Source organism: Lycium barbarum, chromosome 8, assembly GCF_019175385.1.
Source record: "Lycium barbarum isolate Lr01 chromosome 8, ASM1917538v2, whole genome shotgun sequence".
Classification (NCBI taxonomy): domain Eukaryota; kingdom Viridiplantae; phylum Streptophyta; class Magnoliopsida; order Solanales; family Solanaceae; genus Lycium; species Lycium barbarum.
In genome coordinates, this window is record NC_083344.1 from 131,674,502 (window position 1) to 131,744,908 (window position 70,407).

Here is a 70,407-nt window from a genome sequence, read left to right on the forward strand (position 1 = left end):
TCCAATTGAGTTAAAGTAGGGTCAACTAATAAATCTGAAGTGAACTGATTGAAATGCCCTCTTGCTTTTGGGCTCAGGCCCCACATGTTGTGTTGGTTGGTTACTAGAAAACTGATGACTGGACACTATCAAGTGAAACATGGGCCTACATAAGTTACCAGTCAAAATTATAGATTGGGCTTAAGCCCAATCCATTTATTACATGACCCAAAGTTCCAGGACAGCCTAACTTCCCCCTCTCTGGATTAGGAGATGAAGATATGAAGCTTGACAAAACTTAATTATTAGCTACTTATGACCATCATAAATGATGAGTTTAAGTTCTCTGTATACTGTAAGTGCATAATATTTAATGAAGATTAGGTTTGGTTGTCAGCAATAACACGTAAGGGTTATTAGACTGACTTGTAAAGACACTTTTACTGTGAGCATATAGAAGTGAAAACTTAAAAAGGACAAAAATTCTGATGTTACACAATTTGAATCTTAAAGCCATGTCACTCACTAAATTAAATTGGGTCCATGAATCCAAGAAATGGGGAGAGTTCTTGATCTCTCTTAATTCAAAAATTCAGAATTTGAATTGTTAAATTGCATTGACTTATCCTAAAGATTTTATTTTATTTGGAATTCGGTCATTCGCCACGTACGAGGATCCCCCTAACCATCCTCGGAGGTTCGGGTCCTATTGAAGGCATAATATTGAGAATGATGATTCACAATGAGCATTCTTTAATAAGAGAGCTCGGATCGACCGAATTAGTACTGCCGTACTAGTATACGGATTCGATCAGCGGAATAAATCAAATGAAATTCAACAACAATCACGATTGTGCTGATCTTTTCGAATTATTTAATTGAGAGTGCTGTTTAAAATCGTCGGCCTTGCACCCACCCCATATCAAAGCTCGAAAGCACAAAGCTCTCATATATATTATCTCACACTTGAGAGAATACTACAGAGAAGCAAAGACAAAAGTTGAGTAGTATATACAAGTATATCACAAATTACCGAATCACATTATTCGGTAACTATATCATTAATCACATTTCTCCTTATGCACACCAGAGAACCATTAAATATCTAGCATAAATGAAGTACTTAAAATTTTTGCATGATATTTTTGTGTCTGTCCTTTCTACTACAAGAGGCTCCTGTTTATCTCTTGTTGTTGTTCTAATATATTCTTCAATCGCTCTCCTTGTTCTTCGATCCTCAGTTGTAACTTTCGCTGAATCTAACAACAAAAAGACAATGGGATAAAGAAATATTGCCTTGATATTGTTTCTAAGGAAGGATCAGAAGCCAAAGTGGTATATAATATAAACATTTTCAGCTCTAAACATGCTAGAAATAGCTAAATTTACATCCTCATGCGTACTAACTGTACCTCAAGTTGCTCGTGAAGACGCCTCTGGACTTCTAGCTGCATGTATAGTGCTTCTTTGATTTGCATTTCATGACTAGAAAGAAATATGGATTAAGGTTATTCTTCAGCTAAAAGGATCAAGAAAATTGGTTAAGATAGTTGCAAATAAACATACGTTTTCCTGTTGATTTGTGTCAAATTATTCAGGCTGTCCATTTCTTCAAATTTCCCTGCATCATAGAAAGGATGAAACCTTCACTTCTAAAAGAGCTGGAAACTTTGAAATTAAGTAATATTTAGCATGTAATGATATTGCAAAATTTAGTACATCTCTGCGAGAATTTTCCACAAGCAAAGTCAAAATTAACAATAAGGGGGATCATAAGAAGGTTTCAAATTTGTATTTTGCTCTAAATATCAAATTTAAACAACGACGATTTTCAACTATAGTCGTGCACTTTATATCAACCTTGACTCATTACCAAAAGCAGGTAAACGTTCTTGCGAATCTTGAGCAGTGGTAATTCCCTTCTAAATCTTATTTGATACGGTAGGGTGGATGCTAGAATCTTGCCATCACAAGGCAAATTTATAGTTTGGGTGGGGGGAGAGGAAAAAAAAAAAGGAAAACAATGTATGGTTCCTTTTCAAGTTGGAAATGCCTAAGAGTAAGAAGTAAGATGAGAATGTTGTTTCAATCTTCTGAGGTTCCAATGACCTCACCTCAAAAGATTTTATAATTAGAATTGTCTAAGGAAATAGTCTCTCCTTGTGTTATTCGTCATGTTGTTGCTTCCTTTTTCTTTTTTTTTTTTTTAAAAATGCATATGGACTACATAAGGAACCAATGCAGACCAAAGGATGGAAAATTGCTCACTATTAGCAATTCTAGACTCGAAGGTCTGAACGTTAGATATTTTGGTCTGAAGTGAGGCTTAACTAGTTTCCAATTTTTAGCCTTTTGGGTTGGATGCTTTAAATCTCATCACGCAGGTATGAAGTTTGAAGCCGACGATTCCTAATTTCATATCTTTGTATCTGAAGTTCAAATTTGGAACTTTAAAATTCAACTTCAAACGCTTGGGTCTAAAGTTAAGCTTGTCCAACTCATAACTTCACAGCCTAACAATAAATTACTTTCCTAAAAGACCCCTTGCTATAAAACTTACTAACCATCGACTATTAGACTTAAACTTTTCATGATGAAAAGGAAAGTTGATGGAATGCCAATCTCGTTTCTAACGACAGCCCATTCAATGAGCTCAGTACATTGATGCTTCGAAGATCCAAAATATTTGAGGTAGGCTTGACATTAGGCCCAACATTACAATTTCCTGGTCCATGAAGGTCCAGAGTAAATTTACGTGGAAATGTGCAGCAAGTGAATCATTTCCACCACCCAAAGGGTGTGTCGCGATGGTTGGGATCCTTCAAATTTTAACCAGAGGTCACAAGTTCAAGCCTTCGAGACAATTTGAAACTTGAATATTTATTTGGCAACTACTTATGACTGAAAGAAAATGTTTGTTGTCACAAAACTTGAAACTTGATTACCAAGACTTATAGATTAGTGGTGCTGGAAGGAGTCTCGTCTCCCACACAATAAGTGTAGGTTCATTGGGCAAACTACAGAGAAGTAAAGACAAAAAATTGAGCAGTATATACAAGCATATAGCAACTTACAAGATCACCTTATTTGATAACTATCATCAGTCAAATTTCTCCTTATGCACACCAGAGAACCATTGAACATATAGTCTGAATGAAGTACTTAAGCTTTTGCATGATATTTGTGTCTACCCTTTGTACTATACATTTTTTTAAGCTAATTAACTCTCTACAGAAATGCTAACATCCACTCTTTTAAAAAACTAAAAAAATGTCAAATTGATATTGTTTACATGTCATTGTAACTTCTTTTAGATGGGAAATGGGAATTATTATTGACACTTTCTGCAGTGAAAACTTCATCTTCGTGTGGGGTGAACGGATCAGCAGGAGACGAAATGCTTGAATTTCGCGTCTCCAAGAGGCTTCTGGTTGTCTCTTGTTGTTGTTCAAATATCTTCTTTAATTGCTCTCCTTGTTCTTCGATTCTCAATTGTAGATTTCGCTGAATCTAACCAAAAAAATAACAATAGGATAAAGAAAGATTGTCTTGATATTGTTTCTAAGTGGTATACTAGTAGCATTTTCAGCTGAAGTGGCTAAATTCTATGTTGTTTAGACTCTTCAAAAATGTCAACGGATGCATGTCGGATACTCCAAAAGTAGTGCATTCTTGGAGTATCTGACACGGGTGCGGCAAGATTTTTGGAGAGTCCGAGCAACATAGGCTAAATTTACATTCTTGTGGGTACTAAATGTACCTCTAGTTGCTCGTGAAGACGCCTCTGGACTTCTAGCTGCATGTGCAGTGCTTCTTTGATTTGCAATCCACTGGAAAAAAAAAATCTGGATTGAGGTAATTTTCCAACTAAAATAATCGTGAAAATTGGTTAAGATAGTTGCAAATATAACATACGTTTTGTTGTCGATCTGTGTCCCATTATCGAGGCTGTTCATTTTTTCAGATTTCCCTGCATCATACGAAGGAGGAAATTCTCATTTCTATAAAGTATTAGAAACTTTAAATTTAAATATTTAATTATGTTATGGCAAAATTGAGAACATCTTAGAAAGCATTCCACAAGCAAAGTCAAATAACAATGAGGGGGCTTTTAAGAAGATTTTAAGTTTGTATTTTGCTGTAAATATCAAATTTAAACAACAACAACCATGCCTCAGTCACAACCAAGTTGGTTTCGTCTATATGAATCCCCACTCTTCATTTAAGATCATTTCGTATCATCATTATACTAAATAAAATAAAAGTGAAATGCCTAAGAAGTAAGATGACATTGTTGTTTCATATGACATTGTTGTTTCAACCTTCTGAGGTTCCAAAGACCTCGATAGATTTTATCATTAGCATAATTGTGTAAGTAAATAGTCTCTCCTTGGGTTTTTCATGATGTTGGATACTTCTATGTGGTTGAAGGGCCATGCTAAGGAGCTCCTATTTAGAGAAACTTATTTCACTTTTTGTTTAGAAATTAGCACAAAATCATAAAACAAGCAGCATAATTATAGAAAACTGTAAGACATTATATATTACTACTTGGAATAGAAGGGCTCTTATGGAACTTTTTGCTACTGCATTTTATTCACATTTTTTCTCTCTCTCACATTTGTGTCTATTCTATTGAGTATAAAGCACTTGGTTTCCTTTCTTTTATAAAACAAGGACACAGACATATTTTACCAATTCAGTTCTGAATTTGTCTACTTTTACCATGATCCTATAAGGCCCTGATAACTAGTATATAGTAAGTTCTAAACATCAGAAAATTTCAAATAACCATAGTGTTCTGGAAGAGAAATGTTTCTTCTTAATATAAGCATGAAGTTTATTTTGGATAATACATACCTTCTGTTGATTCAGGGATGCACTTTGCATTTCGATATTTCTACAAAACCATAATCAAAACAAGAAGGAAAAAATAATTGCCTCAGAATTCTGTCTAAGTACCAAAAGGTATTCCAAAAAAGTATTTCTTTCATATTAACAAGTACCTGTAAATGGCTTTTTACATGAAAGATGGTTAAGCCTTCTGAATCCATCAGCTTTAGTATTGCCTTTGGCGTTGCCCCTGAGAATAACAAATCCACAGCCAAAATGATCACCTGCTAGAAACAAAAGCTAAAAAGAACAATAAGACACATGTAAATTTACTTACTGTCAGCCCCTCCAAGACGAGTTACACACTCAACAAACCGATCGTGGAGATCCTGAGTCCACCTGATTCGCGTCTTACTAGATAAAGATCCTCCAGAACATCCAGAGTTATTAAAACTAGTTGCTGATTGACTTCCAGAGGGTCTTTCAGATTGTTGCCTCATATGTACCAAGTTAAAACCAGATGTATTATGTGAGATCTGTGGGAACATAAACAAGAGTCAGAATAATTGTGCTTTTATTCAAATACTTGGAAAAAAAAAAACTGCAGTTAAACCTCTCTGTGACAGTCATTCTCTATAAAAAAAAACTGCAGTTAAACCTCTCTGTGACAGTCATTCTCTATAACAAATTTTCGGTATAACAACCAAGTTTTCTTTGGAACTGACTTTCGTATTGTCTTATCTTAGATGTTCTTGGGAACATCATCTCGCTGTAGTAGCCAAAAAAAACAGGACAAAGAATGCTATTATAGAGAGATTTGATTGTAGACATTCAGACCTCTCTATAACAGTCATCTTCTATAACAACAATTCACTTTGACAGACAAGTTTTCTTCAGAACCAACTTTCATATTATGTTCTATTAGATGTTCTCGATAACAACATCTAGCTAGAGTAGCCAAAACATATCAGGACAAACGACATTGTTATAGAGAGATTTTACTGTAATCGAAAAACAATATTAAAGTTAGACCTCTCTATAACAACCATCCTTTTAACAACAGTTCACTACAATAACCAAGTTTTCTTTGGAACCGACTTTCATATTATATTATTTTAATTATTTTCTATAACATCTCGCTATAGCAGCCAAAACATATAAGGACAAACGCGCCGTTGTAAAAAGGTTTGACTGTATTACGGAGACAAGAATCAGTTGAAAGTACTTACACCATAGTCTTGATTTCCATGAAAAACTGGCACTGAAGCAGGCTGCCTGTTTGAAGAGTCAATTTCTTTAAACAACTTAGTCTTAAGAAGCACAATTCTCTCTTTCTCTGATAGATTGCTAAAAGGATTTCCATAAAGTCCTTCAGAACCAAGTGGTTGACTACTTGAGAATTGTGATGTGATGGATGGCATTGAAATCCTGGGAAAATCGCAGTCAACACATGCTGATGAATCTGCCAAGAAGGCATTTCCACATTGTTGAGTAAACGACGGTGTTTGAGGATCAAGATTCTTGGACAGTTGAGAACTATTGTCTTGGTAATCGTATTGTGTTAATCCGAGGTACCTCTCTGTAGCAAAAAAGGCTGAAGGGGATGATTCGATTCGACTTATGATTGTTCTTGATGATGATGAATCAGTACTAGGCCAAAAATTTTGTTGCTGCTGTTGCTGTTGACAGCCATTTTCTGCAGAAGCTTCACAAAATCCCAAATATGATGAAGTTTTCTGTTGATCAATTTGTGGGAATTCTAGGCAGTAACCATTTGCAAATTCATAATTTTGTATACTCATTTTAACCAAAATGACTAGTCAAGAAATTGCAATTTCTAGCAAAGAACAGAAAATAACAAAGGTAGGGGGGATTCTGTTTAAATGATTCAACAAACAAACTGCATTTGTTGGTCTGGTATCGATCGATGAATGTCTTAATTAAGCGCGAAATCAAGAAACTAAAGGAAGGAGGAAGATTCTAGAAAATTAAAATGAATCTGCTCCTGATTTCTTTCTTTTTTATATGCTGAATGGCCCCATACACATGATATAAGAATATGAATATGTCAACATGTAAATGCCAAATGCCAACTATTTTAATATTCTGTAATGTAGATAAGGAATGAACAAATGATATGTCCAAAGCCAAAACATTTACAAGGTGAAGTCTATTTACTATAAAAAAAGGATTTGTCCCTTCCAAGAAATGATAGTATAAGTATCCTCTTCAGTTTTCTTCTCAAACTATTAAATGGAAAGAGAAAAAGATACAGAATTTTCTTAAAAGGAGGAATATATAGTTAAACAATTCATTTTAGCACCACTTAGATGAAAGAAGAATATAGTTTATGGGTGGATCTGTCAACATAAAAATTTCATCAGGAATGGCATATATCCACTAATACTCTATCAAGTTTAATTATATTCTGAATAATGTGGCCGGTGGGGATTGAATAGCCTGTACTGGTTCATCTCTAGAAATTTCCAAGTTTCACATACACACACACTCCTTTTATTTTGGTTCGTTTCTTTTATTAATGTTCATTAATAATAATCTTGATTGATTCTATCCCAAAATTCATTATGTTCAAAACTTTCTCTTTTAACAGTCTATTGAAAAACGTCGATGGAAGCATATTAAATCCTCTCAAAATAGGATATGACAAAAGAACAACAATATTTTTAGAGTGTTCGAGCAACATAACCATTAAGAAAAGCCATGAATAATTACACCCCAACCACCAAAATGCTAATTAAAATTGTGATTTGTTTGACTGAATTAAAAAAAGTAAAGTGATATTTCTGATGCAGAAAAAATGACACTGTTCACCTATTTCCAATAGCTTAGTGACAATTTAAGCAATGAACTCGTGACTTACCACTGCAAAAGGTGGTACATAACTTTTTATAGCAGGTAAAACTGTATTGACGGTTTAAAGAACTTTTATACTATCGGTATATATAATTTAAATCCAAAACCATTTATATGCATAAATACCAAGAGACCACCAGCTGGTTCCTTAATTAAGTTGTGAAGCTTTGTTCTTCGAGTGCGTGCTTCTTATTAGCTGTTATTATTGTACCAGAAAAAAGTAGACAAGAAGTGAACCCTATTGATTCTCCACGTAGCATCAAACAAAAGCTAAAAAACAAGAAAAGCACCTTAGTTAATTACTTAATTTTTCATAATTGTTCCAATCTTGATTAATTAGTAGCCTACATTTTAGTAATCTCCGAAATCTTCACAGGCTATATTGCTAGGTGGCGGAACTATTTTTGTCCAAAAATTACACTGTTAGACAAATAAACAGAATTATGTAGCGTGAGAAAGTCTTGGTTTATTTTTTTAAGGATTGGTAAAATTGTGGAACTTTTGTTCTTTTTGATGAGCAATTATCGTGTTAGGTGGAACTTTTATGATTATCATTTTGATTAAGAGAATGATTAATGGAGTACTCAACAACAATTAGTTGATATAGCACAGGAATAATCCTCCTAATTAAATTAAGTATTCATTTCAACTTCTAAATTATAGCTTAAACAATCTAAAGAGGATTACAATCAATTATTTGATCGTTAATTAAATTTAGGTACACAATTACCTCCACCTAGAGAGGAATATCACATACAGCTCCCCCTTTAATCTAAGACGCTTATCTGAAGAAAAAAAAACCTTTTTTCTTCTAAAATAATCATTGTATTTTATCAAGTTTTCTTATTTGTTTCTCTAATCGACCCTCAATTTTGTTTTATTTTTTGTGTTTGTGCATATAGCCATATACTAAAGTTAACTTTTGTTTGATTCTACTTTGAATAATATTTGCAGGTTTTAACATTCTCGATATAGTGGCTAATATTTATCTATATATATTGATAAATAGTGTAAATATGTAGTAAAAGAATATTTTGTAAATCTTCTATTTTAGGTTAGTATAGTTTGTATCCTAATAGAACATTGTAACTATGGTATATTTACCAACTCAATCAATGAGAATAATCACGGAATTAATCTCTTTCATGGTATCAGATACTAGGGTTTCTTTTCCTTCTCTTCCGCTGCCCTAATTCTCCGACGTCCTCTACCCACTTTTCCGACATCTTCTTCTTCTTCTTCTTCTTCTTCTTCTTCTTCTTCTTCTTCTTCTTCTTCTTCTTCTTCTTCTTCGATTTCCGTCCATTTTTCTTGCCTTCCATCAATGGCAGACACCAAGTTCCATCCTGCTTTGGTTGTCTCCAACATCAAGAATCACATCCCAATCATCCTTGAGATGGAAACGGATCATTATTCGGCTTGGGCCGAATTATTCAAACTTCATGCCCGGTCTCACCGTGTCCTTTCCCACATTCTGCCAATCGGAAAGGAGAAGGCTCCTACCACCGACGACGAAAAGGAGTTGTGGTCCACTTTGGATGCCACGGTACTTCAATGGGTATATGCAACCATCTCCACGGACTTATTGCATACAATCATCGAAGAAGACCTATCGGCAAAGGAGGCCTGCGATCGCCTCCGTAATCTTTTTCAAGACAACAAAAACTCCCGTGCCGTTGCTTTGGAACACGATTTCTCTCATGTCAAGATGCGGGATTTTCCAAACGCTTCGGCGTATTGCCAACGTCTCAAGACCTTGGCCGATCAACTTAAGAGTGTGGGGGCTCTGGTGACCGACAACCGCCTCGTTCTCCAACTGGTGGCTAGACTCCCAGAGGCATACAAGAATTTGGGTACCTACATCCGCCAAAGTAAGCCTCTTCCACCATTCTCCGAAGCTCGGTCAAGTTTGTGCCTTGAGGAAAAGGCGTTGGCTGAAACGCACGATGACTCGCCCGCGGCTATGGTGGCTAATTCCAAACGTGATTTTGATGACTCTTCTCATCTGGAAAATTCTGGTCGTTCTCACCATCATCGGGGCAAAAATAACAACAAAAACCGCGGCTCTAGCAGCGGGAATAATAACGGCAGTGGTCGTGGTTCGGGCGGCGGCAGTGGCAGCCGACGCCGTGGAGGACGCCCCTCAGGTGACCAGCAGCAGTGGCAACAGCCCTCCTCACCGTGGCAGTGGGGTTGGATGCCTCTGTGGGCTCCCCCTTGCCCGTATCCTACCACGCAGTGGGCTCGGCCACAGCAGCAGTGGCAGCCGCCATCTTCTTCGTCTGGCCCGAGGTCGCTGGCCCAGCCTAGCATTTTGGGCTCGCGACCACATCAGCAGGCATATGCAGCCGCGGGCCCCCCGACGCAATGGACTCCGACGGATATTGAATCGGTTATGCACACGATGACGTTGAACCAACTCGATTCGAATTGGTATATGGATATCGGCGCCACGTCCCATATGACATCCACAAAAGGTACTCTCTCGTCTTATTTTAATTTGAGCAATCGTAATACTGGCATTGTTGTTGGTAATGGTAATTCAATTCCAATTCGAGGTTGTGGTCATGCTAAATTGCCTCCCCCGAACCCTCCTTTATTGTTAAACAATGTCCTTCATGCGCCAAAACTCATAAAGAATTTGATTTCGGTTCGTAAATTTACTACTGATAACTATGTGAGTGTTGAATTTGATCCTTATGGGTTTTCTGTGAAGGATTTCCGGACGGGGATGGCTCTCATGAGATGTAATAGTAGGGGTGCTCTCTATCCATTGTCCACCTTCAAATTTTCCACCAATTCACCGTCGACTTTTGCTGCCTTGTCTTCTACCCGTTGGCATGATCGTTTGGGCCACCCGGGAGCTTCTATTTTGGATTTTCTGAGGCGTAATAAAAGCATTGAATGTAATAGTTCTAGTTCATCTAGTATTTGTCATTCTTGCGTTCTTGGTAAACATGTTAAGTTGCCATTTGCTAGTTCTATTTCCGAAACTTTGTTTCCATTTGACATTATTCATAGTGATTTGTGGACTTCTCCAATTTTGAGTTTTATGGGCCATCATTATTATGTTCTGTTTTTGGATGATTTTACCAACTATTTGTGGACTTTCCCTTTGGCTAGAAAATCTGATGTTTACTCAAAATTCATGGATTTTAAGACCCATATTCTTACTCAGTTTGAACGTCCTATCAAGAATGTCCAATGTGATAATGGGAGGGAATATACTAATAGTCAATTCGGAAAATTTTGTGCATCCAATGGGATGTCTTTCCGTCTTTCGTGTCCTCATACATCCTCTCAAAATGGGAAAGCAGAAAGAAAAATTCGTTCACTAAATAATGTCATCCGGACTCTTCTTGCTCATGCCTCCATTCCTCCGTCTTTTTGGCATCATGCATTGCAAATGGCGACGTATCTCATTAATATTTTACCAAGTAAGCTATTGGGTCACAAATCACCTTTAGAGGTCCTTTACCAACGGAAACCATCTTATTCTCATCTCCGAGTCTTTGGGTGTTTATGTTATCCCCTTTTTCCGTCTACTACTATTCACAAGTTGCACCCTCGGTCAACTCCATGTGTCTTTTTGGGATATCCACCAAACCATCGTGGCTACAAATGTTTTGATTTATCCTCAAATAAAATCATTATTTGTCGTCACGTTTTATTTGATGAGACTCAATTTCCGTTTTCCAAAATCCATACTCCGGCTCCCACCTCTTATGACTTCCTTGATGATGACCTCTCTCCTTACTTGATCAATCATATAGCCGCCAGCCCTCCACCGCTGCCCTGTCCCCCTCCGTCGCTGCCCGTGACTCAAGACCACGCCGACCCCTCCCCACCTGGGCAGCAGCCTCCATCGTCCTCTACGCAGGACCAGTCCGCCCCTCTCCCCCACCAGCTTCCCACCACCCCGCAAAACTCGACCATTTCTCCACCTGTCCAGCCCAATACCCACACGCGCATGGTCACTCGTAGTCAGCGCGGGATTTTCAAACCCAAGCACCCATTTAATCTACATGCGGCGGTTACCAAGTCCCCCATACATCGTAAACCGTTGGATGCGCTACGTGACCCGAATTGGAAATTGGCCATGGATGATGAATATGATGCTCTTATTAAAAATAAGACGTGGGATTTGGTACCCCGTCCACCTAATGTGAATGTTATTCGGTCTATGTGGATTTTTACTCATAAAGAAAAGTCTAATGGTGATTTTGAGAGGCATAAAGCCCGTCTTGTAGGTGATGACAAAACACAGCAGGTTGGCATTGATTGTGGTGAGACTTTCAGTCCGGTCGTGAAGCCAGCAACGATCCGCACTGTCTTAAGTCTAGCTCTATCTAAACATTGGCCCATTCATCAGTTGGATGTCAAAAATGCATTTCTTCATGGCGAGCTCAAGGAGACGGTTTATATGCATCAACCTATGGGTTTTAGAGACCCATCTCGTCCCGATTATGTGTGTTTGTTGCGCAAGTCCTTATATGGGCTTAAACAGGCACCGAGAGCTTGGTATAAAAGATTTGTTGACTTTGTTTCTTCCATTGGTTTTGCTAATAGCAGGTCTGACCACTCCTTGTTCATCTATCGTAAAGGGCACCACTTGGCTTACATTTTACTATATGTGGATGATATTATTCTTACTGCTTCTTCAGATGCTCTCCGCTGTTCTATTATGGGCCTTCTTGGCTCAGAATTTGCTATGAAGGACTTAGGTCCTTTGAACTATTTTCTTGGCATTGCGGTGACCCGTCACAAGGGTGGTATGTTTCTATCACAACGAAGTTATGCTACGGACATTATTGAACGTGCAGGAATGTCCTTGTGTAAGCCTTCTTCCACTCCGGTTGACACTAAACCGAAGGTCAGTGCCTCTTCTGGCGTTCTGTGTGACGATCCCACTCATTTCTGGAGCCTTGCAGGTGCTCTTCAGTATCTTACCTTCACCAGACCGGATATTTCTTATGCCGTACAATAGATTTGTCTTCATATGCATGCTCCACGAGATACGCATATGCTTGCTCTTAAGCGGATTATTCGGTATATTCAGGGTACTCTTGATCATGGTTTGCATCTCTACTCATCTTCAGTTACTGATTTGGTTTCATACACTGATGCTGATTGGGGGGGATGTCCAGACACCAGACGCTCGACGTCGGGTTATTGCGTGTTTTTGGGAGATAATTTGATATCCTGGTCATCTAAGCGCCAACCTACTCTTTCCCGATCTAGTGAGGAAGCAGAATATAGGGGGGTTGCTAATGTTGTCTCTGAATCATGCTGGATACGTAACCTCCTCTTGGAACTACATTGTCCGATCCCTAAGGCTACTTTAGTTTATTGTGATAATGTCAGTGCCATTTACCTGTCAGGAAATCCAGTCCAACATCAGCGCACCAAGCACATTGAGATGGATATACATTTTGTTCCTGAAAAGGTGGCGCGCGGCCACGCCCGTGTCCTTCATGTTCCGTCCCGATATCAGCTCGCCGATATTTTCACTAAAGGACTGCCACAGGTCTTATTTGAAGATTTTCGGGACAGTCTCAGCGTTCGTAAACCTCCCGTTTCGACTGCGGGGGTGTGATAAATAGTGTAAATATGTAGTAAAAGAATATTTTGTAAATCTTCTATTTTAGGTTAGTATAGTTTGTATCCTAATAGGACATTGTAACTATGGTATATTTACCAACTCAATCAATGAGAATAATCACGGAATTAATCTCTTTCATATATTTATCTTTTACGTATTCAATCTAATTTCTTTTTTTTTTTTTAAAAAAAGGACGAAGAATGAAAACGAAATCCTATACAGCCACAAATATGCAAGAAAAAAAAACGTTGTTGACTTTTATATTCTATTGGTATGACTTATGAGTATTATATTTCCAATTCGGGGCCAAAAGAGCGTGTTACAATTAGTAAGCACCAACAATGATTAATACCTCAAAATCAACGACTTACTACTCGTCCACTTGGTGGATTATGAAAAGGACCTTTAATTTTATTAATTTTTATTTACTTACAGAATTATGAAAAGGACCTTATAATTTATTATTTACTATTTTTGGAGAACACAACTAATGAGTAAACCAAAGGGTGTTACATGTGAAAAGGAAATGCAATTTTTGGATGGACCTTACCATCTATTTTGCCTCTTAAATTGTTTAAAGGGCAACTTAAACACAGAAACCTTCAACACTTTGGACAATTTGTATTCTTCAATGAATTAAATGATGCTTTTATGATAAGTATAGCATTTGATCTTAGCCAAAATATTTGTGCTGCTGAATTTGCAGACAGATGATTCTTTAATTCTTGTCGTCTTTTGGATATGTTTTTTTTTTTTTTTTAAAGAATCTTTTTTGAAATCTCATATATATAGAGAGAGCTATTTGCATAAAAAATTAATATGCGTAGTTACTTGAGCTCAATGAGAGTGCAATCCCCTACTATAGAGTACACGACAGTAAATTATTACAAATTAAATCATTCTAATTACATAGTCAAGTTGATAAATACTTATTTGTACCCAATATCTAATTCAAACTAAGTAATTTAACTTTGACAGTTAACAATTTAAATGAGAGTATATATCATTTGCCGATGGTTAAGGAGAATAAAACTAGAACGCTGCTGAATGGCCACACAAATTTGGCCCAACTTTGGTCATACTTAGTGAAAATACTACCAAAATCCTTAATCTGATTTTGTAATATTTTCCTCCAAAACACACTAATAAATACAATGATTCATTTCTATTCCCAAAATACATTGAGCAACTAAATATGATTCATGTTTTCACACAAATGAAGATGAAAAGTCTTTACATGTCACCTATAAACTTTACTATACGTCTATTCCAACCAGTGGCAGACCCAGAATTTAAGGGTCGTGGGTGCAACTAAAAGATAACTACATTTAATATTGTTATTACCAAAAATGAAATGTTGACCAACAGGTTCGAACACAGGTCCCCTTCCACCCAAGCCTTTAAGTTCCACTTGGAAATCAAAGCACCCAGCTGTCATATTCGTATCCAGGGTGCTTTTTTTAACATTTATACTCAAATTTCATATATTTCTTATATAATTATACCTAGTCTACGTTGGATTTAACGGGTGCTGTAGCACCACGAAAAAGCACATAGGTCCGCCCCTGATTCCAACATGAATTCAAACAAACACATCAACAACCAATCACATCAACAGCAAAAAAACATAAACCCAAACGAAGAAAACCTTAATGCAACCGAAGAAACTTTGGCGATGCATGAAAAAATTAATACAAACGAAGAAACTGTACTCATTGTAGAAGATGTTGTGATTTCAAGAGTCGAACGAGTTATTCTTTGACCGTAATTTTATCATATGTCTTTTAAATATTTAACAATTATTATTTATTGTGACTTATAGTACGTTTTACGTAATTATCAAATATGTAAATTTATTTCAAAATTTTTAAAAATTCTATATTCAAACACACAGTCAAAATTAAAATTTTGAATTTCGAAAAGCGAAAAATATTACATGAGAGAAAAAGTATAAGCTATCATGAGGAAAAAACAATTGACAGCAAATAAAGAAAAGGAAAGAAAAGAAGAAACAAAATAGAAAACGAGCGAAGAAATAAGGAAAAGTAAGAAAGGAAGACCGATATCCTGTAATTCTCAAATTAAATGTAGAAAATAAAGCAATTATAAAAATGTGGCCCCCATGGGATTCAATCTCAGGTAACGCAGGCGAAACATTGAGGCCTGCGCCAGTGGCACCGGACAACTACTTGTTCTACCGAGTGCCACTTTATATATTTATACTATTTTCCATATATTCACTAACTAAATGTTTAAGAAAGTTAATATAATTTCAATAAATTCATAGCTAAATGTATAAAATTTCAAGTTCTAAGGGACACATTTTAAAACTATTTGAAAATTATTCAACATTGATGGAAGAAATTTATAGTAAATTGTTTCGTAGATTTCAATCTCTTAGTGGTGATGCAACGCTTGAATTGATATTGGTAATTATAGATATTCTATTTTTATAAAGATAATTAATTGTTATATTACCAAAAAAGAAGATAGTTGTTATCGGGGGGGGGGGGTTAATTTTACAAAGAGCGTACTTTTAACAAGACGATTGTTCTTGTTATAGGTAAAATGTTGTTACAGATAAGTAGAGTAAAATGTAACATAAAAAATCGATTCTTATAAAACTTAACTATTATAGAGAAGTGTTGTTACATGATGATGTTATTATAGAGAGGTACTATATTTCCCCCCTCCTATCCCTTGCAATGTGTATTTTACTCCTTTTCAATTCTCCTCCATTTAATACATTTCTATATTATATATAATATTTTATTTTTGTATTTATGTGTTTCACCTATAATTTAATAATTTTGTATCATCTTCTTGTAGATTTTATTTTGAATTCATTAACATCAACTTTATTTCTTGCGATTGTTATTTTACTAAAAGAATTATAAAAAATAAAAAAATGTGGGCTGGCCCGGTCAGGCCTGCAACCCACGTAGTTACGAGTTGGGCTTGTTGTTTTAAGGCCCATTAAAATGGTGGGCTAGCCCTATTTGGCCCGTCAAATGTCAAAGCCTGCACGGGCTTAGCCTGAATGCGCTGCGCCAGACCGTTTTGACAGCTCTAATTGTAAGAAGCTAGATTGAACTTAACTCATTTGGGATCAGCTCGATCCTAGGCCTATGTGGAGCTAATGATACTCTAGGGGGCGACAGTTTCAATAGATATATTTTTAAGTTTTATAATTATGTACACTTAAATTTTGTCATTTTGTTTGATATAATTTAAATTTTAAAAAATATACAGTCAAACCTCTTTATAAATGACATTACTTGTTCGGATACTTTTTGGCTGCTTTAGTGATCGAGGTAATTTTACGAAAAAGTTTACCACAATAGTAAGCTATAAGTAAAATGTTGTTATAAAAGGAAAATTTAATATGAAACATTGATTCCAAGAAAAATTCAATTATAATAGTAACATATTTTTATAAAATATGATTTTTTCCATACCCCAGTCTAACGGTAGGTAACAACAAAATTAAGCACACGATTTTTTTTATTTCATCATAATAGGTGTGTTATGTTCAAAGTAATAAATTTGAGAATTAATTGAGAATTAAAATTTTGTTACATCTATCTAATATATAAAATTTATCAATTTTATTGTTGTTAAAAAAAAATTATTGTTGGAAAAATACTTAATGTTCTCAACATGGTATTTGGTTTTTTGATGGAAAAAAAAAAGAATTTCAACAAAAAGGAGGGAAAATATCAACATTAATTATTTATGAGAAATCTCCATGTATTGGGAAAAAGTAAAATTGAATGATGAGAGATAAACTTTTGACTTAAGATGAAATTTGAAGGGAAGGGTAGCAATGCCATTAACATAGCATAAGTGACCATGATAACACAGTTTGGGTCATTGTGGCCAACTTAGTGTGGTAGAAATACCTTATTGTAAAAACTAAATGTTATCGAATCTCAACTTTATTACTCCCTACGATTCATAATAAATGTTCACTTAGCCTTTTGTACATTCCTTAAAAAAACACTAATTAACTACCCTAAATTAAATACTACCTAATTAATATACTCTCTTGATTACATAAAAACTCACTTGTCTAAATAAGGGTAATTTGAAGAGAGAAAAAAAGATGCAATTAAATCCTTCTTGATTATACTTATTTTGAACCAAAACAAAAATGCTACTCCGTCCATTCCATAATAAGTGGTGTTTTTTATATTATGCACACCCCTTAAGAAATTGCTTACTCCTAGAAAATTATGAGTACTTTTACTAACTTACCCCTAATTAATGCCTAGAAAAAAAAAGTTATTAATGATTCTTGATTATAAATAAGGGTAAGTCTGGAAGAATAAGATCAATTTTTTCTTTAAATCCTAAAACACCACTTATTCTAAAACAAAATGAAAAGCCTAAAACGCCACTTATTATGGAATGAAAGGAGTAACTAATAGAGTATTTATTATGAACCGGAGGTCAAATGGTTTTTGGGTAAGAATGTCGAATGTCATATTTGAAGAATCAATGTTCATAGTTGTCTTAATTAGAGTTGTAGATAATCTCATCTTCATTAAGTAAAAGGTTACCACCAAAGGTGATGATGGGGTGGTAAGTGATAAAAAGTGTGTATTTTCATTAAGGGCTTGTTTGGAATGCCACCCAGGTAATTGAAATTGGGTGTAATCACACAGTTGGCCTGTTTGTTTGACCAAGTAATTACACAGTTAAATGAGAATTGAGTGTAATTGATAGGGTGTAATTACACTCCCAATTGTTGAGGGGGGGGGGGGGGGGGGGGGTTGAGAATTGGGTATAATTACACCATGTAATTATAGGGTTACTTTTTAGTTTGTTTCTTTTTTATTTATTTTAATTTCTTTTGATTTTTAATTTATTTTTTATTTCTATTATTTTAATTTCTTTTTTATTTTTACTTTTTAATTATTTTTATTTTTATATTATTTATTTTTAATTTCCTTTATTCTCATTCTCAACCTTTACTTCTTGTGGTTCCATGTAATTGCTCGTATTTTTTCATTTTTTTCATTTAGCATAACCGTGTTATTATTCTAATTTTTGAAACTACTACACCTCTTAATATTGGAAAGAACGAGTCATTAAAAAACTTAGCATATAACGAGTGACGTTATTAAAGTAGAATTTCGTTGTGAATGAGGTTATAGACTTATAGTTTCCCTTTTCTTTTGAATTATGTACTTAAATTACGTTGGAACGAAATTATGTAATGTTGGAATTTGACATAAGAGTGTTATGTTAAACTTTTTCTTTTGGATTTTGAATTTAGGTTATATTTTCAATTTTAAGTTATTTGCTTTCACATTACATGTTGTTTATTTTTCACTTATATTTGATGGATTTTTTGTGTCAAACATTTGAATAATGTTATGGCATTATATTTATAAATATTATTTTTTTGTCAAACATCCAATCCATGACGTTCTCACAAAAAAAGTCTTCTTTTAAGTTTTATAATTAACTAAAATTAAATATTATTAATTTGAAAAATATATATCAATTCAAATTTTATTTTTAAATTAACTAACTGTGTAATTACACTTGTGCAACCAAACAGCACACTTGTAATTACACTGTATTTACGTTATGACAAATAAACAGGTCGTTGTAATTACACTACTGTGTAATTACTAGGCTGTGTAATTACTACCCAAGTAATTACACCAATTCCAATTATCAGGTGGCTTTCCAAACAGGCCCTAAAGGTCTCAGGTTTGAACGTGATAAATAGTTAGAATCGTTTTTGATAGTGAGAGTTTTATCTTCAATTTTTTTTTTGTGGAAATCCGAATTAATCAGACCCTCAAAAAGTGTGTAGGATACTAAGAAAAAAAAGAAGAAGATGGTTATATGGCCGAGCTAAACAGAAAAGGTAAAAAAAAATGAAATTTTTGTAGCCAGTTACTTGGTGAAAAAGGCCTTTTATCAATTCTCAAAATAAAAAACTTTATTGGAATGGGAAACATATATTGACCTTAATAACCAATAATGGAAATTGATATTTAATACACATAGACTTCTTCTTTTCAACCATTACATTAATAGAGATTGTAGTAAGCAACTAAGCAAGTGGAGATTAGATACTGAATAATCATTATGTTTTTCCTAGTTACAAAAATAATGATGCCCGAACGTATACTTCTGTTATATGTTTATAAAGAGATAGAGATAGTCATGCATGAAAATGATTTTACTTTAAAATTCAGATTCCATCAATCTATTTTTTTCTGTTTCCACATGTTATAAAATAATGATGCCTGAAAATATACATTTACACTATTTATAATTGCTAATAGAGATTCCATCTCCACGTATTGTTCTCTATTTTAGCTCAAAGCAATCTTTAAAAGACTATTTTTTCTTAATCTAAAAGGTCAAGCATTTTCTCTGTGACTCGCAGAAAGAAGAAGGTACCCAAAGAAAAAAGAGTCAAAATCTTGAAAGAATTAGCAAAATCAGACAAACATGTTAGAAAAATAGGAAAGTATACTTGAAGAAAAATAACTTTTGAGGCGTGAAAAAAATTAACATTTCGACATCAAATGTATACAGATTGGGGACACGCAATTCTCTCCGGAATATAATAAAGCTATTTGTTAATATTTGCCAATCTTTTATAGCTATTTCATGAAGGAAGACCTAATTTATAGAGTCAGAAAATTAACTATTTTGAATATCCATCTTATTTTGTGAACGAATATGTTCATTCAAATTCAAGTTTTAAATAAAACTTGAAAATACCAAGCCTTCAAACTCATTTCGTCTTCAGTTGTGGTATAATCTTATTTCATATATATTACTATAAATTATCTAACAAAATACACAAACCATAAAAGGAGATTCAACTTAAAAAAAAAAAAAACGAAAAACAAAAACTCACTTTCTTAGGACCCTTTTGGCCATAAGAATTATTCACTTTTTTTCTGATTTTTTGTTTCAATTTTTTCAAAAATTAGTGTTTGGCCATGAAAATTCCAATTACAACTTGAAGTTGTATTTGTTATTTAAAAAACAAGAAAAACTTTTTTTTTTTTTTTTAAGTTTTTCACCTTTTTCACAACCAAAACAAGTACATTTAAAAATAAAAAATACTATTTACAAAAATTATGGCCAAATACAACTCCAACTCCAAAAATTCCAAAAAAAAGTGATTTTTTTTTTGATTTCTATGGCCAAATGCCTACTTAGTTTCTTTGATTTCTTTATTGGCATGGCATCAAACATAGACAATACGACAAGAAGGAAATAAAGCAGCCTTAGATTCTCTTTGGATTCTCAAAACTGTCTAAACACTGCCTTATTTCTAAAAGAATTTTTAATTCTTCCACTATGAAACTATAACTAATTTATTTGCGCAAGAAAATTTGGTCACTATCATAAAATTCATTTCACATCTTTAGTGTAAGCCACGTCTATTTAGTATTGACTGATTAAAGAATCGCCCTTCACTAAAACCGTAGTTGTATTCGTTGAAAAGAACTTCAATTGATGGCCACTATTTTAAGCATTAATTTCATCAAGTTTTAAGATCAAATCATAACCTGCCTAACCCAATAAGAGATACTTACATAAAATGGGAAATAAAGTGAACAAAAATTGAAAGATATTCTTATAGGATGTTTTTGGAGTGAGATTTCCTTAGTTTAGGGATGATAGAAATCTCTTTGAAAACTGTCTCTATAATGACACATGTAGAACATAAGTACCAGGTTTAACCGAATTCAATATTTTCGATACAAAATATAGATATATCATGAAAAAAATCCTAAAATTTAATTGAGTATTAGATTTTGAACCATAATTTCAGAAGTGTAACAGATTCTATTATAGAACTAAAACGTTAACCCGTGATATTAAGATTCTGACCCCGCCTCTAATATCACATCTTGAGATTGAATATCATTTCATGAAATATGCGGTGTGACAAATTAACTTGCTTGAATTAAACAGTTTAACTATGGTTACATCACTTACACAACACAGACAATCTTCATCACCACTCTTGTTTTTTAGTTTTACTTTATTAGCCACTATTGTAAGTGTTAATGTGGCTTTAATTTTGAATAATCTTTAACAGCTCGAATTATGACTCGAGTTGAGAAGCCCATGGTGCGACTTAAAAGTACATTTTCAACTAGAATATTTGCCTGTTGGGCATTTTCTCAGATGATTGTTTTGGTAAATGACCTTTTTAGTTCTCTTACAGTTTATTAACCTTTTAGATCACAATTTAAAGATTCCGTTTGAGCAAATTAAAGTCTTATGAGAAAACATTATACTAAGATCTAAAATTTTATAGACATTAAACGACACGCTAACATTTGATAGTCCCAAAGGCTATATTTGAACCATTTTGTGAAAATAGGGACAAAATCTAAATGATTGTCTAAAAAGGAACATTTACGTAAATCAGTCATTCTATAAGGGTTGTGTTGGTTGAAATAGTACCAACTAGCTACTTTTAGATATATGTTATTTAAACTTTAATCAATTTTTAAATAATATTTTAATTTAGCTAGATTTGAAAAACTTCAAACCGCTCATGTTCCTTCTACCTCTTCCTTCAGATATTTGAGTTTAAAGCTTGAACTTTCAAACCTGAAGGTCTGAATCACTATAGAAGCTTAACTTTAGCTTGAAGGCCTAATTATTTTATTTTATTTTGAGTAGGGGAAGTAGCAATTTTGTGATTGGCCTAGAATTAGAGAATCTAGTGCAATGGAATATAGTGACACAAACATTCCAATGGAATATTAATCTATGGATTGGGGGAAAGCATTACACATGTGACAAGGTAGACACTTACGACATGGCTTCAAATAAATATAGCCACCTCAATCAAGTTGCTGTTTCGAGTACTGTATAATTTGATGCTATTCTTCCATTCAACTGCAATAGGATAAGAACACAAGTTGTGAATGGGAATTAAATTTGAAATCTTGATGTTAAGCAAGTGGAAGTGAGCAATAAGGTATTTTTCTTGCTAATATTATTGTGTAACGCTTTATTCCAAAGGGTATTGCAACGAAGCATGTCGAGCCTATCTGGCAGGGGCGGCAAACACCTTCGGTAAAAAATTACATTGTATATATAAAAATAATTTTTTATGTACATATATGTATTCTGAATATCCTGAAAACAGAAGTAAAAGTTGTTTTAACGGTTTAGGGGATTCAAAATTCACTTTAAAGTTCCAAGATTAAAATCAAACACTACATTTTTATTTTTCGAACCCCTCACTAAAAATCATGAATCCGCCGTTACTGCTGGTGGCATATTTTACGAGTTTTAGCATATGGTTGACGACTTTGATCAAATGATCAACGGAATAGATCGAGGTCGTCAAACGTATTCTAGAGGTTTACAATATGCCACCAGTCATCAGGAGAAGCGTCATTGCCCTATGAATAGTTGTAATCTATTGTTATGCATTATGTTATAAAAAATGTTTGTGATGTATTCTTTTAATTTGTCTAATCAAAATATTTTGAAAAATCATAACCTTATATGTGTAGTTTTTCTGATTATGAGTTACTTTAGTTTTCTTGAATAATTCATCATAAGGTCCAAACTTTAATACTTGTAAAATCTGCAGGGCTGACTTAGTTGGTTGAGCATAAGACTTCTAATGATGGAGGTTTCAGGTTCAAAACTCCCTGCCTATGACAACAGAGAATTTGTCTAGTGGAGATTATCTCTCCTATATAGTTTGAGGGCTATTACACAGGAGCATGGTTTAGCATTAAATTATAAAACGATGTTTGCGACTTATAATTGTCTAATAAATAGTTTTGATAAGACCTATATATTTTATTAATTATATGAGATTTGTAAATCGGATTTTACGACGCGAGCCCTCATCTCTTTTGACAATTGCAACTTATGAATCAGATTCGTTAACAGTGACTTGTAAACCGCGTTGACCACAACTCATAAATTGCATTTCATACTACAACTTAGAGAAAAATGAAAATGATCCTTAATGTACGTGCCTTGGTGCCATTTAGTCCATAATGTATAAATATGATTAAAATAGTCCTTAAATGTATTTCATAAATTGGTTAGTTTGGTCTTCAGCCACATAAATAAATATAATCACTACTTTTATTGTGCACCGCACATGATCTATCAAACTACAAACAAAGGTACCTTCATATTTTGTTCAATCCGATTTCAATACCCCGTCAAAGTACCTCACCTCACCTGAATGAGCTACGAGAAAGCTTTCGATACATCGAGAAGCTTTACAGAAAAATTACTTTTTTATGGTGACTATATTCAATGGAGTACGAAAGGAAGCCTATAATATCTTCAATTAAGTTAAGTATATTGTGTATGGACGAAGAAGATTAGGGCCTCAATTTATTTTGACAAAACAAAAATAGTAACTGTCTTACTTATGTAACTTAGGCCCAAATTGATCACTTATAAAATTGATCATATATTATGTGAATTCACAAAATTTGCCCTCCGTTTACAATTTGGCTGAAAAAATGCCCCTATCATTACTTAACTGGGCCACAAATGCCTCTATTTTACACAAACTGAACATAATTAGAAAAACTAATAAGGTCACATTTGGACCTACACACATTGCATAAAGGGCGTATCTGGTACTTTCACATACTTTAAGGACCATTTTCACCATTTTTATGCATTAAGGACCAAGTAGAACAGAGCCCAAAACTTATAGACCGGGGAAAGGGGGAATAATTCACAGCGCGCCTCAATGGAGTTTTCAACTCTTTTTGAAAGTTCATTCAATAGGGTTTCAAATTTAACCATTTTTCTTCACTGAATTTCAATTTCAACAACTCTTCTTCTCAATTTCTTCGGCATATTCTAGAATCTTCTATCATCAATTTCACCCTAATTAAGAAGCTTCGAGAATAAGCTATGGTTAGAATTGCAAAACGCGAAGCAGTGAATAATGGAACCACAACAAGGATTAATGGCGCTAGCAGTAGCAACAACAACGGTTCAGTGGATGAAGAAACTATCGTAGGGCGAAGAGTTCTTCGCTCTCATTATCTCAATTTTAAGTCTCGGATTTCTGGTAAATTCATTAGATTCGCTCCTTTTTGTGCTAGAATTTAGAATTTGTTTTGATTATTATGTGTAGTGTGGTACTCCGTCTGTGTAAAAAGAAGGAAAAATTACGAGACGTGGCAAATATTTAGACCGTTTTTATGATACATAGCTATAGTTTAAAATAATTACGAAAACGTAGCTACATTTTGTGTTTTGTAGCAAATACACAATGCACACGCGTAACTTATGTGCTCATACAGTCTTTCGTGCGATTTCAGCTGATACAATATACGTAATGTAATACACCGATTGTGTAAAAAGAAGGCTTAATACACTGACAACTCCTTAAACGTGGCGGTAAATTTCATTTAGACACTCGAATTACTGTTTGTTTGAGTTTAGAACCTTTTATGTGTAATGTAATACTCTGTCCGTGTAAAAAGATGGCTTAATACACTGACAACCGCTTAAACTTGCTAGTGAATTTCATTTAGACGCTCGAATTACGGTTTGTTTAAGTTTAGAACCTTTTATGTGTAATGTAATACTCTGTCTTTGTAAAACGAAGGCTTGATACACTGACAGCTCCTTTAGCTTCGTGGTAAATTTTATTTAGACACTCGAATTACTGATTGTTTCAGTTGAGAACCTGAACACATGATAAAGTGTTCCTATTAGATACTTCCGATTCAAATTTTAGAAAAACTTTTGCGAGTATTCTCTGGTAAATTTCATTTAGACACTAGAATTACGGTTTTGTTCCAATTTAGAACCTGAACATGTGAGGAGGGTGTTTCTATTAGATACTTTCGATTCAAATTTTTGAAAAACTTTTGTGAGTGTTCTCAAGTGTCCATTACGTAAATAATTTAACCACTTAAAATATGACCTCCTTTTAAACTTGCTGATAAATTTCATTTATGCCCTAGAATTACAGTTTTGCTTCAGTTGAGAACCTGAACACATGATAAATTGTTCCTATTATATTCTTTCAGTTCAAATTTATGAAAAACTTTTGCGAGTGTTCTAAACTCCGTTACGTAAATAAGTTGACCACTTAAAATATGACACCTCCTTTAATGATAGGCATTAGCCTCAATAAGCTTTGAAACCTCAGGCCTTTCCCAATTCAAGTTGATGTGGATAACAAAATGAGATGACCATTTTATGTGGTTAACCTAATTACGTAATAGACGCTTGAGAACACACGTAATTTTTTTTCATAATTTAAATTGAAAGTGTCTAATAGGAACACTTTATCATGTGTTCAGGTGCTCAATTGGAATAAGCAATAGTTCGAGTAAATGAAATTTAGTGACAAGATTAAGGGACTGTCGATGTATTAAGCGTAAAAAGAATAGTTTGGTTCGAAGTAAGCAGTCAACTCATCTAATTTGAATTCAGAGATGGATTTCTTTTCTTATGAGATAAGTTTAGGTAGAAACTACTAACAATACTAGAACTCACAATTATTTATAGTTTGGAATAGTTATTATTCATTTGAACAAATGTAATCAAAGAAAAATACTGTGTCTCTTCGAATAATAATAGTTCCAAAGAATTTGTGAACAAATTTAGTAGTTTGTTTCTCACACAATTCATGTTATTCGTAGAGAAAACTTCCTTTTCATCTGCTTTGTGTTTTGCCTCTATTAGACTGATGTCACTTGTTTGCAGCCAATTTTTATTCTTTTTTGAGGAGTTATAAAACTAGTTTCCCATCGGAGCTAAAACACTCCAAATTTGATTTAGTGGTGACTATTTCATATTAATAAGTTAATTCCATGAAATGCCTTGGGTGCTGATGTCATTTTTGCATGATTAGGCGTTAATATTTGTGTGTTTGTTGCAGATGAGAGGGATAATATATCAACAGCTGATTCAGATAGATTTAAATCAATAATTGAGGAAGTTGAAAGGCTACATCAGCAAGGTATTGGCTCGAGTTTTATTTTTCTGGTGCACTGATATTTGATACTATATGTAATAATTTTTCTTCTAAATGCAGCTTATCTATGCCTGTGCTATTTGTGCACTGAATTCTCTCTCCATCTATAATTAAGTTACACTCTCGTTTTTTAGAACTTGTTTTTGTTTGGCAGTATTTTTTTGAAGTACTACTGCAGAAGATAAAAATTTTGCAGTGTGCAGTTGCTAATTCTCATGGTTATTTGGCCAAAGAATTAATGCATTTGAAAATAGGTTCTTTCTTTAGTAATTGGATCGATTGCCTTTCGTTATTTGCTGGCATAAGTATGATTGATTCGCTGGATTAACCTCTTTCTCAAATCTTATTCTATATGCTGAGTTTAAACTTTACGCAAACAAAAATAAAATAAACAAAGCTAAGTGTAAGCGGAAATATGTCTCTTTTCTTCGGAAAGCTGATGGAATGTCTGATAATTTCTTCCAAACTTGGAGTCTGAGAAATGTACATTTGGTTGTTTCCTCTTCAGCTTTTATTTATTTTTTGAGAAATGAAACAAAAACTTATTCTTTAAGCTTTTCTGGGTTCACAACCCTGATGATTCATTAGTACTATCATGTTTGAATATTCAGGATTCAGTTTAGAAGTTTATTTCTTTTATATACAGTACAAAAACCTAGGGAACAGGTTGCTGATGCTGAGGCCTTGCTGGACATCACAAACACGTTGGTGACGACTGTAAAAGCACATAGTAATGGAGGAGTGACCCCTTCAGATTTTGTTAGTTGCTTACTTAGGGACTTTGGCCAAGAAGGTGGATCTAGTAACAGGACAGAAGAGGATGGAAGCTCTATACACTGGAAAGATGTTGGTTGTGCAGTCTCTCATGTTTTCAGGGTTGCTCCTGGATGCTGCACTATGTAATTGTTAAATCATCCATCTTCTTTCTTGTTAGCTACTTCTTTGTGTATTGAAACAGATGTTAATCTATATTTTTCACAGGATTGGACCTATGAACACTGAAATCAAGCAACGCAATCCTGTGGTTCGTAAAAAGCGTGTGATACCAACAGAAAGTGAACGCCCTGAGGAGGTATAAATTCCGATTTACAAGCCTCTACACATCCTTGCTTATTTTGTGGAGAACTTGGACAATGAAATTACCCCTCCCCCCCTTACCAGAAGCTGGAATATATTTTGAGCTAAGACATTTAAAGTAATTTACTCTTATGTTTACTATCTAAAAGCTAGTGTTTTGGATGCGGAGAGTGAGAAGGTTTAAACTCATCAAATCCATAAAAGAAGATTCTTTTTTTTTCCAAAACGCTAGCAAAAGACTAAATAATGAGGACCACAGCTAATGCTGACATTGCCCTCATACAAATGAAGTTCCCTTTGGAAAAACATAAAATGTCACCAGCAATTGCTATCCACTCACCGAAGTGAAATGACCTATATCCGGAATCTATGACAGATACAAAAGCTGGCTTCTGTTAACAGAAGCTGGAATATATTTTGAGCTAAGACATTTAAAGTAATTTACTCTTATATTTACTATCTAAAAGCTAAAATCTCTAGGAGAATTTGGTCTATCACTAAAGTAGTTTAAGCATTTCACTTGAATATTATCTTGTAGTTCTCCATAGCTAAAATATTTCTCTGTTTGCGGTCGTGTTTCCTCATTCTGTTTTACATGCTGACTGCAGTCATTTTTCATCTTTAGTTTCTCTGAACCGCATAAATCACAAGCTAACTTTTCTTACTTCAGTGATACACATTGTATCCTAAGATATCTTGGTATATTTTCAGCTAGATGAAACTGTTGAAGACAAGACAGAGACTGACAAGAATATGGCTACAATGTTCCAAATTCTAAGGAGGCATAAGTGTGTCAAGCTTGAAAACTTAATCTTGAACAGAAGATCTTTTGCACAAACAGTTGAAAATTTGTTTGCCCTATCATTTCTAATTAAAGATGGTCGGGCTGACATAACTGTTGATGACAAACGCTGTCATAGGGTTTGTAAGTTTCTTACATCCACAATTGTTTTGATTTTCAATTTCTTCTTTTGCCTCTTCTTGTTTCATGACTTGAGTAACTAATGTTTATGCAGCACCAAGGAATGCTCCTGCATCTAATGCAGTCCTTTCTGGGCAGGTTTCTTATAACCACTTTGTCTTTAGATTTGACTTCCAGGATTGGAAGGTATTTCAAACCATCTCTCTCTCTAAAATTTTACAGGACTGTGGATGTTTGGTGTGGTTTATATTTTGTTTCTGTTTATATTGACCTATTAGCACACCAAAATGACTTTCTATCTTCTACTAAAACTATGTTTCTCACACAAACCTAATGGCCGGGGATTTGGAGTTTGTTGATGATATCAACTGTCAAATTTATAGATTTTGCATAATAGGTGTTTGATCAGTTTTGCCATCCCACTCATTTTCATCTGTGATGCATAACAAGTTAGCTGTTTTCTCTTAGCAGCTGTCTTGTGTACTAAGCTGGTTTTCTGCCATTTTGCCCCTCATTCGTGAATCTTTTACATTGTTTTAAATCCGATAATGATTTAATTTTCCCCCTTTCATATGCAGCTTATGTTGGCTTCTGTTGATGTTAGTGATGAATTAATGCCACACAGAAATGAAGCGGATATACCAGCCAATTCTCAACCAGCATCAAACGATGTAGATAATGAACAAGCTGTCTCAACAACACCTATAAGGAAGTTATCTAGGAATCGTGGTCTGGTTTTGCAAGAGCAGACTGTAGTTGAAGACTCCCCAGAAACTGACAATTCTGCAAGAGCTGCGGCCATTAGGAAAGGAAAGCGAAAGCTCACACAGGACTAGCTGCAGCTTGTCCACTTTGAGATGATGCAGGGTATTCCACAGTTATTTGTTAACTATTTAGGAAATTGTTTACTGCCATCAGATTTTCTTTTCCCTCCCCCTTTTGGCCAATATCTCTTTGGTTAGTAGATGTAGAGGTACCAGACGGACATTGTTTTCCTATGAATTTTTTTCCTTTCTTGTAACATACTGGGGATATTTTTTTTTTTTTTTGCTTTCTTGTAACATAGTGGGGAAGGGGACTAGGGAATTCGAATGTTGGGAAACCCCAGAAGTGAGCTTTATGCTTACTGTAAAATGTTTTCTCTTTGTAGTAATGGTGACACTGGTAGTAATAATTTAGTGTTTGCTTCCAAATGACTCCGTTTGAACTTTGGCTCTGCTATATGTTTTTATGGTACGTCTGGATGACGATGGTTTGTGCAGATGTTGAACAATGTTACCAAAAGGCGTACACAACAGTGATGAGATGCGAAAATTCAATAGCTGACAGAATTGACTACTCACAAAATGATCTTGAATGTATTGTTACGAATAGGCGATTGAGTGCATTATGGCGATGCTTGTGGCAAATTGGAGGCTTTGCGTGTGTTAAAAAACTTAACCCCAGCAGGTGTTTTGGATGCGGAGAGTGAGAAAGGTTTAAACTCATCAAATCCATAAAAGAAGTTTTTTTTTTTTCTTTAAAACGCTAGCAAAAGACTAGATAACGAGGACCAAAGCTAATGCTGACATTGACCTCATACAAATGAAGTTCCCTTTGGTAAAAGATAAAGTGTCACCAGCAATTGCTACCACTCACCGAATTGAAATGACATATATCAGGAATCTATGACAGATACAAAAGCTGACTTCTGTTTACGCTTAGCAAATAAGAAAATTCCCTAAAATCACCATAAGGCATACTAGTATTGTTAGTATTGTCTCCAACACTAGCTCTTATTATCTTTTGGGATATCAAGACCCGAAAAAGCTGGGCTGTCAACTCCAACTCCCATCGCATTCAGACCATTGTCGACATACACAGTGGCACCAGTGATTGCTGAAGCCAAAGGAGATGCCAGAAAAGCAGCAGCATTGCCAACCTCCTCTGTTAGATCCATTTTCAGGTTAGATACTTGGAAGCAATAGAAACAAAAATACAAAGTAAGATGAGAGGCTATATTTACATTCTGTTCCAATCCTCCCAACCATACGCCGCGATGACTTTGAAAGACAATTCATTTGACAGAGATGAAGAGAAACCACTTGACAGCGCTAGTTGCATTGTGGTTGTTTTGAGCATTCTTAATGGAAAATAAATATCAAGCATCTGACTTACCAGCATATAACTCCTTTTGCAAAGGAGCATTCTCCAATGAGTAATTTATCATCATGTCAATAAAGCCAATAGCTTTTGCTGCACGACTTCCCAGTGGACCTGGAAAGCAATTACTTATTTAGCTTTTGGCAATGGAATTTAAGATTTAGGATAACCGAGCACGTTAGAAGGAAGCCACAAAGTTGGAATGTTTTATGTGAGTCGAACAAGCAATAAATGATTGAAGTAGTTCTCCAACAAATATATTTTTATATAGTTTTAGTTTGTAATGGAACTGAAGACATAAATATGGATAACATGTTCCCCCTGAAATGATAATAAACTACAAGCTTTGAATATGCAGCTTGTCTTTGAATTGGTTTGTGCAGCAAAATTCCAGAGTTCAAAGACCAGCAAGTTATGTAAAAACTGAGGGTTGTGATGCATACCTGCAGATATCGTGTTGACTCTGACTTTGTGCTTTCTTCCAGCTTCAAACGCCAGGACCTTCACCAAAGCATAAATTACTCTTAAGCGATGCTCATGTTGAAGCTAAAGGAAATGAGATATGGATTATCAAAAATAAAATTAGCAACAAACTTACTTTTGTGTCACTCTCCAAAGCAGCTTTTGCCGAACTCATACCGCCTCCATATCTGTAAATTCAAGAAGAATATTTATCCTACATAGAGAAATTAAGAAACTTCAACCTACATAATTAAGGACAGTCATACCCAGGGATAATCCTTTCAGAAGCAATGTACGTTAGAGAGATGGTGGCACCGCCTGCAAGGTTAGGACATAGTTGAAAGTTTCAGTTTTTTATTGTTTTTCAAAACAGTTTCAGAAAAGTTGTTGCCTGATGGAAGAGCACGTGATGCACTAATTTTGTTTTACTAAAATAACAGAAAACAATAGAAGGCTAACAAGAGTTTACCTGGATTTATTATGGGAAGAAAATGCCTTAGTAGAGATATAAAGGAGTAACTGGAGGCAGATATAGCTGCAAGGTATCCTTTTCTTGATGTCTCTGATAGAGGTTTGCTAACCTAAAATAAATACTTAAAAGTTATTGGCCTCGTGATGATTGTAAACGGCATTACAGTAAACAATGAAAGGAAGAAGGAGAAGTTTACCTCTGGACCATTTGCAAGTGAATGTACGAGGATGTCAATAGTGCCAAAATCTTGTTTTACAGATTCAGCAACTTCCTATAATATTAGAAATTGCAAGGTTATTTACCAAGTTTATCAGCTCTGTTGACATAATGCATTCCCTAACATACATTACTGCTTAACTACTTTATGCGCAACATATATAGTTCAACCACAAAAATGGAGAAAATACTGGAGATGTTACATGCCAGAGTAGCAGAATATGGTACTTCAAGTAAATGATAACCAAACACAAGTTTCAGCATCTATGATGCCTATAGCATATAGTTAAGTCTTTACTGATAACCACAAAAATACCAGCACTCACCAGCAATTATGCAATATGCATATCTAATGAAGTCTTTCCTAATCATATCTACTTGGCCCAATAATTCTAGGGAGCCAAGGTTCAAGAAGATTTGACGTAAAACTTCTAGTGTCTTGGTACTATGTTATATTTTCTGTAGCACCACGACTAACAATATATGAATGTCAATTATAACCAATATGCAAAGACATGGTGGAGAATGCTGAGAGTCTGAGACAACCAGAAATATCCGATATATGTTTGAATGCTCCTTAACATGCATGAACCAAGTTTCATTTAACATGAGCACTAACAATTACATATGATTGCACGCAGGCATATCCAGCTGAAAAATATCAGAAACAACAAGAAGTAGGTAAAGCATAATACCTTGACAGTCCACTTTGAGGATCCGGCATAACGTTTGTTTGTTTTCACCTGCATCATACAAATTTCACCAAGAATGATTGAACTTGTACAGTTGCTCTATAACTACTTGAGAAGGATACTGAGAATAGTTTATCTATAACTACTTGAGAAGGATACTGAGAATAGTTTATCTTACATCCTCAGGAACATCTTCTGGAGTGTCAAAAACTGCATCCAGTGGGTAGACTTTTGCAATTTCCATCAACGAACCATCGGGCAACCTAAAACATCAAAGTACATTATCCATCTGAAAAAGACTGGGAAAAAAGAATAAATGGAGATATAGAACATCTCGATTCTTACACTCGCGATTCGTCAAATTTCCCACGCCGCAGACTGGTTTCGAAAATGTTCAATGCCTAAAATATGAAATTATTAGAAAAGACTACCACTTTGCCACGCTATTAACTAATAATAGTAACTTTATAAACAAGTCAAAGATATACATACAGGCACCCATGTCCCAACAAGAATTTCAGCCCCTGCAGCTGCAAGAGACTTTGCTATTGCCCATCCATACCCATTATCATCTGCTATGCCAGCAATAAATGCCCTCTTACCTGCAGTAATAAGAAATAACAATCACATATTGCAAGTATGAACTCTAAACTTCTGCACAAAACCTCAAGTTAAAGGAGAATTTAAAGACACTTCAGAACAACCTCTCAAATCAATAGGCAACCCAGGAACAGGCACCTGTTCGTTTGCTCCAGACATTGCTTTTGTAACCATCCTTTCAAATTTTCTAGGAGCCAATTTGAAGCTATGGATTGGCTTTGTGAGCGAGATAAAAGATGAACCTCTAAAATCAATAAATGATTTTCTTTTACTTCCAAAACTGAAACTTGTATTGCTCAATTTTGAAATATCGTGAGATGCGGAAATGCATTGTTTGGTTGCTCGAATTTGGAAGCCAGGAGTTGCATTTGCAGCCATTTGCAGCAAGTCGGTTGACCACAATAACAAAGGAGAATCTGAAAGAATCATAGATGGTCAGTGCAACTAAATATCTTTGAACCAACAAAATATATAAATGACATAAATGATCTCAACAACATGAGAAATTAAATCACTCAAATCCAAATGTGTAAGTAAGTACATGTCAAGCTTAGATTTTCTAGTTGTCGCTTTGCACACTTCTTAGATATTGATTCATGTACAAGTTTAAATTCAACGTATATCCCTGGAGATGAAAAACATTAGCATGAACAACCTCCATCCAGCTCAAAAATAAGAAGCTTAAAAATGTGTGCTTGGCAGAAAATATTTTCCATTTCCTCCAAAAAAAAATCCAGTATTTCCTTGGTGAGTGAAAATATTTTAAAAGATACTCCCTCCGTGCCAAAATATTGTCATGTTCCGGATTCCGGATTATTTGAAATAGAAATTACATATTTAGAAACTACATAAAAATTACTTCTAAGTCAATAGTTAACAATTCAAAATATTTGAAAAAATTATGGTCAAAGAAAATACTCCCTCCGTGGATCCGTCCCATAATAAGTGTCACCTTAGCCAAAAAATTTTGTCCCATAATAAGTGTCACTTTAGGAAACGAAGACATAGATTGACTAGTTTTTTTCATTTCTACCCTTAAACAATAGAGTAACATCTAAATGACGATTGGAAAAAGCCACATAGTCACTTGGTATTGTTGGATTCCCAATGTCAAAAGGTTTACTTCTTGTGCATGCTCTAATCAAAAGCTAAAAGTAATTTATTTTTATTATATAGGGGTAATTTGGTAAACTTCACATTACATTATTGGTTTCTTAATATGCGTGTTTTTGGCTAAGGTGACACTTATTATGGGACGGGGGAGTATCTTTTAACTTTCCAAATAGTAACTTTGACAATCTTTTTGTGACGGAGGGAGTAGTATTTATCAATCTGCTGACTCGGACATTACGGTTATAAAAAAAAAAAAATATTCTATTAAATCGGATAGCGTTTTGATTAAATTTTTAGTACTAAAAATTGATAACAACGTCTTGAGTGTCGTTGGAGTAGGCAATATAAAATTAAAAGTTGAAACATTTGTAAAGAAAATTAATTCCACGCATAAATAAAAGGAATCATGAGTAATTTTCTTTCATTCTTCCGTAAAAATGTCTTGTTCATGAATATTCTCCGTCATACATACCAAACACAACCTAATTAAAATTATTAAAAAAAAAAAAGCATAGCTCAAGTAGTAATATTACAGATACATACAACTCAAATGCATTCTAACTTTAGTTAATATATTCAATCAAATACGATATTGAAATGCCAAAACAAAAAAAAAAAAAAAAAAAAAAAGCGAAATGAAGAGATAATATTTGATCAATTTAATGAAATCTAAACTGCATTTGGATCACCTGAAAAAACTCACCTCAGAATTAACGAACACGAAGAATTAACAATTTTTGAAGGAACAAAATAAATAAATTGATTTAAAGTTGTGTAAGTATTAATATATTAGTGATTAAAGTATATTTAACAGACATACATAACAGAACAACTTAAAATAAAAAAAAAAAAAAAACATAGCATAGCTCAAGTAGTGCACATCACAGATGTATACATTCAAATGCATTGTAATTTTACTTGATAGATTCAATCAAATACAATATTGAAATGACGAAAAAGAACCTCAAAATAGCGAAATGATGAGGAAAAAAAATATAAATCACATTTTGGATCATAAATGTTTCTGAAAATAACTTACCTGAGAATCGATGAACACGAAGAAGGAATAATGATCGAGAGTTATATATATATATATATATATATATATATATATATTGGCTGTGTCGATGAAATCGAAGTTATGGCTGTTGGGAAGCTTTGAAAGTGCAGTAACGGAGAGTGTGAACAAGTGGGACTATTTTAGCTGTTTTGTTAAATGACAATTTTAGCCTTTTCAGGTTTGGGCTTAATTAACAGTCCATTAATAATAGGGAATTTTACATAAATGACTAACATTTAGGGGTTTAAATTGGGTATAGCTACATTTTTGCTAATTACATTTTGTAGCTACTGTGCATGTTACGGTGGATTATATTAAAAAATCAGGCAATTCGCAGTAATGGCCATAGTCTGGGGTGGTCTTTAATTTTTAACCATCTAGAGATTACCTGCAAACTCTGCCTCATCGGCTATAGTTTGCCTGCAAAACTCTCGTTGGGATAGAGTTTGTAGTTGGGACAGAGTTTAAGGTAAAGTTTTGTGGGCAAATTATATCTTATCAAATTTTACCTTAAGGCAGAGTTTTAACCAAAATTTGGCCTTCAGGTGAAATTTTACCTTCGGACAGAATTCTGCCTTAAGGCGGAAATGAAGTCAAAATTCTCCGCAAATTTTATAAATTTTTTTGATTGAGTGAGAGTTTGAATTCGAAATCTAGAAATTTTAGGCGAAGGGCAAAAATTAAAGATCCGTAACTTAAGGGGCAAGCATTAAAGATCAGTGCATTTGAAGGGCACTTCGCACAAAAAAATGATTGCGCAGATTATCCCTCGCCGGTCTTTAATTTTGCCCATGATGCTCATTTACTCAAAATATTCAAACCTGATTTGCTCGGCATAAGTTCTATAATATTTTTATTTTCTAAAATTAAAATTTTATGTCACTCGGCACAAATTCTGTAGGTTTAAGCGGCATAAGTCGTGTAGTTATTTTTTTTAAATTATATTGAGTGTCAAAGGATTCACCTTTTTCGGCATGTTATGATATATATGCCTAAGCTAAATGTAAATTTCATTGAGCCAAATCTAAGTTTATACTGCGCCATTTTCCAGATTAAGTTTTTTCTTGTCCAGCATAATTTATGAAATGTTATGTAAACTTTGCCAAGCAAACTCTAAATTATACCGCGCCAAAAATGCTAAATGATATTCCAGATGCATACACTGAATGACTCAAATGTATTCTAAATTTACTTGATAGATTTAATCAAAACACAAAATACAAACTACAAATCAAATTTCCGACAAAAAACTCAAAATAGCGAAGTTGAGATAACATTTGATCAATGTAGGAAATCTAAACCGCATTAGGATCACAGATGTAACTAAAAAAACTTACCTCCGAATTGATGAACACTAAGAAGGAATAATGCTTGAAGGAGAAAATAAAATTGGTTTAGAGTTCTATAAGAATTAATAATATCAGTGATAAAGGTATATTTAATATTAGCTATGTCGATGAAATCGAAGCTATGGCAGTTGGGGGAGCATTGAAAGTCCAGTAATGGAAAGTGTGAACAAGTGGTAGTTTTGGCAATTTTGTTAAATGACAATTTTACCCTGTTATGGTTTGAGCTTAATAACCCAGGTCCATTAAATGGCCTGTCAGTAAAGGTTGAATATGGGACCGAACGCAATGGTCTAAGGGTGATTTGCACAAATAGGATCTTTAAATTTTGACTCGTTAAATGAACTTGTGCAGATATAGCCTTTTCTCCGGAACCTGGAACAAACAATCCAGGAAATTAAACATTTAATAGCCAAATCCTGAAAAATCGCAGGATCTTCTCATCATTTGTGGCTGAAATCCTGATGATCAACATAATTTGTTGTGTAGATATTCCCCATCACGTTTTTGCTTCAAAATTGATCCAAATAAGTTTCAAATTACTCCAAATTTGGTAACCAATATTCTAATACTAGTCCCAATGATGTCCACAACATCCTCATTAAGGTTTGTCCCATCATCGTATTGAAATAGTATACGACTCAGATAACCCATGATGTGTAGTTTTCGCTCCCAACAGATTTTACGAATTTATCTCTTGAATTACATTATTATTGAGTCTAAAAACGCGCATATTATGTAAAATTGTACTATGCTTATAAAAGCCTTTACTTCTTTCACTTCGATATAAAAAAATATTTGCTTAAAAAAATCATGTGTATATCTTCTTCATCTTCAAAAGCTTGTTAACTTATAAAATTTTCAAGGGATAATTTGAGAGACCTCCCCTCACATTTGACTTCGTAACACTAACCTCCCTTGTAGTTTACAATATTACACTTACATCCCTTATTATTATTTTTTTTTAACAATTCTTATGACCTATTTATTTTTTATATAAAATATTGTGAACTGACTAATTTGCCCTTTTTATGCTTAATTTAATTTTGTAAATATCTTAGCATGGGAAATAAACTACACGAAATAATTAAGAACAAATTACAGATGGAAAACCATGAAGAAGGTCAAATAAGATTGCACCACTTCTGATTGCTTCGCCGACCGCTGCGTAGGGATGCTGCAAACCCCACATTTGGTTTCTACCCAAATTAGATTGGCGTTTTCATATTTCTCAATCATGTATAATTACTAGAAACTTAGATCGACATGCTTAGATGAGATAAGTAGATTTAGTTCTTCTTTTTATGTGTTCTCTATTTTCACATATCAGTAACTTCTTTAAGATGTCATTAGATTGGCATAAGAATTACGGAAGAAGATACAATTTTATTTTCACCAATTATACATATAGACTTTATAATGATTTAAAACTTTGCTGTGAATTATGTACTTATGTTGGGAATGATTAGAAAAAATGTAGTGGGGAAAATGACTCAATTTTCGAATGAACGTTATAAGAGAATTGGTCGAGTATTTCCAGCTAACGTAGGTCACTGATTTTGCTTAAGAAGGATTCATCTACGTTCTGTGTAGTCAGCTTCATCGAGCCTTCAAATTTCAGAACAAATTGGAGCCTCATTTTTGAACTTGTATTTTAACTAGAAAAAAGAATATGAAAAAAACCACAGGAATTAAATAAAGAAATAAATTAGAAAGGGCAAGTTAGTCAATTCACAATTTCTTATATTAAAAATAAATAAATTATAAGAATTGTTACATCAAAATTTAAATAAGGGAGATAAACATAATATTATAAATCACAAAGAATGATTAATGTTACGAAATCAAACGTGAGATGTCTATGAAATTATCCCAATTTCCAAAGGCCCAGAAAGAAACTAAAGCCCTAAAAATAACAGATCCACAAGTGCACGTAACTTTACCAACTCATACTATTGGTATAGCACGTGACTTCCTCCAATTATTTACACGTCACAATTTTCATCTTCCAAATAATAATAAATTCAAAAATATCAAAGATATTCCCTTATCATCCTAACTATTCATAATTTCCTCATCTTCACACCCCCTCTCCTTTTTCCTCCCCACTTCACGGAAAAACCCTAGTTCTAGGGTTAGGGTTTTTGCCTACTAAATTCACTCCTTCTACTACTACTACTATACTATTATTACCGCTTTACTTAGGTTTAAAGTTGTTAGTTTTATTTTTCTTGTAATTTTTTTCATTCGAATCTGAGAGTTTTATTAGCTATGGATTTCCGTAAAAGAAGCAGAAATGAAGCTGGTCCTAACTTCAATGGAGGTTTCAAGAAAACAAAGACAGGTTTATACATTTTATTTTTCAGATCTACTTTTATTCTTAATATTTTATGTTTTTTTTTTTTTGTACTGTTATTTTCTCATTAGCCTTGTTTTTATATGTTTTGGATGAATACTGTTTGAATTATCTTCACATTCCTTTTATGTGAAAATTACGCTCTATGTCTACTGGGAGAAAATATTTACGCCACGTGGCCCATATTTTGTGTTTGTTAACTGGTTTAGCCCATTTTTGTGTATGAAAAACCTTTTATACATTATGTATAATGCTTTCCTTCAGCTATAATGTTTGTATATTGGGATACTTGGGGTAATATTTTATGTTGGGCTGTATATTTTTGAATAATATCTCCCCTTGTTTTGTTGTGTTTAGATTTGGTAATGTCTTATGTCTCATACTTACTCTGTTCACTTTTACTTGTCATGTTTTGCTTTTCGTGCTTTTCTTGTTATGACGGGAGACGGTAGAACATGAACGGCGCATATTGGTTGAAATACTTTTGAACTGTGGCCGAATGACCATTTGTAACCCTAAATTGGGGAAAGTACTTTCCGTAATAAAAGGAAGTAAACAGTTTATGTTTAGAAGGATAAACAGAGGCTCACATAAATAAAAAAAAGGGGGAAATAAAATTTAAGGAGAGACCATTTGTTGTCTAAGTGTTTAGGATGGCGAATGGCGAGGCGTGGCGACAAGGGCTCGCCTCACGCCTCATGGCGAGGCGTGGCTTGGCGAGCGCCTTTTAGAAGCAAGGCGAGAATTAACACAAAAAATTAAAATATTAAATATGCATATATAAATACCCAAAAACTCAAATATTCAACAAAATACTAGCAAATATTTCAATTGAAAAACTAAAAGTAGATATTTGATAGTTGATACTAAAGTCTAAAAGTCTCCAACTAGATAGTTAATAAGTCATAAGGTCCCTGAGTGTTAGCATTAACCAAATTATACGAAGCAACATCTATTCTTCTTCAAGATCTCCAAATTCTTCAACCACAAGAGTGTTAGCATTATATTGTCTCTTTATTCTGTTCTGTTTTAAAAAAGTCAGCCAGTTTTTTTTGAAAGAAAATCAAAAGGCGATGCCTTAGTGGCCATACGCCATAGCCTCGCCTTTTAGGAAATGCCACGCCTTGGCTGTCCATGGCGAGGCAGGCTTGCCTTGCCATGCCTCACGCCAAAAGGCGTAAGGCGAGCGCCTTTGACAACACTGTCTAACTATTTAATAGGGGAGCTTTAATGTTTAGCAAATGTAGCTTGAAGAAATGAGCTTCTAAATGTTAAAAAACAAAAACAAATTCTCTCAAGAAAATGCATAGAAAGCTCAAAGCTTTAGGGAAAAGTGGTATATAAAACATAAAGACTCCGTATTTGTAGTGTGGTGTAGCTTTATTTACTTTGATGATGAAGGAATATATTAAGAGAATATATGGTGAACTCTCTCCTCTAATATTTAGCTTCTATATTTCCAAGTAATAATTGAATGTAGTTTGTTTCGATGTTAATAAGGCACTATATGATGTTTGTCGAATTTTTGTCCAGCATCAATTTAATAACTAACAAAAATTCTAACTCGGAAAAATTAATTAATTTGGTGCAACAGAAATGGACTCCTTATCAGGTGGTATAGGAAGCAAAACGAAGCCATGCACGAAGTTTTTCAGGTTCAAATCTTTCTCACCTAATGTAACTTCTTGAACTTTAAATTTATTGGGAACTTTTAATTGATATCAAGTGCAAGATCCGAAACGTTCACTTTTCTCCTGTTGTCAGAAGCTTGAAAAACATGTATATCTGCCCTCGAGGCTGATGAATTCTCAAAAAATGCTCTAATAATCTAATGATGAGACATCTGTCAGTTAACGATATCCACAGAGATAAATATTTACCAGCTGTAATACACTTGGATGAGAGGGGAGCTCTATGACATATAATATTGCAACAGTCCTCCAAAGTTTCTGCTTACTATGTACTGCAATGACTTTTTTCGAGCCTTTTAATAATATGTTTCAAACAGGTATGTAACTCAATCCTTACTAAGATGTACTGTAAAACTTCAGAGTGGTATAGTCTAAGTAAAAAGGTATTTATTTAATGTCTCTATAGCCGAATCTCAGTTTTCTGTGTGTACCGGTTAGTGAACTGCTTAAAAGTTTTGAGTTGCCAAATGGTACTCAAGACACCAGTGGGTTTCTTCCCTTTGCCATTTGATGCTTCAAATTACAAGTATATGCCTTCTCCTCTTTGCAAGAGCTTAGATTTAGGTGATGTTCTTTTTCTTCAGTTCAGAAGGGCCAAATGAGTGCTGAGATTTCGTCCTTGTGATGCCCTCCAATTACATGAAATGAAGTTGTTTCAAAAGTCTTATAAACTCTTTAAATCAATGCATTCTTAGCTAAGAATAACATAGTGCTAGCAAATGATCCAAGATGGCGTATCAAGTAATCGAGAGGCACAGTCTCTGTTGGTACACGTACATTAGGTTTGGTGTTCATAAGGATTCTTTTATTTTGGTTAGGGATTTGTGTAGGATTCAAAGGAACTCAACTTTAGATAACCCATACTTGTCTTAAAAAATTACTCTATTAGAATGTAATGAAATAGGCCAAAATAAAGCGAAGAACCCGAAGGTTCAGTCAATTTCACCTGTTTTGATTACATCATATTGTATTTATTCAAGTGGTCCTCTGTGTTGGTCAATGTTTGAGTATTTTTTTTTTCATGTCCTTTGCTTTGGATGAGTAACAGGGAGAATTAATAGTTTTTTTTTTTCATGTCCTTTGCTTTGGATGAGTAACAGGGAGAATTAATAGTTTTCTTCTCACTTTTAGACTTTTTTTTTAACCTTATTTGTTTCAATGGCTGAAGGGGAGCCTTGGCGTAACTGGTAAAGTTGCTGCCATGTGACCAGGAGGTCACGGGTTCGAGCCGTGGAAAAAGCCTCTTGCAGAAATGCAAGGTAAGGCTGCGTACAATAGACCCTTGTGGTCCGGCCCTTCCCCGGACCCCGCGCATAGCGGGAGCTTAGTGCACCGGGCTGCCCTTTATTTGTTTCAATGGCTCTTCATAAAAAATATCAGTTGTTTCAAATGTTGTTTTGTGTCGTACCAAATGAATAGTTTCCTTTGTGTATTTCTGTTGGAGATCGGAGTGGGTAAAAGGGAAGTAGTTCTCATGGGTCTTTTTGGTGATTGGAACTTAGGGAGTCAACAATCCCCATTTCATGCAGCTCTGTTGTATGTGTATATCCACGGCTGTTAAAATACTTGAGTGCAACTTGAGTCCTCACTTTTTGTGGTTAGGGTGGGATGAACATCTTTCCCTTGTTTTTAGAATATGGTCCGGGTAAATATTCCTCATTTGCCTTAGTGCACTAGTCCTGTTACGGGGAAGTGAAAATATCTGCTTCCTGGGTTATACCCCTTTGCTTATTGAGACGAGATATATGTTCTTAGCTTGGTTTGGAATTGATCTTGTTCGTTTTGTTCTATACAGCACTGCTGGCTGCCCATTCGGTGAGAGCTGCCATTTCCTTCATTACGTCCCTGGTGGCTATAATGCTGTGGCCCAGATGATGAATTTAGGACCAGCTCCAGGCTCAAGAAATGTGGCTGCACCACCCATGTCCAATGGACATGCTCCTGCTGTGAAAACCAAACTTTGCAACAAATTCAACACAGCTGAGGGATGCAAATTTGGAGACAAATGCAATTTTGCCCACGGGGAGTGGCAAATTGGCAAGCCTATTACGCCATCACAGGAGGATCCACGTGCCATGGGCGTTGGACCTGGACCTATTCCTCCTAGTCGTTTCGGTGGGCGAATGGAGCCGCCTCATGCTTCTGGACCTGCTGCGAGCTTTGGTACCACGGCTACTGCAAAGATCAGTGTGGATGCTTCTCTTGCTGGAGCGATCATCGGGAAGGGCGGTGTGAACTCTAAGCAGATTTGTCGACAGACTGGAGCCAAGCTGGCCATTCGGGACCATGAAACAGATGCAAATCTCAGAAACATTGAACTAGAGGGTACCTTCGAACAAATTTCTCAGGCTAGTGCTATGGTAAGAGAGTTGATCAACAGCCTTGGTCCAGTAGGTGGCCCCGGAAGAGCTCCGGCAGGTCCTGCTGGCCCCGGAAGAGCTCCAGCAGGTCCTGGTGGCCCTGCTCCTTCTATGAGCAATTTCAAGACGAAGCTTTGTGAGAATTTTGCCAAAGGTTCTTGCACTTTTGGGGACAGGTGCCACTTTGCCCATGGGGCTGCTGAATTGCGCAAAACAGGAGTTTGATTTTAAGAAAGGCAGTTTGTTCCCGTGTTATCTTGCTTGTGGTTGGTAAAGCTGATACATTTGTATATCTCAATTTTGGGCTCTAGTTATGAAATGGAACTTCATGAGACAAGTGGAGTATTTTATCTAGGCATGATTTGGTGGACATCTTATTAACAGTACTAATCGTTCTAGCTTTGTTGAGTTGTGCTAGTTGCTTATTTTAGTGCTCTGTTTCCACTTAATGCTATTTTTTAATCCCTTCAATATTTGTGGTTTTCGATTGGTCTGCCTGAAGGATGTGTCTGTGATTACGATGGTCCTGGCTATCATTTTCACATGGTAAAAAAGGACAATAGTTCTTCGTATCCAACATGAAAAACCATGATTTTTTTTCCACCGTATAGTGTCACCTGCAATGAGATGCTGGTCATGTGACCCTATCTTCGAAGTTTATAGAAGCTAAAATATAAAAAGGAAAATAATCAAGCAAATGGATTAAGCGGAATATTGGATTAACTCATTAACTTAGACTAATTGCATTTCCTGAAACATTTAGCAATCAGAACTATTGTTCTTCATCTGAGCTCTTTCGTACACCATCAACATTTTAGAAAGGAAACGACATGAAGAACAGGGGAGATTAAATCCCCCAAAAAACAAACATGAAGCACCTAAATGCAGTGTCTTAAAAATAATAACAAAGGCATCAAAAGCCAATAAATTCTAGCTCAATCTAATATCCTAAGTCCTAACTATAGAGTCGAATTCAAGATTTTATATTTCTGGATTCTGAATTACAAATCTTCTTTTTTTATTTATTGCAAATGATGTGCGTCAAAGCTCCTGATTCTTGCCGAACCCACAATTTTTATTGTGGCTCCACCCTTACCTAACTATAGTTACCACCAGTGCCATAGCCCTGGTTAACCCCACCACCTACATGGGTGTTATGAGCAGCAGAAGCCCTTTGAGTCCCAGTGGCTGTTCCAATAGGGTGAGATTGAACCACCCCCTCGGTCACCTGACCTGTTGGCTCACCAGTGCCGTGTCCCGGCAATGCTGACATCTGATGTAGCCCCGTGGAGTGTCCGGTGGACCCCGTGGTGGTGTTCGAATAATGTGGCCTACCCGTGCCCGTGCCTGAACCATGGTTAAGTGCTGCATTGCGGTCCTGAGTTACCTGTTTCTTCATCTCTGCTTCATAGATCCTTTCTTGTTTCTTCTCTGTTGCCATCTCTTTCTGTGTTGGATCATGTGCTGTCATCCTTTCCACCTGTTTGAATACAACAACGTTATGGCAAACATGGTTTTACTTAGTATAAAGTAGAATATTCAACATTTTTCTGTTTTGACAATTATAAGTGCTCTCTTTTAGATACCGAATAACTCCATCACCAAGGTGACTTATCAGATAAGAAGAAATTAACTATTGTTAAATTGTCTCATTTGAAATTTGATCCATCTCTCTTATAACTTATACACCAACTTCATTAATCGTTATGATACTACTAAAGATACTGCTCTTTAGGAATAATGGACAAATTTAATACTAGAATATACAAAAATCTACAATTGTCCCTCAATATTCTTAGCAACCTAAGTCTGCTATATGAATTAGGTCGGTGAATTTATGATATTACTAAAGATATTGCTCTTTAGGAATATTGGACAAATTTAATACAATATACAAAAATCTAAGCAACTTAACTTAGGTCTGCTATATGAATCTAACCGATGATATCGTTTCATTTAAGGTAATCTCAAGCCAATATATATACTTATAAAAGTTCCCTTATAACTTATCATTCTTCAAATCATTGTGGATCTAGAGAAATATAAGACATGATTAACGAAAAAGATCTGTTAATTCAAATACCAATTGATTACAAAAAATATATTTCAATGACGTTAGTATGCTTGCTTTAGGTTATGAATACATTTTACGCGAAAAACACTATTTGTAATAACAATAAATAAAAACCTTTTCTTGAACAACAGCTTTGGTCTTGTCCATGCCAGATTTAGCCGAAGCTGCCACATTAGAGGCTTTTTCTTTCATGTTCTGCATTTTCACTCTCTTTTTACTTCTATTTCCCTTCTTGCAATTCTATAAAATTTCTACAAATGTTCTTTTCCTTTTTTGTTTGAGTTCTGTAAAAGAAGTTATGTAGAGGTTGTTTAAATACGTTGGCCTACAGCCAACTGTAAGACACGTGTCTTAACTCTGCATCTTACATCATCGCCCTTCATTCTCCTTTGAACATCTGTCTAGACAGGTTTCGAGTATGTCGTAACATTAGCAAAAGTAATAAGGCATAAAACATTCCTAAATTATGGCAAAATTGACGACTACACAACTAAACTATGAGATGATTACTATAATCCCCTATTTTTTTTTGTTTGTATTAGTTACCCCTTAAACTTATTTTTCATATTATTTACCCTCTTTACTAATAACATAGTAAAGAAAATAAGTAAAAACGCAGCATGTGCAAACACACACTTATTCTATACTGAAAAAAGCTCTTACTATCTTTTTTCATTTGATTCTTTCAAACCCAAACGATCGAATCCTAAGCCTCTCTTAAACCCTTCGTCCCCTTCTTTTGTTGTTACGATCTCCATCTCTTTTTTTATTTTTCTTTTCTGAATCGAGGGTCCGATCATTTGAGTTTGAAAGAATCAAATGAAAAAAGACATAGACCCTTTTATTTAGTTTAAAATAAGCGCATGTTTGCACATGCTGCATTTTAACTTATTTTCTTTACTAGGTAATTACTGAAGGAGCGTAAATAATTCAAAGAAATAAGTTTAAGAAGGTAAATACTGTCAAACCTCTCTATTATTGCCATTCGATATAACAACACATCACTATAGCGGCATGATTTTTTCCGTAACCAATTTTTTATGTTATATTTTAATTCTCTATAACAACATTCTACCTATAACAACAGTGTCATTCATTATTGCGGTACACTCTTTGTAAAATTACCTCTCTATAATAGCCATATTCAAATATTGTGTAATTATATTTTGTAAGAAATATACAACAACAACAACATACCCAGTGAATCCCACAACGTGGGGTCTGGGGAGGGTAGAGTGTAATATTTTGTAAGAAATATATTATGTATAAAATGAAATATTAAAATATTTATGGTAATCATCATTAATGTCATGGACATAGTAGAAGAGTCAACTATTAAGCCCTTATATAGGCTTCAAGGGAAAGCTATTTAATTCTCTTTTGCCGAAAGTTTGGACAAAATTATTCGTCATTCAAGCGTTATATTATCACTAGGAGACTAAAATTTACGAAACAACCTATAATTGCAGAATTCTTACGTCAAACTTGAAATAGTTAAATTCTCAATTAATTTTAAGGCATATGCTCCATATATTTTAATTCTTTATCGGTATGGTACAACTAGTTATGAATTTATCAGTAATTTATTACTCTTTTCAATTTTTAACTAATGAGATACGAAAATCAATTGAGATTTTAAAATTAACAAGTATACTATTTTCGTTTATAACACAAAAAGTACAGAAAAATAACTGTTTGCGTATTTTTATTTAGGAGAAAGATCATGCATGCCCCCTCAAACAAAAATAATTACCCGCCCATACCCCCATTACATTCGTACCCCCAGAAGAAATCAAAAGTATTTACCCGAGATGCCCCCCAATTATGATACCAACATAGTATATAAATATACTAAGATGGTATCACTTCTCTTAGTCCTCCATGATAACATTATGATATACAAATATACTGAGATGGTATCATGGAAGATGCTTCAGTCCTTCTCTTAGTCCTCCATGATATCATCATGGTATATGAATAATCATGTTCATTTATTAAAAATGACGCACTTTTCTCCAACAAAAACCTTTATGATACCATCGTCTTATATACATATATTGTGATGATATGCTTCAGTCCTTCAATAAGACACTCCTCAGGACCATGGTACCATTGGGATATATAAATATAATGAGACGGTATCATGGAGGATTGCTTCAGTCCTTCTCTTAGTCCTCCATGATACCATCATGATATATAAATAAACTGCGATGATATCATCGAGGAAGGGGTTTGGGCGAGGAGGTTACGTCGGGTGATTAGTTTGGGCTGGGTTGGGCAGAAGCGAAAATAGTTTGGGAGAGGGCATGGGCAGGTAATTAGTTTGGGTTGGGCAGACAATTAGTGATGTTTTTCCTTTTATTTATAACAGCTAAATGAGGTCTAAGCATCAAATGTCAGTGTATATACATAACAACACATCACTATAGCAGCCATGAAATTTTCGGACAAACGCTGCCATTATAGAGAGGTTTGACTGTAATATAAAAAAATAAGTTCAGAGAGTGACAACACCCCTGCATAATTTAGGTGTGTAGCCGACAATCTCACCATTTAGCAACATGTCTAAAGTAAACTTTTTTGGATCCAGAACAGGGGAAAAAAAAGGTATGGAAATTCTTTTTCTTTATTAAAATCGGGATTTTTCCTCCTTTACTAACTTATAAAATACTGACATTCAACAATTTCAAGAAGATTGCTAGGGTCATTTAATTTGAAATAAAAAAATTCACTATTTTTAAAAATGGTTCTCCTGTCCTTCTCTCTCTCTATCTTTTTTTTTTTTTTTTTTTATTCTTTTTCCCTTTCTCCAAAATGCATCTTAACAATGCAAGAAGACTTCTGTCAGTTTAACTTTGTGTGATCCGTAGTATTTATTTTTCAAGATTTAAATTATACTCTCTCCGTTTCAATTTACGTGAACCCATTTGACTGGACACGATATTTAAGAAAGAGGGAAGACTTTTGAAATTTGTGGTTCAAAATAAGTCTTGAATATTTGTGTGGCCGTAAATCATTCATAAAGTGAATTTGTTTTCAAATTAGAAAAGAGGTCATTCATTTTGGCACGGACTAAAAAAGAAATAAGTTCACATAAATTGAAATAAATTTTGACCACTATTTTCAGACAACTACATTTCTTTATTATATTGATATAAGTTGAATTGCAATTGATATAAGCATGTCTCTGAATTACATCCGAAATGAACAAGCAGAAACCCGGAAATCAAGACCGCATGAAGGAAACACGCTTTTTTCCTTTAGTTGAAAATCGGAGTTGGACAAATTTAAACATGCAAATTGATACACAAATTAAAAGGATCAAAGACGCATTAAGCAAAATACGACCAAAAGATTACCATTATGCCTAAACTAGTGTGTCAATCAAGATGGATCCTCCATACCAGCAAGGCAGCAACACAAACTCAAAATATCAGCTAAGATTGGCCCAGTGAGCAACACAAATTGGTGAAAGCACAAGAGATGAGTATGATAAATCAAGAGGCATAAAACAAAAGGATTAAGTAGAGATACAGCATAAGTCTGAACCTATAGACAGTGGCCAATTTAAGTATGGTTTGGATGATTAAGGTTTGGATGATTAGTCACTCCACTAGATCATCAATAAAATCAATAGTCGAGTCTCTCTTCACAACGATAAAGAGTACATAAATATGTTGAGTACATAAATAATACTACTATGTGATAGTAAATAACACTATCACAATGATAAGCATAGATCTCAAACTCAAAATAAAAGTCCCTCATTTATAAAATCCTAACTACGAGCCTTGAAGAAGGGAACTCTAGCGACCGTAAGTGCGACGAATTCAGCCTCATTCATGTTGAAGTTGCTTTTGCTATGCTGCGGTCCACCAGTTCACAACTCCCCCGTACAAATGTCATACTTGCAAGAGGGATAGCTTGTCCCTGTCCTTGTTGTCCTGCCACAGAAAGAGCAAAAAAGACTTTTCAATGCAAGCGTGAAATGTTATTAGCTGCTTGTGATCATCCATAGTGGGTTGTTTCAAGAATTGCAGCTTGATGATGCGCTTTTTTTAATCCCATTTCAACTTTGTGTGATCGTGTAATACCAAGACATGGAACTCATCTTTTAGTAATTGAGAGAACGAGAAGCGTCCGTTCCAATCCAAGAGATGAGTGCTGCTCATGCTCAACTTTGACAAGTCAAAATTTGCTTTAGGGAAAGTAGTGTGATCAATGTAGGTCTCATTAACCATATCCAGAACATCAACTTCTATATCATCGACGAGATCATCATCATCCTCCTCCTCCGTTTGAACAAACCAAATGCAATAAGCAACCCCCATCCTAAAGAAGAGTTGAATGCTACGACGTCCATCATTACTGTATTTTGATGAATTTGAAGGAATGGCTCGCCAGCGAGGACAATTATTTAGGTGCTCAATCTCGAGAGTGAGAAGTTCGTAACCAAGTTTTTTACCATCTTCTTGATCATGAACAGAAACCAACTTGACAGAACCATCAACGAGGTTAGAGTTAAACGGAGGAACAAACTCTAGGGTCATGCACAAACTAGGATTCTGTGGATTGGGGATTGGCAGCACTTGGCCGAATTGGCAGGATTCTATGTGATAAAGTGGAGTTTGAGAATAATCATCATTCTTCATTAAATAACGCTGAATTTGAGAATACTCCTTCTTCCTTAATAGCAAGCCGTGACTGCTCTGACAGATTGGTCTAAAGCCCGATATCTTACGACAGTGACTAACGATATCCACATCATCGTCGAGGAAACAACTGAACGGGGGAGTGTTCGCCATGAAGATACAAGAACAATGGGTGCAGAAATAGGGTATTCCACAGCTTGCAAATACATTTGAATCTACACAAAGGCCGAAGCGGCAAGAAGCTCAAGATGTTAAAAATTATTTCAACTGGAAGTGTGGCGCACATACTATCCATAATTAACCTAATACCTTAATTAGCAGCAGAGTATAAATACTGAAGAGGTTAAAGTAAAGCCCCAACAAGCAACTAGTATATATGGATGGGTACGTGGGTGAAAAAAAATATTTTATTGGTAAACTCTATGATTCTTGTATAACTAGCAGCATCCTTATTTATAATAGTTTGAATATAAATTCTAACTAGACGCGAATTAAAAGATTTCTTATAACTTTGAATTGTTTTTTCCAATGTTGGGGAACAAATTTAAACAAAAAAAGGGAAATTAGTCCAAGAAGATATAAACAAACCTCAAAGAGAGAGATGGTTGTTAATTTTACTTCAGATGGTGATGGATTTGCTTATGAATCTGCACAACACAGATGTAACAAAGGCTCACCTAATTTATAGGACTACTTGGGTTTAGTTACTTTCGTTGTTGGACTCCAAGTCCTAAATAGTGGGATTCTTTTCACAAATTAATTAGGACAAAATTAAATGGTTTTCACAAATTAATTAGGATATAAAATGGGCCGGGTAGGTTACTTGTATTGCATTGGACTCCGATTCCTGATTATAGTGGGATTCTTTTCACAAATTAATTAGAAAAATTTACACTCTTATTACCCCAAATCACCAATTTTTTGTTTGTTTGTTTTTGATTAAACTGTGTCTCCATTGATCATTTATTTGCAAAAAGTTACAGAGTCATCATGGGTTCATTTGGGCTAAAGCCAAAGATTTTTTTTGTTTTTTTTGTTTTTAGTATCAGAGTCGTCATCTGCCCTAATCACCAAAATTAACCAAACAACTACTGAAAATACTGAGATATCATATTAGGGCACAAAAAATACTGGAATGTCTTGGAAGCTTGAAAATAGCCCTAAATTATCATTACTGGCTTAGGAAGAGTTTATGTCTGTGTGAAAGAAAATCTATAATTAATAGGGGGGAGTTTTCTAGCATTAAAGAGATGGCATTCAGACTTATTCATCGTAAGTTTTGCTTGTTTTGAATCTATGTATGAAAGAACTGTTTTGCCGTGGAAAATCATTCTCTATATAAGTTCTCAGACAAAATTTCTTAACAGAATTTCGATAGGCAAGATCAGGTGTATACACCGCGAGTGTGGGCGATCTTGTGCTAAACGAAATCAATTTCGCTGCCTCTTTATGCCCCTACTTGCTCATTCGCAATTGAGAGACTTCTTTAATTGCTGCCCTATAACTTGCTCATTCGCAATTAGAGATGAGTGTACAATAAAAAACCTATAACTTGCTCATTCGCAATTAGAGATGAGTGTACAATAAAAAAGTCACGCTTTATATATATTGATCATATAATTTTAGGGGGTTGGACCAAGTAGAGCAAGTCAATAAAATAATATAGTTAAAATGAGTAACTTTTTATCTTTAAATTTTGAGTTAAAATAAGCAAAATCCAATCAAAAAATCACTTAATTTTAGCAGGTAAAATGTCAATAATTGAGTAACTCTCATTTAAGAGATAGTTGAGTGACCATAAATATGGCAAGTTCCCTGTCAACAGTTCTTCTTCTTTCTATTCTATGAAGGGACCCTCTTACATAAGTGCACAATAAGAATAATAGCCGTAAATAATTCCTACTTAAACAGCTGCTACATGAACAACCATTTCATCACGATATAGGAGCTTAATTAATTAAGGTATGGAAGAACTCTTGGAAGCATGGGCAGGTAGCTTAGAAAACTGGCAACCTATCGCATGAGGGACTTCCATAAAGAGGCCAATCAAGCTGAGCAGTAATAGTGATGTGCTCTTAGAGAATGTCAAAATATTCTTGGATGCAAAACTCATCCACACAAAAGTGTGATCGCAACCCTTGCATACAAGGGAACAAAAAAATCAAATATAAAATGCAAATCTGAAAACACCCAGCTTAATTCGTTGTTCTAATCGGTGGTATTAATGCCAGTGCCAGCACCACAACCTGTAGTGGTGCCAGTGGTAGTTCCTCCCGTACCACCAACATGTTTTGCAGCTGCTTTGTGTGCTTTCTCCAAAGAAACTAACTAGACAAAATATAACTAGTTAGTTTCAACATCCACTGAAACATAACCAGTGGCGGATCCAGGATTTTCATTCAGGGTGTTCGAAAAAAAGAATAAGCTAAATATACACTGTAATTTTTTGTCGAAGGTGTTCAAAAGTTAATATATGCACATAAAGACAGAAAATTTACCCTATATATACACTGTAATTTTTTACCGAGGGTGTTCGGCTGAACACCCTGACCCCCACGTAGATCCGCCCCTGAACATAACTAATTAACTAGACAAAAGTAAAACTAGCTAAGTCTTAATTTCAACATCCACTGGAACATAACTAGACAAAATATAAACCAAAGAGAGTTTACTTTATTTATTATGGTGTCATCATCATAAAAGCCAACACCACCATCCACCTACAAGTGGGATCATGACTACAACCCTCTTCTTCATACACAAAACAAAACGCCAGATACATACAATGAAAATTTGAAAACACTCATAGCTATATTGTTCTAATATGTGGTATTAGGGCCAGTACCAGTGCCAGTGCCTGTGCCATAACCAGTGGTGCCGGTGCCATAACCAGTAGTGGTTCCAGTGGTAGTTCCTCCAGCAGTAGTAGTAGTACCACCATGTTTTGCAGCTGCATTGCGTGCTTGTTCATTCCTCTTCTCCATCTCTGCTGCTGCTACCCTGTCCTCTTTCTTGTCTGTTGCCATCTCTTTCTTCAATGGATCTCTAGTCGTCATTCTCTCCGCCTGTTAATTTTAAGAAACCAATAAATTAAGCGTCAATTAAAGCATTTTTCTATTAGAGATAAATTTTAAGTTAAAATCTACTCTCTCCGTCTCAATTTATATGATATAGTTTAACTGGACACAGAGTCTAAAAAATAAAAGAAGATTTTTGAATTTAGTGATCTAAAGAAAGCTAAAGATATTTGTGTGGTTATCAATCATCCCTCCCACTAAGAGTTAAAAAGAAAATTTTAAAATTAAATTATTACCAAATATAGGACTAAAAAATTGTATCACATAAATTCCGATAGATAGAAATACTAAGTTGATCAGTTACATTACTTAGAGTGCACTGAAAATTTGAAATTATAAGTTTATAGTTTAATATTCCCTCTTCAACTAATTTACACTAATCTGTTCAAACTTTTAAACTATGAAGCTTTTAAGTATTTTGAAATAAAATATTTAAAAGTCATATAAAGAAATTATTCTTGTCAAAGAAAATCACGGTAGACCCCCGCCGAAATTAGAGAGGGAGTATTTGATATTATTTCAAACGTTAGACGTTTACGAAGGTTTTTTTTTTTTTGAAAAAGAACACACTTCAAAAACTTGACCGAGCACGAAATTGGTTATAAAATTTAAAAGGAAGAACACTTTCAAATTTTATTTTCTTAAATACTGACAAGCCTAGCTACAACACTTCCGAAACTTTTTCGATCTAATATGTCACAAATTTGTGTATTTGTGTGACTATAAACCTTATAGTAAGTAGAAAATTGTGTGACTATAAACCTTATAGTAAGTAGAAAAGAGGAGTTCAACTTAATATATATCATAAGAGTATTTTTATATTGTACGTGTCAAAAATATTGGAATCATATATTAGGATCCCTATAATACTACTATTAATAAGAAAATATATTATGAATTTAACAATCTTACCTCAAACGTGATAATTATCCAAAATCACATAAGGAAGAAAATTACTCCACCCCATGCCAATGTGAGACTCAAATACACACACACACACACACAATTTATGTATTTATTTAACATAAAAGAATCTGAAAAAATGGAAGAATCGAAAAAAATATAGGAAACCTTTTCTTGAGCAGTGGCTTTGGTCTTCTCCATGCCAGCCTTTGCTGAAGCTGCTGCATCCTTTGCTGTCTGCATTTTCTCTCCTTCTTTTTCCTCTGAACGATCAACTCTTTTTCTTCTTTTAGTTTACTTATACTTGTCTTTTTGTTACAAGATGAGTGGGATAAATACGCGTTTGTATTGGGTTTATATAGGAGTTGGATAGAAAACGAAGTGATGCCACGTAGATATTATAACTGTACACGTGGAGAGTCGTGAGATGTAGGGGTATTGAGGTTTGGACACGTTTGCAGTAGTTGAATAGATAGACATCTTAATTCCTTTTGGATTTGTATCAACTGTTTATGGGGAATGATGTTTGTCCCCTAGACGAATCTAGTCAATATGGAGATGACTTTGAATTATGATGTTAAAATTATACTAATATGGAGTATCTATTAACTAGAAGGGGTCGTTTGGTCGGGAAGAAGTTATCCTGGGATAACTAATTTCGGAATTAGTTATCTCTGAATTATTATTTCACTCTCAATGTAGGATAAAAAACATTACAATCTCGGGATAATTTATTCCGAAATTAGTTATCTCACGATTTTATCTCAATCAAACGTGGGATAAAGCGATATTAAATTTTTATCCCAAAACTATTTTTGCTTATTCATCGTACCAAACGACCCTAAAAGTGTTTAGAAGGTAAAATGAAAGAGCGTCATACGAAATGAAATAGTAAAAGGATTGGTTGATTATAAAGTCATTCAAAAGTTGAAAATGCTTGTCATTTACTGAATTAAAATTATGTTTTGTAGAATCTTTTTATAATTCGTAACGAAAAATTTGCTTAACTATCGAGATAAGATAACAAAATATTTTACTATTACTATATATATCACATTAAATTGATATACTCTCATCCGGAAGAGATGTCCATATGATAACCCTCAGTAGCTAGCATGCATATGGCTGCATGAAAGACCCTCCCTGTAGCTACCAACATAACAGACCCTCTTGTTCAACTCGTGAAAACTTTGGAAATTTCGGTGGTGAAATCTTTAAGAACTTCTTTTTTCAAAAACTTGCCATGATTATCATAATTTTGTAATAATGAAAGCACAACAAAGAAAATTTGAAATTGTTCCTGAAATAAATAGTGCCATGTTAACTTATTTGAATGGTTTGTAAACTTATGTGAATAGATGTATACATTGAAGTTGTACCTAAAATAAATAGTGCCATGGTAAACACATGCTAAACTTATTTGAATACTTATATAGTTTGTAAACTAATTTGAATGGTTCGTATCTATTGCATTATATTGTATTGTTACTTTGAATCTAATACTACTTATTTTAGATTATCAAGTTTATCCTTACGAAAAAAAATCTCACTTATGAATTATGTCGTGCCGATTTGATATGACTGATTTAATATGATCGCACGATGTATTTACCTTCAAAACGATGTATTTACCTTTAAAATTACTTAAAAGTGTAGATTTGACTAAAAAAAAGTAATTTGCGGAGGTTTTAGCCTCTTCTAGTAACTAGTGAAGGCTAAAATAGAAGTGATAATCTCGTCTTGCTTGCAACGATGTATTTACCTTTAAAATTACTTAAAAGTGTAGATTTGACTAAAAAAAAGTAATTTGCGGAGGTTTTAGCCTCTTCTAGTAACTAGTGAAGGCTAAAATAGAAGTGATAATCTCGTCTTGCTTGCTGGGAGAGAGGAAGCTTCCGGACCATCTTTTCCTATTCAAAGATAGCGGTAAGAGATGATATTTACAAGGACGGGAAGCGGTATCGAACAAGAAGAGCTGAAAGCGAAGCACCCTTTGAAAAGCTTCCGCACTACAACCCAAAAAAATGCTATCCAGAGCAATATATAATGCTAAATCGAGACCGAGATATAGAGAGGGCTGTCCTTTTGTTTTGTTGGCCTAAAACCTCCGCGAATTGCAACGTTCAGCCTCCACAAACTACCCGTATGCACAAAACTTATAAACTCTTAATATTAACTCTATCCTTAATTTGCTAGCTATAATTAATAATATGCTCATTGAGAAGCTCAGTATTTGATCAATACACTTCACTAGATCATAGATATATGAACGGCTCATTTGCATAAATTCTCCTCACTCTAAAAGTAAAGACCTTATGTATGGTATACAAATATTATGAAAAAATAAACGTTCACTCTGAAAGGTAGACCTTATGAAGTGTAATATATTCCAAAATATCGACTAGCCTAGCTCCCCATCGCTCATACCGTAACATTACATAACAACTTACAAAAGAAAAAGGAAAAAAAAAAGAACACTCCTTAACAGCTTAACTTCTCTTATAGTAGCTACTAAATGCAATTACTACTCAAGACATATCACCGATCCCTATTTTTTTTTAAATCTCCAATCCCTAATTAAAAGGCAGAACCGGCGGCAGATCCATAACGCCCACCAGTAGTATTAGGGCCTTGAACCGTAGCTCCTCCGCTTTCCGTGGTGGTCCGGGGGATACTGCGTACCCGTGGTGGTCCCCGAGGGATATTGCGGCCCAGTGGCCGTTCCCGCTGTGGTCCCAATCGGGTGCTCCGCTGCCACTCGGCCTCCCGGCAACACCCCTGTAGTATGCCCGGTAGTGGTGCCGTGTGTGGCGTGGGTCCCCGTGGTGTGTCCAGGACCCACGCCAACTCTAGCAGTGTAAGCAGTAGTTCCTCCGGTGGCAGCTACTTGTCTGGAGGCAGCGTTCTGCTCCTGCGCGGCCAGCTTATCCATCTCCGCTTGATGGATCCTCTCCTCCTTTTTCTCTGTAGCCATTTGTCTTTGCACCGGATCACTTGTCGTCAATTTCTCCGCCTATTCGACAAAACTTCAAGTTAATTGGTTACAACAAGCTAGAAGTATGCAGTGTTGCAATAGCGAATTCATCTAAAAACTAGGACTACTGGAGTATCTAATCCCATTCGCTCCCTAGCTTTCGTCTGTCGGCCTGTCGGGCCAGCAGAGTGCTTTCGCCGTTGCTGTTCTTGTTGGTGTTCTTTCTGACCTCTACGCATTTCACCGCTCCACCGAAAATTCCCTCTGCCCCTACCGTACTAATTCAATATATTTTATGCGGAACATAAATTATATATTAAAACCTAGTACTAAAATTGCAATTGAATATCATAATATTAAAATACAGTCTAACCTCGATAACAACAGTATTTCACTATCACGATCAAATTTACCAACTAAAATAACAAATAAAAACTCATAATTTTATAATACAGAAACAACATAATGTTTCAGTATAACTGCCAAATACCTACTGAAATAACAACTCATAATTTTAAAATACTGTAAATCTCTCTATGAAATAAACCTCTATAGCAATATTTCACTAAACGATCAAGTTCCTGTTAAAATGATATTTTATATCAATGTTAATGTTATATTAGATGTTATTTATAATATTTTCGCTATAATAGGCAAAAAGCAGGACAAACGAAGTCTTTATAGGGAGCTTGATTAACTTTAGGATAAATTTAATCTTAAGAATCTTAAAAGCTAAAGCTAGAGAACTTAAATTATGCAGCCGCCTCTACATATATCTGATTGTGCTTTCCATTAAGAAATACTGTATTTATTACTGTATAAATCAACTTAATCCAATAAAGCAGTAAAAGATTGATACATGCACTGCACAGAACTTTAAACTCTAAATTATAATCTTGAGAAAGAAAAAAATAAAAATATAACGAAAAATGGAGAAAAATAAAAACCTTCTCTGCCACAATTGCCTTGGTCTTTTCCATGCCAGAGTTGGCCGAGGCGGCAACATTAGCTGCTGTTTCCTTTGCTGCCTCCATCTTCAAATTTCTTTTTTTTCCCCCCTTTACTTTACCACGTTTATAATTTTTCTTAGTTTCTTGATTATGAATATAGAGAACAAAATAAAATATTCATTGATCTTTGGGGTAATAAAAGAAGAGTGAGGATGAGGACGTGGGGTGGTGCCACGTGGATAAAAAAGTTATGAGTGGCATGATATAAGAGTTGGCTGCATGAGACTTCAACACGTACGTTTGTTAAGGTTTGTCAAAATGATAAGAACTGAACCTTGATACTAAATTTGTGAAGATTTGATTGTCAAAATGTAGCAGATGAGAACTTCAGCTTGACTTTTTTTATAGATTATATTATATTTGGCCCGACGTGAAGATAATTTTAGCTCAAGTTTGAAAAAATCTCGTACTTAGTGTTATTTTATCTTCATTGAGATTTGAATTAGGGCAACTTTATCGCATGATATTTTTTGTTTTTATTAAAATTTGGACCATAGATGGTCTTTAAAGGGAAAACTGGCTCAATTGGTCATTAGATCACATGATCCATGGAAGCACTAGCTAGTAGCTAGTTGATTCTTTATTTGCTAAATTAAACGTAAATATAGCAAATATCATGTTTTATGCGGTGAAATGCGCGAGTTAGTCTTTAATTTGTATATATTGCTTATGATTTTCACTTGATTCGTTATAGTGTTGTTTTAAAATTTATAGGTTGCTTAAAATGACTAAGTCGATCACTTGCGTTTGATGTAGAGGGTGGTTATTTTTAATTGTGTTCGAGTTTATGGTAGGTTGCTGTGACAATTGTAATGTGTGATGCCGTGTGTGGCCATATACATAACAATGTTTCAAATCAAAATTGCTCGAGCACGAACACACATGCTAGGCATGCTATCAGTAGGCTCCGTGCACATATATCGGCACTGGGAAGGATAGACTAGATTGCTACTAGGCGAGCAATAACTAACGCACGACATAGGGCTATAAAAACTTTATGTTGAGAAGCTTTGTTCTTTTGTAGCGTGATATAGGGGGAAAAACTATTTTGAGCCGACAATTAAAATTTAGTCACGATTTCAAATGTATTGAAAAGTAATCATTTTTAATCGAAAATAAAATTTAGTATCCCTAGCTAAAAGACGGAACAACACAAATATAAAGTGTTGAAGTTCAAAGATTTGACAAGTAAAACTACAACACAATTAGCTGGAGTTTTAAACTCCAGGAATAACGTATGAAGTTCAAACATTTATCAATTGATGAACTTCAAGAACGATTTTCTTAGAGTGTATATGATATGATCCTAAATGACACAAATGGCACAAGGATGCTTAGAAGGACGTGGGACATTTGGATGATAGCATGGCAAGAGATTGTGGAGGCTTCTACACCAAGTGGCTAAAAGTGCAAATTGTGGCTATAAGATGCAAATCATGGCCAAGATCCCAAATTCAAGGCTAGGGATGAAATTTGGGCTACAATTGCAAGACAATTGGTGTTTGGAAGATGAAGATCCCATGTTGGGCTATTTTCGCAAAGAGCCACTTTAAGGCATTTGTTGTAAGAGCTTTTAGTATAAATAAGACACTTAGAGCCCGTTTGGATTGGCTTATAAGTTGCTTATAAGCTGTTTTCAGCTTTCTTGAGTGTTTGGCTGGTCAGCTTAAAGTCATTTTGTGCTTAAAATAAGCTCAAAAAAATAATTGGGCTCATTTGACTTAGCTTATCTAAAGCAGCTTATAAGCTGAAAACAACTTATAAGCCAAAAAAAATAAGTTAGACTATCCCAACTTATTTTTTTTAGCTTATAAGCTGCAAACAACTTATAGGCATAAGCCCATCCAAACAGGCTCTTAGTCTTTCATTTCTTCCTTAGCTTATGCATTATGAGAAGATGAATACTCTTGTTGAGTAATAGTTTGCTTAGCAAGGTAGCTGTAGTTTTAGTGATAGACAATGGTGGATTCCATTGTTGGCTTATGAACCTCATTTCCATTGATTTCATGAAGAGTTGTTCATTTGTGGATTCAATTGAATTTCTCTTGCCTTGATTTCAAGTAGTATAGGTTCTCTTGATTGAATCCAATTGGAAGGGTGTAGGTTTGATATATCTAGGTTTATCCATAGATTCATTCTCATTAGGGTCTAGCTTTTATCCCTCTTTTCTGATCCCCTTTTCTTCAATTCTCATCCCAATTTCTTGTTATCCTTTAATTCCGCATTTTAGGTATTGATTTGGTCTTTCCCCCAAATCGATTCCATATCATTTGGTATCAGAGCCAGGTTAGAGTGTCGTTTCTACAATCCTCAATCCTAGGTTCTTCTTATTTCAAAAAAAAAAAAATGAAATTTTTGAAATTCAAAAAAATTGTTGTTGTGTTGTGTTTTGTGTGGATTTGAGGTTAGATTTGAGTTCCTTGATATCGAATCTAGCTAGATTTCGAATTTGAGAGTGTTTGGAGATGTTTTGAAGAACACAAAGTGGGTTGGTTGATTGGAGGCTTAATTGAGTTCAATTTGGAGTGGGCATTGTTCTCCTAGTCGAGAGGAGTTTAGATCTGAAATTTGAAGCCAATCCGAGTTGAAATTGGAGTATATTGAATTTTGGTGTTCTTAGTGTTCTTGAGTATCTTCATAAATTCACTGTTACGGTTTTACGATGAGTAAATACGGACCGTAAAATGCACAACTTAAATGCATTTATGCTTCTGCTTGTCCAGTCCCATTTTACGGACTATAGATCAAAGACGGTCCGTCAAATTGACCCCAAAAACTTATCTACTATTGCTAATTTAGGGTCATAAAATACGGACTGTAAAGTGCACTGCTCAAATGCATTTTATGCTTTCATTTGTGGGCCCGCAATGGCCCTTTCCAGGGTCACATTACATGCCATTAGCAACCCATATGCAAATCCACGACCTCTAGATGTGGGTGCATTTACCCGAAATTGCATTGCAAGTTTGTTCTTCAACTCGGTTTCACTTCATTTTCAGTTCTAAGTTTCGTTAGGTATGTGTTCATCCTTCCTTGATCTTCCAAGCTAATTAATACTAGTAATTGACCTTACTTATTTGTTAATTAGTTCTTGAGTCCCATTTCTTCTTTGGCTCAAGTCCTTTAGTTTAATCGAGTCGTCCGTCTTTCAATTAACAAGAATCTACTCTTCCACAAAGATTAGAAACCTTGTGAATTGATTTGGATAAGGGGTTCTTGACCAACTTTGCAAGAAACTTTAGGTTGAGTGGTAAGCTTGAATGCAAATACGAGTGACGTGAGGAACTTTACTACTAATCTTGTTTGCTCGTTTTTTAGGTACAAGAAGGGAAGTCATAAGGAGCGTAGATATAAGGATGTCATTCATAGCTTCAGAATATTGTAGTGATGATTTGGAGAGTTATGCCTCTAGCAATGGAGGGTATGACTATGATAGTGAAGGAGGCTATGGGGGAGATGATGTGACTTATGACAATGGTCGATATGAGGGTGAAGGGTACTACTGCGGAGGTGAATATGAGATAAGAAGATCTCATGGGCCTTATGAAGACGATGAAGGAGTAGAGGAGCTTAATGAAGAGTCCTATGGTGAAGACGAGAGCTATGAAGAGCCTCATTCTACACACTATGGACATTGAGGCGACTTGAGGTATATTCCTTCCTCACACTTACGATATGAAACAATTAGTGGAAACTTGCATGAATTAGGAAGTTGTGATGAATATGAACCTTATGTTATGCGCTTTGTGGTGACTACGTCTATGAAGATAGTAATGTTAAACATGATAACTATGAAGAATCTTCTTGTGGCTATTCACGTACATTGAATTGTGACACCTCCTATTCCAAGCGAAGTGGTATAAATGTGTGGGTTGGACCAAGTAGGAGTCTTCCTAGAAAGAGTAGAGAGTATACATTTTCTACTTCAAGAAATACAATGAGTCACACTTCTTATACTAGTTCGTGATCTACGGTCCGTAAAATGGGACCGTGAAACCGTAACAGTGAGCTCAAATTTTGGAACCAATTCACGCCTCAATTTACGGTCCATAAAAATCCTTCAGTGATGACGTATTATATTTCGTACCTCGATCTTTGCGCTGAATTTTTCTGAATATTCCTTGTATTTGAGGTACCTTGCGCCCACTATATCATATGCTTGCTAAATTTGACCCAACAAACACTTTTTCACTTTTTGTACTAGAAATTTTGGATAAAAAAGGCTTCTTTGGGTGTCTTCCTTATGAATTTATGAAGATGCTCAAGAACACGAAGAACACCTAAAATTTAATGCACTCAATTTCAACTAGGATTGGCTTCAAATTTCAGATCTAACCTCCTCTCGACTAGGAGAACAAATCCCACTCCAAATTGAACTCGATTAAGCCTCCAATCAACCAACCCATTTTGTGTTTTTCAAGGTTTATTAAAGGTCCTTCAATGGTGATTTTTTCAAAACATCTCCAAACACTCCCAAATTCGAAATCTAGCTAGATTTGATATTAAGGAACTCAAATCTAACGTCAAATCCACACAGAACACAATAATATTTTTTTTGAATTTCAAAAATTTTAGTTTTTTTTTCAAATATGAAGAACCTAGGATTGAGGATTGTAGAAACAACACTCTAGCCTAAGCTATGATACCAAATGATAAGGTTTAATTTGGGGAAAACACCAAATCACTACCTAAAACGCAATAATTAAAGATAACAAGAAATTGGGATGAGAATTGAAGAAAGGGGATGAGAAAAGAGAGATAGAAGCTAGTCCCTAACGATAATGAATCTATGGACAAATCTAGATATATCAAACCTAGACCCTTTCAATTGGGTTCAATCAAGAGAACCTAAACTATTTGAAATCTAATCAAGAGTTACAAACTTGAAATCCGCAAATAAGCAACTCTTATATGAATATCAATGGAAAATAGTTCAATAGCCAACAATGGAATTCACCATGATTAACTATCGCTAATCACTAGATTAATCCTAATTCTACTAAACAAACTATCGCTCAATTTAGAGTATTTTTCTCAATTCAACATAAGCTAAGGAAGAAATGAAAGACTTGTTATACTAAAAGCTCTTACAACAAAGGCCCTAGAGTGGCTCTTTGCGAAAATAGCCCAGCATGGGATCTTCATCATCCAAACGCCAAATGTTTTGCAATTGTTGCCCAAATTACATCCGTAGCCTTGAATTTGGGATCTTGGCCATGATTTGCATCTTATAGCCACAATTTGCACTTTTTAACTTTTGCGCTTTTAGCCACTTGGTGTAGAAGCCTCCATAATCTCTTCACATGCTATCATCCAAATGTCCCACATCCTTCTAACCATCCTTGTGCCATTTAGGATCATATCAGTTGTTATTTAATTGTGTTAGAGGTTATTGAAAGTTAACCCAAAACCCACTTATAGAATTACATCGGGCATATTGTTCTGTTGTTATTGGAAGTTGTTGTGACAATTGTAATGTGTGGTGGCATATGTGGCCGTATATATAAGGAGCCGTTTGTACATGATTTGAAATCATGTTTGGACATGCAATTTGGATTTCTTAAGTTGAATTTTTTCTTATAAACATAAAAACCACACAAGTTGTGAAAACCATCAAAACCTTTTCAATTCTTATACAATCTTACTAAATGAGCAAGTCATAGTTCATAACAATATTGACACGCTACTAGAAGGCCTTTCTAAAAAATAAAACATCAATTGATTAAATTTTAGTTCAATAAAATGGAAAATTGAACATGAGTTGTAATGTAACTACTCTTTAATATAATCCTCCAACAAGGCTGGTAAGAGTAATTTTGTTATAAATATACTACCAACTTGTAGATTTTTTAATTTTTTAAATAAATGGATGGTAAACATGATTGGTAAATATATCTACCAATTTATGGATCTTGTTTTACAAATATAAACTTATGGTTCAACTTTTATATTTAGAAAATTTGAAATCATGATTTGAAATCTCAAAGCCTTTTTGGATGATTTGGAATTTCATCTCATGAGATGAAATCGCATGTCCAAACGCTGATTATTTCATCTCATGAGATGTCAAATCAAGATGGCTTGAGTAAACGACAAAAAGTTCAAAAAATTAAGGGTAAAGGGTCAAAAATACCCCTCTACTTTGAGAAAAGAGCTAAAAATATCCTCCATTATAAATGGGTCAAAAATACCCCTCTGGTCATTGAAATTTTCTTATATACCCCTGTCTTAACGGAAATCCCAACATAACCCATTTCATTTTTAAACCCGTTTCATTTAAACCCGACCCAGCTACATAAAAAAATCATATGCGTTATCCGCTTCTGTGCCTAGTGGCTCCAGATGTAGGACTTGGGAACAAGTTGGTCACATATGGGTTTTTTATGTAGTTGGGTCGGGTTTAAATGGAATGGGTTTAAAAATGAAATCGGGTTATGTTGGGAATTTTCGTTAAGACAGTGGTATATATGAAAACTTTAATAACGGAAAGGGTATTTTTGACCAAAATTTATAATGTAAGATATTTTTAGCCTTTTTCCAAAGCAGAGGGGCATTTTTTACCCTTTTCCCAAAAATTAATTGGCCACCAAGCATACCTTGCAATGCCAGTGCTAATGCACAAGGACATCATTTGACAAAGCAAGCAAAAAGATGAGTGACACTAGTGTCAACGAATTGAACATACATATGTCCAGCGTACGTACATCTTATCCTCTCTAGACTCCACTTGTTGAATTATACTAACATGTTGTTGTTGTCGTCGTATGCCAGGCGTGCAACCAACATGCTCCGCGCATGTATAGCGCTGGGGAGGAGAGATCAACTAGCAACCTAGGGCTATAAATAATTTATGTTGGGCAACTTTATTCTTGTCCATATTTCGGCGAAGTCTTGATTATAGCACACTTTAAATCAATGCTATTTTATCTCATTGTGATCATTTTGTACTAATAATGCATAGTTCGATGAAGAGTACATGTTGTGGTTGGAGCTTCTCAACACAACAATGGAGAAAAATAAGAACAAGCTAAGAAACTAGAGCTAAAACTAAAGACTAGACTATATGATTTTCAATTGATACTCAGCAAATAGTACTATTACAGAATATATAGGAGGATAAGAGAAGATAAGGGACAGCTGGTACCATTTGTACAAGCAGGGACCATTACAAAATCTGTCACCATAACTACCTTGGCAGAGGGACCGAATCTGCTGAACAAGACTAAACCTTAGGGACTAAATTGCAATTAAGTAAACCTCCTACTTAAAAGATAGAGGGACTAATGTGCGCATACCACAAACTTATTTAATTCATTACCCTAACTGATTTTTAACGGCTATGTTCCACCACTCAAGTCTCGAGTACAACTCTTGCAAACACAATATTTCTCCCCTCTTAAGATGATTCCTTGTCCCCAAGAAAGAATTCTGGAAATCTTAGCTTCAAGGCATGATAATCTTCCCAAGTAAGTTGATCAGCAGGCATTTGATTCCATTGAATCAAAACTTGAGGTACGGCCTTGTTTCCCTTTTTAATCATCCTTCTTTCCATGATTGCTTTAGGACTAGTGCAGTAGGGGCTAGCTAGATCAAGAATTGGTGGGTGGTTGATGGTGTCAGGAATTTTGTGGCAAGGTTTAAGGAGGGAAACATGAAAAGTTGGGTGTATAGTGACTTCAGATGGTAAAGACAATTTATAGGCTACAGGACCAATTCTTTGAAGGATTTGGTAAGGACCATAGTACTTGGCTGACAGTTTGGAAAATTGGGAAGATGAGAGTGTAAGTTGTCTATAGGGTTGAATTTTTAAGTAAACCCAATCACCTTCCTGAAAAATTATTTCAGTTCTGTGGTTGTTGGCATAGGTGGCCATTCTTTGTTGTGCCCTTAGCAGGTGAAATTTGAACAACTGCACCTTAATTTCTCTCACAACCAAGCTTCTGTCCACTTGCTCATCAATAACATCACCTTGAGTCTTTTATCATTCAACTCAGTAGGTATTAGCCTTTTGCCCTTGTTTCTCACAAATGGGGTTGAGGGTTTTGGTGGGTTGAAATTGGTGGAGGGTCTAAAACTGGTCTTGGAAGATGAGTTTGAGAAATGGTTAGGTGGTTTAGAAGATGGATATTAAGGCTTGGTTCAGTATTGTTGAGCTATGAAAGCTAAATCATGAAGTCTTGCTAGGTGATAGGCATGGGGTAAGGAATAGGGTCTATGGGCTTTCACAAGATCTCTAATCTTAAGTCTGAGACCTGTGATGAAACAGCTAATAGCATTTTCATTAGATAAGGATAATCTGGCCATAGCACTGTTAAATTTGTTTTGGTATTCCTTTATATCTCCAGTTTGATTTAACAATTTTATTTCAGCCATGGGGTCTTCATACTCATTCCCAAATCTATCCACTATAGCATATAGATATTCTTCCCAAGTAGGTGGAGGAAAGTGAGCTCTACTCTTAAGATAGGCTTGGTGCCATTCAATAGCAATACCATTAAAGTGAATGGAAGCTACTCTAACTCTTTGGGAAGGTGGAATATTATCAATAGAAAAGAACTACTCAATCTTGTATAACCAAGATCTGAGGTCAGTTCCATCAAATCGGGGAAAATCTAGCCTACCAACCTTAGATAGCATATTAGACAGGCTATTTGTTGCATTTGTTCCATGCTGAACCCCTCCATTTCCATATTGAACTCCTCCATTTCCAGCTTGAGCATTTCCGGGTGTATTTCCAGTTGCATTAGCAGCATTATTAACTCCTGCTTGCCCTGATGCCCCAGGCAGCGTGCCCAAAACGTATGCAGGTCTTGTAGTAGGAGAGTAATCACCTACTCCATCTTGATATGCCATAGACTTGTCCTTCTCAGTCCCTTTTTTTTGTTAGCAGCAATAGATTCTTTAAGTTCTTTCATTGCCTTGTCCCTAGATTCCTCAAACTGGTCCTGCCTCATGGTGAGGTTACCCAGATCTAAGGATATCCTTGAAAGCTCATCAACTACAGCTTGTAACTCAGAAGCCATTGCTCACAGGTGCGAGGAGGCTACTCTGATACCAAATGTTGTGGTTGGAGCTTCTCAACACAACAATAGAGAAAATAAGAACAAGCTAAGAAGCTAGAGGTAAAACTAAAGGCTAGACTATATGATTTTCAATTGATACTCAGCAAATAGTACTATTACAGAATATATAGGAGGATAAGAGAAGATAAGGGATAGCTGGTACTATTTGTACAAGCAAGGACCACTACAAAATCTATCACCATAACTAACTTGGCAGAGGGACCGAATCTGCTCAACAAGACTAAACCTTGGGGACTAAATTGCGATTAAGTAAACCTCCTACTTAAAAGATAGAGGGACTATTATGCGCATAACACAAACTTATTTAATTCATTACCCTAACTGATTTTTAACGGCTATGTTCCACCACTCAAGCCTCGAGTGCAACTCTTGCAAACACAACAATACATGGCTTGTTGCATATAGTCATGAATCGTATAGTAGATACATTATAGATGTTCGTCCGATGCAAGTTGACATATATCGAGTATGATCACATTTCATCCGCTTTGGAGCATTGGTGGAATAGCCAGTTTTGAATTGACAATCAGAATTTAGCCACTATTCCAAATGTATTAATCGAAAACAAAATTTAGTATCCCTAGCTAAAAGACAGATCAACTCCAATATACAGTTTTGGAGTTCAAAGGTTTGACAAATAAAATTACAACACAATTTGCTGGAGTTTTAAACTCCATGAACAATTTATGGAGTTCAAACTCAAACTCCAAGATCGATTTTGGTAGAGTGCAAATTGATAACGGTTGAAATTTCACTAAAAGTTTCTTAAATATTTTTCGTAATTTAACTAGGATACTTTTATTCAAATTTTTAATTTTCACAAAAATAAGTGGCTAAATAGTGAATAATTTTAAAATGCGGACTAAAACTTAATTAGTTAGTTCATAAAATGGCTATTTGCTAATTTCTTCCTAATACATTGGATCGAAGAAATTGCACGAATTACCCTTCAAAAGGGTGGTCTTTAATTTTTGGCTTTAAGTAATCGAACTCATGAGACATAATTTCTTTAAGGCCAAAAATCATTTATAAATTTATGGCACGACAAAAATGTTATTTGCTGTCGGGGACAAATATTAAAAACGAAAAAAGGTCAAAAATACCCCTGAACTTTCAAATATAGTTTACTCATATCCTCCGTTATACTTTTGGGTCAATTATGCCCCTACTGTTGTACTTTGGTGCAAATATGCCCTTAATTTAGACGGAATGCCGCGTGACAGCTCAGGAATAAAATAACCCACCCCAATTTTTTAACCCGAATCCAATTAGAACCCACCCGTAATTTTGTACCCATTTCCCCACTAAAATGAACATGAAATTATGTCCTCTCCGTCAAGAACAGAGCAGTTCAATTTGTTAAGAATTTTGTCCTCTCAGTTGCTTCTGCTGATGAACTCCTTTCCATTGCATGGATTCTCAAGTTGCAATGGTGGAGTTCTGCCTAATGTTCATCAAAACTGAAATGGACAGGAGAAACCAGAAATTCGTGCAATCTCAGTCAAGAAGACTCATAATTTGCTGCCTACAAGCTGTTTACAATCTTTCGGCCTCGCCATTTTAACCATTGCAGTAGCTACCTGTGAATTCGCCATCTTTAAATAAGATTGAAGGGCGTACTGATTAATGGATGGTTTTGTGAAGCAAAGACACCATTTCTAAGTCGCCGTTAACGAACAAGTTCAGACCTCAGCTCAACAATGAAACAATGAAGTTATGGATGGTAAAGGTAACAACATTGGCGCATGAATCTAATTTCAAAAACAAATTTCAATATTCGATCGAACTTTTTAGTAACAAATTGAGTTACCCACTTGCTTCTAAGCATCACCAATAATTTGTTCCGAAAATCAAATGGGTATGTCATTCAAATTTGAAAATTAGTGTGTGAATTCAAATTGATATGATTCCAAATAAAGGAAAATGAAAGGATCTATTGCATCTCTTTTCTATTGATTTGTTATTTTTGTGTGGTGTGTTATTTTTCAAGAAGACATTTATGGGTCGGGTATTAAGGGCTGGGTTTTCGGGTTAAAAAATTGGGGATAGGTTATTTTATTCCTGAGCTGTCACGTGGCATTCCGTCTAAATCAGAAGCATATTTGCACCAAGGTATAACGATAGGGACATAATTAATCGAAAAGTCTAACAGAGAGTATGAGTAAACTATATTTGAAAGTTCAGAGACATTTTTTTTTATCCATTTCCGTATTAAAAAACTAACACAAAATTGGGACAATGTTCAAATGACCCCATTGGATCGCAACAATCCGACCCGTTAACAATTGCTCCAAAACTGATCATCCTTTTCCAATCCCGTCAACATTTGTTCCGGTCACCAAAATTGTCTGCACTTAAATCTCTCTACCAAACAGCTCCTATAAGCATTATCTAGTTTGAAAAAAAAAATACTTACACATACAAAAATCACCAAGATCTGATCAAAAATGTCTTGTTTGGCACTTTCTCTTCAACCCACAAATGGACCCGATATATTACTCCAAACCCGTGAATGGTTTCCACCATCTCGTGCCTTAATGGCACTTTCAGCTTTTCGCCAAACACGCCTTTCATTTTCCAAATTACCTACATCTGACTCAACTTCCGATCCTTCTATGTCACTTGGTGATGACCCGCTTGCTGCTAGTTCGGGTCAAGTTATTGTTGGTGTTGAATCCAGGTATATCCCTCTTCTTAATTCCATTTATGCCCTCGCTATTTACTACTGCTCATGATATAATAATGATAAAGATTTATGTGATATAATTTGACTAGGCGCGGAATTTAACAAAGAAGTGAAAACTTTTGATCTAAAATGAGAAATAGATATTTGTGCGGCTGTAAATCATTTCGTTAAGGGTAAAATGGGATATTTTAAAGTTAAATTGTTTCTAAAAATAGAAAGACGCCATTCTTTTGTGGGACTGACTAGAAAGGAAAGAGTGTCATATAAATTGGGATGGAGAGAGTAGTTGTTAATAAAGTTAGTATAATAACGTCGAATCCAGGTACCGGCTTGTGTATCGTCTTGTTAATTCGATTTATGTCCTTGCTATTACTATTTCTACTGATGATAATAATGATAATATGGTTGTTAATAGTGTGTTTCAATGTATTAGGCGTTTGGCCATAGAAACTAAATATTTTTCACTTTATTTGGAATTTTTGAAGTTGGAGTTGTGTTTGGTTATAGTTTTTGCAAAGAATATTTGGTTGTTTGAATGTACTGTAAGTGAAAAAAGTGAAAACAAGGTTTTAGGTGTTTTTCAAATTCCAAATTTCAAGTTGTATTTGTAATTGTCATGGCTAAATGCTAATTTTAAAATAAAGTGAAAAAAATTCCGGGAAAAAGTAAATAATTCTCATGGCCAAACGGGTCCTTAGTATAATAATGATAAGTTATTGTTGGTGTTGAATCCAGGTATCGGATCGTGTATCGTCTTGTTAATTCGGTTTATGTACCTGCTGTTCTACTGCTGATGATAATAATGATAAAGATATGGTTGTTAATAATTTGTTTGAGTGTATTAGTATAATAATGATAAGTTATTGTTTGGTGTTGAATCCAGGTATCGGGTCGTATACCGCCTTGTTAACTCGATTTATGTGCTTGCTATTACCACTGCCGATGATAATAATGATAAAGATATGGTTGTTAATAATGTGTTTGAGTGTATTAGTATTGTGAATCAAGCTGTTAGTGTGGTTGTTACTGCGTGTCGTGGTGTAGATGTGACACCGGAGAAGTTAGCTAAGAAATACGCGGAGATTTATATGGCGTTGGATATTGTGTTGAGAGGGGTTAGTAATATTAGGTTGGCGGCTATGTTGGCATCTATGCACGGG

At 35.0% G+C, this 70,407-nt stretch overlaps 8 protein-coding genes and 1 long non-coding RNA gene across 11 annotated transcripts in view; 4 read left to right on the forward strand and 5 right to left on the reverse strand.

Moving 5' to 3' along the window:
* Window positions 1-3,007: 3,007 nt before the first annotated feature.
* Window positions 3,008-7,300, reverse strand: LOC132607510 (myb family transcription factor PHL5-like). The gene is made up of 7 exons (XM_060321521.1): window positions 6,042-7,300; window positions 5,150-5,348; window positions 4,986-5,062; window positions 4,840-4,879; window positions 3,895-3,949; window positions 3,740-3,809; window positions 3,008-3,489 (listed from the first exon to the last, which is right to left on the reverse strand). Exons 1-7 carry the CDS (start codon window positions 6,612-6,614, stop codon window positions 3,268-3,270), a joined length of 1,236 nt encoding a protein of 411 aa, XP_060177504.1. The 5' UTR covers window positions 6,615-7,300; the 3' UTR covers window positions 3,008-3,267.
* A 16,676-nt stretch (window positions 7,301-23,976) lies between these two features.
* LOC132607512 (non-structural maintenance of chromosomes element 4 homolog A) lies at window positions 23,977-29,471 on the forward strand. Of its 2 annotated transcripts, none has more exons than XM_060321526.1 (7): window positions 23,977-24,356; window positions 26,184-26,264; window positions 26,926-27,178; window positions 27,261-27,351; window positions 28,068-28,277; window positions 28,373-28,464; window positions 28,857-29,029. In XM_060321526.1, the coding sequence occupies exons 1-7, from the start codon at window positions 24,197-24,199 to the stop codon at window positions 28,891-28,893; spliced, it is 924 nt and encodes a 307-aa protein (XP_060177509.1). In that variant the 5' UTR covers window positions 23,977-24,196; the 3' UTR covers window positions 28,894-29,029. The 2 variants fall into 2 exon arrangements, with proteins under 2 accessions (XP_060177509.1, XP_060177507.1); XM_060321524.1 differs by having other exon boundaries at window positions 23,979-24,356; window positions 28,068-28,281; window positions 28,857-29,471.
* A 383-nt stretch (window positions 29,472-29,854) lies between these two features.
* Window positions 29,855-36,513, reverse strand: LOC132607511 (enoyl-[acyl-carrier-protein] reductase [NADH] 1, chloroplastic-like). 2 transcript variants are annotated; one of them, XM_060321523.1, is made up of 13 exons: window positions 36,373-36,513; window positions 32,967-33,278; window positions 32,755-32,864; window positions 32,608-32,663; window positions 32,441-32,525; window positions 32,266-32,313; window positions 31,551-31,625; window positions 31,352-31,463; window positions 31,149-31,200; window positions 31,019-31,070; window positions 30,864-30,921; window positions 30,436-30,534; window positions 29,855-30,204 (listed from the first exon to the last, which is right to left on the reverse strand). In XM_060321523.1, exons 2-13 carry the CDS (start codon window positions 33,238-33,240, stop codon window positions 30,047-30,049), a joined length of 1,179 nt encoding a protein of 392 aa, XP_060177506.1. In that variant the 5' UTR covers window positions 33,241-33,278; window positions 36,373-36,513; the 3' UTR covers window positions 29,855-30,046. The 2 variants fall into 2 exon arrangements, with proteins under 2 accessions (XP_060177506.1, XP_060177505.1); XM_060321522.1 differs by lacking the exon at window positions 36,373-36,513 and adding an exon at window positions 35,015-35,168.
* A 1,912-nt stretch (window positions 36,514-38,425) lies between these two features.
* LOC132607513 (zinc finger CCCH domain-containing protein 14-like) lies at window positions 38,426-43,237 on the forward strand. Its single transcript, XM_060321527.1, has 3 exons — window positions 38,426-38,725; window positions 40,332-40,392; window positions 42,224-43,237. Exons 1-3 carry the CDS (start codon window positions 38,653-38,655, stop codon window positions 43,011-43,013), a joined length of 924 nt encoding a protein of 307 aa, XP_060177510.1. The 5' UTR covers window positions 38,426-38,652; the 3' UTR covers window positions 43,014-43,237.
* Window positions 43,238-43,490: 253 nt separating this feature from the next.
* Window positions 43,491-45,144, reverse strand: LOC132605505 (late embryogenesis abundant protein 46-like). The gene is made up of 2 exons (XM_060318638.1): window positions 44,977-45,144; window positions 43,491-44,268 (listed from the first exon to the last, which is right to left on the reverse strand). Exons 1-2 carry the CDS (start codon window positions 45,061-45,063, stop codon window positions 43,885-43,887), a joined length of 471 nt encoding a protein of 156 aa, XP_060174621.1. The 5' UTR covers window positions 45,064-45,144; the 3' UTR covers window positions 43,491-43,884.
* A 7,023-nt stretch (window positions 45,145-52,167) lies between these two features.
* LOC132607515 (protein LE25-like) lies at window positions 52,168-53,827 on the reverse strand. Its single transcript, XM_060321529.1, has 2 exons — window positions 53,663-53,827; window positions 52,168-52,579 (listed from the first exon to the last, which is right to left on the reverse strand). Exons 1-2 carry the CDS (start codon window positions 53,735-53,737, stop codon window positions 52,334-52,336), a joined length of 321 nt encoding a protein of 106 aa, XP_060177512.1. The 5' UTR covers window positions 53,738-53,827; the 3' UTR covers window positions 52,168-52,333.
* On the forward strand, window positions 53,190-53,590 carry LOC132607516 (uncharacterized). Its single transcript, XR_009570297.1, has 2 exons — window positions 53,190-53,325; window positions 53,361-53,590. It is a non-coding gene; the product is annotated as an uncharacterized LOC132607516 (long non-coding RNA).
* Window positions 53,828-55,756: 1,929 nt separating the features above from the next.
* LOC132607514 (11 kDa late embryogenesis abundant protein-like) lies at window positions 55,757-57,583 on the reverse strand. Its single transcript, XM_060321528.1, has 2 exons — window positions 57,416-57,583; window positions 55,757-56,507 (listed from the first exon to the last, which is right to left on the reverse strand). Exons 1-2 carry the CDS (start codon window positions 57,500-57,502, stop codon window positions 56,118-56,120), a joined length of 477 nt encoding a protein of 158 aa, XP_060177511.1. The 5' UTR covers window positions 57,503-57,583; the 3' UTR covers window positions 55,757-56,117.
* Window positions 57,584-68,747: 11,164 nt separating this feature from the next.
* Window positions 68,748-70,407, forward strand: part of LOC132607517 (uncharacterized) — a 3,299-nt gene continuing 1,639 nt past the window's right edge. Inside the window, exons 1-2 of the mRNA XM_060321530.1 lie at window positions 68,748-69,241; window positions 70,131-70,407. The exon at window positions 70,131-70,407 is cut by the window's right edge and continues 1,639 nt beyond it. Of these exons, the coding sequence (XP_060177513.1) occupies window positions 69,009-69,241; window positions 70,131-70,407 (510 nt within the window). The 5' untranslated portion in view covers window positions 68,748-69,008. The remainder of the gene's footprint in view (window positions 69,242-70,130) is intronic.

Bases quoted from the DNA above. Each gene is read 5' to 3' on its own strand.
- LOC132607511 (XM_060321523.1), bottom strand. From the start codon at position 33,240: ATGGCTGCAAATGCAACTCCTGGCTTCCAAATTCGAGCAACCAAACAA. The intron at 30,922-31,018 runs GTAAGTTTGTTG...GCTTTGGTGAAG, and splicing joins CTTTGGAGAGTGACACAAAA to GTCCTGGCGTTTGAAGCTGG. The intron at 30,535-30,863 runs GTATGCATCACA...ATTGCTTTCCAG, and splicing joins AGTCAACACGATATCTGCAG to GTCCACTGGGAAGTCGTGCA.
- LOC132607513 (XM_060321527.1), top strand. From the start codon at position 38,653: ATGGATTTCCGTAAAAGAAGCAGAAATGAAGCTGGTCCTAACTTCAAT. The intron at 38,726-40,331 runs GTTTATACATTT...TTGGTGCAACAG, and splicing joins TTTCAAGAAAACAAAGACAG to AAATGGACTCCTTATCAGGT. The intron at 40,393-42,223 runs GTTCAAATCTTT...TGTTCTATACAG, and splicing joins CCATGCACGAAGTTTTTCAG to CACTGCTGGCTGCCCATTCG.
- LOC132607512 (XM_060321524.1), top strand. From the start codon at position 24,197: ATGGTTAGAATTGCAAAACGCGAAGCAGTGAATAATGGAACCACAACA. The intron at 28,282-28,372 runs GTAAGTTTCTTA...ATGTTTATGCAG, and splicing joins CAAACGCTGTCATAGGGTTT to CACCAAGGAATGCTCCTGCA. The intron at 28,465-28,856 runs GTATTTCAAACC...TTTCATATGCAG, and splicing joins TTGACTTCCAGGATTGGAAG to CTTATGTTGGCTTCTGTTGA.
- LOC132605505 (XM_060318638.1), bottom strand. From the start codon at position 45,063: ATGCAGAACATGAAAGAAAAAGCCTCTAATGTGGCAGCTTCGGCTAAA. The intron at 44,269-44,976 runs GTTTTTATTTAT...GTATTCAAACAG, and splicing joins AAGCTGTTGTTCAAGAAAAG to GTGGAAAGGATGACAGCACA.
- LOC132607515 (XM_060321529.1), bottom strand. From the start codon at position 53,737: ATGCAGACAGCAAAGGATGCAGCAGCTTCAGCAAAGGCTGGCATGGAG. The intron at 52,580-53,662 runs GTTTCCTATATT...TAAAATTAACAG, and splicing joins AAGCCACTGCTCAAGAAAAG to GCGGAGAGAATGACGACTAG.
- LOC132607510 (XM_060321521.1), bottom strand. From the start codon at position 6,614: ATGAGTATACAAAATTATGAATTTGCAAATGGTTACTGCCTAGAATTC. The intron at 5,349-6,041 runs GTAAGTACTTTC...ATGTTCCCACAG, and splicing joins ATGGAAATCAAGACTATGGT to ATCTCACATAATACATCTGG. The intron at 3,810-3,894 runs GTATGTTATATT...TTTTTTTTCCAG, and splicing joins ACACAGATCGACAACAAAAC to TGGATTGCAAATCAAAGAAG.
- LOC132607514 (XM_060321528.1), bottom strand. From the start codon at position 57,502: ATGGAGGCAGCAAAGGAAACAGCAGCTAATGTTGCCGCCTCGGCCAAC. The intron at 56,508-57,415 runs GTTTTTATTTTT...TTTGTCGAATAG, and splicing joins AGGCAATTGTGGCAGAGAAG to GCGGAGAAATTGACGACAAG.